The sequence below is a fragment of the Lathyrus oleraceus genome, chromosome 2, assembly GCF_024323335.1.
Source record: "Lathyrus oleraceus cultivar Zhongwan6 chromosome 2, CAAS_Psat_ZW6_1.0, whole genome shotgun sequence".
Taxonomy (NCBI): domain Eukaryota; kingdom Viridiplantae; phylum Streptophyta; class Magnoliopsida; order Fabales; family Fabaceae; genus Lathyrus; species Lathyrus oleraceus.
In genome coordinates, this window is record NC_066580.1 from 433647721 (window position 1) to 433719809 (window position 72089).

A 72089-nucleotide genomic window follows, 5' to 3' on the forward strand; every position below is an offset into this window, starting at 1 on the left:
TTAGTTCTCTTGATTAAAGTCTTGAGGTGTGATATGAAAAATTTGTTGTGCATTTTTAGTATGATAGGTAGGACTAAACTCTAAATGATACATCATTTATGGTAGATCAATTAACCTTGTGAGATTTTGAGCCTTTTAATGGATAACATTAATAAAATCCATCTCTTTCTTTCTTGTGTATTTCACTCATGTTTGTTAGTCTCTAGAACTTGAATTGACTATTGTTGAAATTTTTTGTTTACTTATGCACATTGATATGATAAAGGCAACTTATTTTTATTTTGTTTATTTTTTTAACTATTAGCCAAAAAGGCAAACTTGAATAATATCATCCCTTGTTTGAAGTCCCCTTGAGCCTATTATCCTTTTTTGTTTAAAATCCATTATAAATCGAGAAGTGAAAAACAATGTTATCACCTTATTTAAAGGGTTGAAATAGTCTTGTTGGAGTTATGTGGGGTTGAATAATTATAGTTGTGATATTTGATTCAAAAAAAACTTGGCACAACAAAAGAAAAAAAAAGTAGAAGAAGAAAAAAATTGAAAAAAAATTGAAAAAGAAAAGAAGGATGTCATTACATATTCCTTCTGATTTGGAAAAGAAAAAAAAAAGAGAAAAAAAATAGCCGAGAAGTTGTTGTTTGAAAGTTAACGAAATAGTATTAGTTCAACTCACGCAGCCCTTTCAATTTTATTTCGATCCTTTGAATTTTAGCCTGGTACCCCCTTAGGATTTATCTCACCTGTACCCTGGCCAAGTTACAATCGAATAAAAGTCTTTTTGATCTTTGTATGCATGTAATTAAATTGTGGATGTTAGAGTCTTTTCAAGCTTATGATAGTACTTTATTTCATGATGTGCTTTGAGTGTAAGCAGTCAACCTAAACACTTGAGAGTTGAGTTAATTTTATCTTGTGAGGATCTTGCTGCTTTTGATGTACTCTTTGGTAATCTGTTTTTCATATTTGCTTTGAATGTCACGAAAGAGTTACTTACTAATGTTATTTTCTTGAAGCTTAGACTTAAAATTTTGCTTGGACATTATATCTTGATAACCTTTGGAATTACATGTTTTGTTTTGTTCTTGTTTTTTTCTTTCTATGTTGAGTTTTAAATTTAGAATTTTGCTCGGAGTGCAAACGTTTAAGTGTGAGAGAATTTGATCAGTGCATTTTGATGCACATTCTTCTATTATTATACTTAAGTAAATCTATAGTTTATTCTATTAATTTTACTATTTTAGTGTATTTTTATATTTAAGTTTATATTTTTCTTTATTTTATTTCCGTACTTTATTTTCAGCATAAATGGTTATTTGATACTTTGCCACTACGTAGACCATAACTTGAGCTACAGAAATCGGATTGACGCGTTTTAATATGCGTTCGAAACCTAAGAAAAAGAGCTACAAGTTTTATGTTGAAGTCAAAAGCAGATTAGGAGTGAAGAATGGTATAATAATTCATTGAAGTTTCAGATTTAATTAAAATAGTTAGTTTGGATATGTTTATGTAATTTTCGGGTTGGATCCCATAAGGGCCCGAATTTCCCTTTTATTATATTAGGTGTTCCACTGCTACAATAATCCTATTCTGAATTTTCATGATACAATATTACTTAGAAGATTGCATGGAGAACTAAAGTTCACCAGGTTGGTCTGTTGTAATCGGTTTCCGCCAATACTTTGAGGTTTCTTAATTTTCAATCAAATGTATTTTCCCTTTCAATATTGTGTTCTATGTATTGTATGCTTTATTCAAGTTCTATAGAATATGTGTTGATTACTTTCGATTGATATATGTTCCATAATCGTGTTTGCTTAATTCGTGTGTGCTTAACCCGTTTGCTTAATTCAGAAATTAGGAGCACATATCACATATTAGTATCAATGTGCTTGTTATTGTTACTATAATAAAAAAGGAATTAGAATCTGATTAGGGCATGAAAATTATATTAACAAATGATAAGTTAGGAAACCAAAACAGTAGATCAACTTATTTCATAATCACTTTTTATAATCATTTTTCATATTCACTTTTTATAATCACTTATTTTAAATCAAATAGAAACCCCCTATTTTGTTTTCTTATTTGGTTAATTTATCAAGAATCCTTGCGATACGATACTCGGGTGTCGCTTCCCTAGACTACCGTTCTTAGTTACTCGTTTTCGACCCGTGTGCGACAGCGGATCAATCAACTATAACTAATCACAACTAGTTGAATGCAAAGTAATAAGGAAAGTCTACCACCAATGATAATTCACAAAAAAATCAATTGAAGCAATTTATCGAACACTTAGTGTGGAATCAATATTGTTTGGAGTTTCATATGATATTGTTGATCTCAAAATCCAATCACAACCTAAAAGGTTTGTGATCAACTCAACAACACCAATTTCAAAATGTAGTCAAAATTATTGTCCAAACAATTTGATCGAACAATCTATGAAATCGACAATTTGCAAACCGGAAATAAAAGAGAGATGGATAGATAGATAGATAAATAAATAGATAAGTATATATATATATATATATATATATATATATATATATAGAGAGAGAGAGAGAGAGAGAGAGAGAGAGAGAGAGAGAAGTACACAAGAATTTGTTTAGGCAGTTCCCCAATCAACCTCGCTATGGGTACGTCTGCCCTCAATTCAAATGCAAATTGAGATAGTGTAATGTATCTTACTTTGCAAATGTATGTGTACAAGAGAGATGTAGCAATCCAACCCTACAAACCCTAGGGTTGATGTTAATTCTACCACCTTCTATTTCCTTGATCAAAGCTTGATCAAGTAACCAATAGTGTCGCTTCGATTCACCGTCTCACGCTACTTCTTTGCAAGAAACCCCTTGTTCTTCAAAGCTTTCACTCAATCAAATCCTGAATGTGCACTTGTTAAAACCCAAGATTTACCAATGCGATCCACCGTCTCAAGCTACTCATTTGCAAGAACCTTTCGTTCTTTAAAGACTTCACTCGATCAGGTCCAGATTGAGTAATCTTGTCTGAAACCTTCAAACCCTAAAAGATCTTGAAGGAAAACCCCACCTTGGTTTTATGATTTTAAACCCTAAAAGCTCTCAACCCAATTTTACAGTATAACAAACCTATATTGGACACTATTGTCGCATCTCGAAAAATACGATTCCTCGCGATGGTCGCGGAAAAAATTACGTTCGAACAGAGTCGCCACCGAACTTTATTTATCCCAATGAAGGAATAGGAAAATATCGATAAAACCTTTAGGAAATGGAATAATGGTCGTCGCAACCATATTCGGGTTCGGGAGTGGATTACGTAAGGGGAAGGTATTAGCACCCCTTACGTCCATTGTACTCAACGGGAACCTTTTAGTTCTACTGAGTATTAATGTTTGTTTGTTATCTTGAAGTTATAAAATTATTAAAAATAAAAATGGAGGGGAACCTTAGAAAGGAGAAAGGGGAGGTTTTTTATTAGTGTGCTCGCGAAGATACAACAATCTCCTGCCTACGTATCCTTAAATAAGGAAATCAGAGCATTCGTAGTTCGGGGAACTACGGTTTGTTGGTGTCTTTTAGTGAACATATGTTTAGGTCGCATTCCAAAGGCTAAACGTGGGCTTGTCTACTCTCGGCGGAGGCTTAAGCACTAGTTTGTTGTGCGCATTAGAAAGGATTAAATAATGTTCTTTCTGAAAAGAGTTTTGGTCACACGAGGGTGATAAGTTGGATTAATATGTTGGATATTTTGTTTGGTTGAGATGTTTTTGGTTGGATGACGATTACTCGGATATTCGAGTAAGACAACTCATATCCTAACAGTCGGGAAAGGGAATAGAAGACTCTAGACCACCTTCTTTTTCATCCTTAATTATAAAAGGATTGGATAATAATTAAGGTGTTTTGAAAGGATGACGAATACTCGGATAATCGAGTAAGACAACTCGTATCCCAATAATCGGGAAAGGGAATAGAAAACTCTAGACCACTTTCTTTTTCATCTGAGTGATTATGAAAATAAGGTTGTATATGGTAGATGTATTTTTAAAATGAACGACAAGTACTTGAATAACTGAGTAAGACAACTCATATCCAAGCATTTGAGAAGAGGAGTTGAAAGCTCAAAACCATCTCCCTTTTCGTATAGTTCGTTGTGAAAATGATTTGATTAAGTTGTAAGTTGATGGAAAAATGACAATTGTTCGACTGACCGAGTAAGAGAACTCGTATTTAAATAATTGAGGAGAGAAGTTGAAGACTCAAAGTCATCTCCTTTTTCATTTCATTATTATGAGAATATTTTGATTTAATTGGATTTAGAAGTTTGTAGAGGAAACGACAGTTATTTGAATAACCAAGTAAGAGAACTTGTATTTAAATAGTCGTGGAGAAAAATTGAAGATTCAAAGTTATCTCCCTTTTAGTTTCTTGTTATAAAAGGATTTGATTTGTTTTTGCTTAAATGGATTAGAAATGACGACCATTTGACTAACCGAGTAAGAAAACTCGTATTCAAATAATCGAGGAGAGGAGTTGAAAACTCAAAACCATCCCCCTTTTCATTTTCAAATGGAGTGTCGTTTAGATGTGATTAAGTATTTTAATTTAACTTTCGATGTCGGATCGAGGTTCTAAAAAATTGCATTCTTGTGAATGAATTGAATTTATTTAGTGAATAATCCATTTAATCGATTAATTAAAACCGAATAGGTCTCATTGTAAGAAAAGCCCAAGAGTAAGCCATGTGAGGTTGATGGCGATGCTTTTACAAGCGATCGACTTACATAGGTGTTTTGAAAAATGGACTCGACTTTGAATCGAGAAGTTCTATTTGTTTTAAAAATTGGTTTGAATTGATGGCATGGAAATTATAATCTTTTTGTATTTTTAAGTCTTTATTATTTTTAGGTTCATTTTAAGATGAGATGAAGAATGTACAATGATATATCATAAAGCGAAGTAAAGTAAATATAAAAAAATAAATGTTAGAAGCGGAATTTAAAAGAGTTAGATGTTAATTAGAGTTAATCGTTAAATGTTAGGTGTTAATTGAAATCAACATGAAATAATCAAGAGAATTGCAATAAAATATTAGATCTAAAACAAATAACTAAAGTTTAAACAATTAATAAAAGTATCATTAAATTAAAACTCAAAACAATATTGAACTATCAAAAATCTCAATTCTAAACTATTATCCAAATATTAATTTTAAAATATTAACAAAGATTAAATTCTAAAATCATTCCACATTAAATTAAAAAATTCTAAAATAATTCCAAATCACCTTATAATTATAATTAATCTACAATTATTTCTAAATAAAAAATTATCTAATTAAATTCTAAAATATTAACAAAGATTAAATTCTAAAATCATTCTAAATTAAATTAAAAATTCTAAAATAATTCTAAATTAACTTATAATTCTAATTAATCTACAATTATTTCTAAAAAAATCTAATTAAGTTATAAATATTTTCAAAGTTTAAATTCTAAAATCATTCTAAATTAAATTAAAAAATTCTAAAATAATTTTAAATCAACTTATAATTCTAATTAATCTACAATTATTTCTAAAAAAGATCTAATTAAATTCTAAAATATTAACAAAGATTAAAATCTAAAATCATTCTAAATCAAATTAAAAAATCTAAAATAATTCTAAATTAACTTATAATTCTAATTAATCTACAATTATTTCTAAAAAAATCTAATTAAGTTATAAATATTTTCAAAGTTTAAATTCTAAAATTATTCTACATTAAATTAAAAATTCTAAAATAATTCTAAATCAACTTATAATTCTAATTAATCTACAATTATTTCTAAAAAAGATCTAATTAAATTCTAAAATATTAACAAAGATTAAAATCTAAAATCATTCTAAATCAAATTAAAAAATCTAAAATAATTCTAAATTAACTTATACTTCTAATTAATCTACAATTATTTCTAAAAAAATCTAATTAAGTTATAAATATTTTCAAAGTTTAAATTCTAAAATTATTCTACATTAAATTAAAAATTCTAAAATAATTCTAAATCACCTTATAATTATAATTAATCTACAATCATTCCAAAAAAAGAAATCTAATTAAATTCTAAAATATTAACAAAGATTAAATTCTAAAATCATTCTACATTAAATTAAAAATTCTAAAATAATTCTAAATTACTTTATAATTCTAATTAATCTACAATCATTCCTAAAAAAAGAAATCTAATTAAATTCTAAAATATTTTTCTAATTAACATTCTAAAATAATCAGTATGGGCCTACAAAGAACCAACCAATCGTATGGGGTATAGATAATGAAGTGGGGTGTATCTCTTGATTGGGCCCAAAACTCATAAAAATGAATCAACCCATCCTGTGTGTTTCTTCTTCCTATCACATTTTAAATAAATAAATAAAAATAATAATAATGATGGTAAATAAAAAAAACAATATCAAAACACTCCAAAGTTACACGTCACAAATTAGGTTTGTAGAGAGAGGGAGTAAAATGGGATAGGAAATGAGAGAAGGAGAAAAACGGACCTCCACAACGGCGTGAGCGAGAGTACGATGGCCTGAATGAGAGTACGGTGGTGAAGGCCGTTATCGGCGGCGGCAAGTGGTTGTCGGAATGGTGGAGGTTGCGCCGGTGAGGATGGTGTTACGGTGGATGGAAATCGGGTTAGGTTTTTCTGAATCGAGAGAGGGTCGTGGGAGATCGTCGTGGTCGTGGCTTGAAGATGGAACGCAGAACGACGATGCTCGAGTCGAAAGATGAAGAGCGGAAGCGAATCAATTCCGAAAAGGTATTGTCGAGTTTTTTTCGCTTCTCTCTTATGCTTCTGTTATTTCTTTTCTTTCCCGACTCTATCTCTCTTCTTCTCCTTCGATTACTGATCGATTCGTGAATCGTCGGTGAAGGATTACCGACCGTCGTTTCTGTTATTGTTGTTGTGTTGTTATGTTCTTTAGGTTTTTTTTGAGAAAAAAAAAAGAAAAATTTGTTGTGTATATCTTGCTGTGTTTGCTGTTCTTGCTATGTGTTTCTGGTTTAAGGTTTTTTTGTTTTTTTGAGGAAAAAAATTGCTTTGCTATGTTGTTGCTGTTTAGGTTTTTGAGAAGAATTCTTACTGTGTTGTCTATCCCTGTTAACCTCTCCTCCCCAAATTTATGAAGACCAGATTAAGTCTTAAGAAACTCCTTGCTTTTTTTGAATTTCTCATCCCAGATTATGTGGGATTTGGTTTATTCTGTTTTAAGTTAATTTCAAAAGCGCTTTTTTGATGTTCAAGTTAACCTGTTGTGTAAAGTTTCAAACTAAGTAATTTGTTTAGTTATTTTTCAGTTTTTTAAGCGCTTTTGAAAAGTGCTTTTTAAAATAAGCTATTTTTGTTTTCTGCAAATTACAGGATTGAAGAGACTTTGATGGAATGGAAAAGTGGCTGCTCCAAGCTTCAAGACAGCATGTTTTTGCACCTAGGACCAAAGGAGTGTTTAACCACTTAGTCAAAAAAAATGTAATTATTTAGTCAAAAAATGTAATTATTTAGTTTAATAATTATAGCTCTGAGATATCTAACCTGTTTTTGCAGCAAATTCCACTTAATCAAAAAAATGTAATTATTTAGTTTAATAAAAAATTTTAAAGACAAAATGTATTTGGATTATTTGGAACTTTTTGAATTAAATTTTAATTATGTAATTATCTTTTAAGTTTTTTTTCAAAATTTAACTCAACATTTATTTATGCTAATCAATTTCTACTTTTAAAAACAACAAATTCCTAACTTAAGTATAATGACTTAGTTTTAAAAAAAACAAAATATCTCTAACTTAAGTATAATGACTTAATTTTAAAAATAACAAATTTCTAATTTAAATATAATGACTTAATTTTAAAAAACAAATTTCTAATTTAAGTATAATGACTTAATTTTAAAAACAAAATTCTAATTTAAGTTTAATGACTTAATTTAAAAATAAATTTCTAATTTAAGTATAATGACTTAATTTTAAAAACAAATTTCTAATTTAAACACAAAAACTAAGTATAGTAATTTATTTTTTTAAAAAAACACAATTCTAATTTAAACACAAAAAATCTAAATGTGGGACTTTTAATTTAAAAAAAAAACAACACAATTCTATTTTAAATACAAAAATATAAATATGGAACTTTTAATTTAAAAAACACAATTCTATTTTAAATACAAAAATCTAAATATGACACTTTTAATTTAAAAAAAAAAAACACATACATGTTTCTAAAAAATGCAAATTCTAAATATGGGACTTTTGAAGCAAAGAAATCTCATGGATTAAATCAAAATGGTCGGACAAAATTGGGGTATGACAACTATCACCCCTAATCTAGATGGCACCCAATCAAAAAATTATTATGTGTATGCATAAAAGAGATGTTGAATATGATGAGAATGCTTTGAAATCGCAGTTTCGTATAAATTTTATCCACTATAAACCTTACTAGTAAAAGATGCATGTACCAAGTGTGTGTGTGTGTGTGTCTATATATATATATATATATATATATATATATATATATATATATATATATATATAATATATATATATATATTATAATATATATATATATATATATATATATATATATATATATAATATATATATATATATTATATATATATATATAAACAAGTGAGAAGCAAAAGGAATAGAAAGAAATGCAATTTTACAAGATTTTTGATCTATAGGTCGACCTATACAAGTCATGTGTCGACCTGTACATGTTATGTGCCAACCTGTAGAGGCGGCACATGGAACAGAGTCTACAGACTTTAATATTGAATGCTCACTTGTTGAAACCCAAGATTTACCAATGTGAACCACCATCTCACGCTACCCCTTGATCTTCAAAGCTTTCACTCGATCGAATCCTGAATGCGCACTTGTTGAAACCCAAGATTTACCAATGTGACCCACCGTCTCACGCTACTCATTTGCAAGAACCTTTCGTTCTTTAAAGACTTCACTCGATCAGATCCGAAATGAGTATCTTGTCTGAAACCTTCGAACCCTAAAAGATCTTGAAGGAAAACCCCACATTGGTTTTCTGATTTTAAACCCTAAAAGTTCTCAATCCAATTTTATAGTACAACAAACCTAAACTGGACGCTATCAACCCTAATCTAGATGGCATCCAATCAAAAAATGATTATGTGTATGCATAAAAGAGAGGTTGAATATGATTAGAATGCTTTGAAATCCCGGTTTCGTATAAGTTTTATTCACTATAAACCTTACTAGTAAAAGATGCATGGACAAGTATATATATATATATATATATATTATATATTATATATATATATAATATATATTATATATATATATATATATATATATATATATAAACAAGTGAGAATCAAAATGAATAGAAAGAAATGCAATTTTTCAAGATTTTTGATCTATAGGTCGACCTATACAAGTCATGTGTCGACCTGTACATGTTATGTGCCGACTTGTAGAGGTGACACATGAAACAGAGTCTACAGACTTTAATACTGCAGAACATGAGTCGAGCTATACATCGTATGTAGTCGACCTGTAGTAGAAAAATTCTTCTATAGGTCGACCTTTAATCGTATGTGTCGACCTATACATTGTTTTTCACACAAAAATGATTTTTTGAAGCATACAATCTTTTCTTGATGCATGAATCTTTTCTAAACAATTTCCAAACATGTTGACATGCTTTTTAATTCTAAAATGGACTATTAGACTAAGATGATACCGTCCAATGTACATAAACGCTAATAGTATCCTAGTTTTGACATCATACAAAACACATCTAATGGAAAGTTTCATTCACAAATACATCTTAAATATCATTAAGCTACAAGTATCAATGTTATTGTGTGATGCTAAAGTCAAAGATAATGATGTCAAAATTTGAAGCTTCCGAATCGTGAAAGAGAGGAAGTCTGAAAGCTTGTTTGATCGGGTCTGTCTGAGTGACCAGTTTGACAAACACATCAAAAGTTAGGTCTCAGTGTATTTCAAAATGATCAGATGAATTGACTTACCTCATATAAGTCCAAACCTCATATCTTGATGAATTGATGATTGAGGACACTCAAATAAGTTCAAATATGCATGAAATGATGAATTAAAGAACTTACCTTGATTGTATTTGATCATGGGTTGAGGTTGCTTCATGAGCATAACACAATTGATGAACAAATGAATTATGGTTTCCTTGGGAAACAAGCCTCAAACCCTTTGCTTTGATCAAAATGATGAATTGAGATACTTGGGAGGCATATTTGATGGATGAGAACTTTGGGAACCATTTCCATGCTTGCTTTCATCTTCCCTTGACCATATCAATGCACATAGGATCTCCTATAAGCTTTGGATCTTGTGACTGCTCAAGCTACAAACAAAAGATGTTAGTGACATATTTTTGTGCTTTTGGTTAGTAAATAAAATGAGAAAAGCAATAATATACAATCCAAGCATGCTTGGTGATCTCATACCAACTCTCAAGAGATCCCACCTAAAGATAAAGAGCCAAGATGCTTATGATCCTTGAGGCAATGCAAATGCAATGTTATGATGCCATGAGGGATCTTAGGGTCAAAATTGGGATCTTACAAGTATATTATCCCTTTTTTGTTTAAAACTCATTACAAATCGAGAAGTGAAAAACAATGTTATCACCTTATTCAAAGGATTGAAATAGTCTTGTTGGAGTTGTGTGGGGTTGAATAATTATAATTGTGATATTTGATTAAAAAAAACTTGGCAGAACAAAAGAAAAAAAAAGTAGAAAAAGAAAAAAATTGAAAAAAAAATTGAAAAAGAAAAGAAGGATGTCATTACATATTCCTTCTGATCTGAAAAAAAAAAAGAAAAAAAGAAGAAAATAACTGAGAAGTTGTTGTTTGAAAGTTAACGAAATAATTTTAGTTCAACTCATGCAGCCCTTTCAATTTTATTTTGATCATTTGAATTTTAGCCTAGTACCCCCTTAAGATTTATCTCATTCGTACCCTAGCCAAGTTACAACCGAATAAAAGTCTTTTTGATCTTTGTGTGCATATAATTAAATTGTGGATGTTAGAGTCTTTTCAAGCTTATGGTAGTACCTTCTTTTATGATGTGCTTTGAGTATAAATAGTTAACCTAAACACTTGAGAGTTGAGTGAATTTTATCTTGTGAGAATCTTGTTGCTTTTGATGTACTCTTTGGTAATTTGTTTTTCATATTTGATTTAAATGTCACAAAAGAGTTACTTACTAATATCATTTTCTTGAAGCTTAGACTTAAAACTTTGCTTGACATTGTATCTCGATAACCTTTGCAATTATATGTTTTGTTTTGTTCTTTTTTTTCTTTCTGTTTTGAGTTTTAAATTTAGAATTTTGCTCGGAATACAAAAGTTTAAGTGTGGGGGAATTTGATCAGTGCATTTTGATGCATATTCTTCTATTATTATACTTAAGAAAATCTATAGTTTATTCTACTATTTTTACTATTTTAGTGTATTTTTATATTTAAGTTTATTTTTTGCTTTATTTTATTTCCGTACTTTATTTTCAGCATAAATGATCATTTGATACCTTGTCACTATCTAGACCATAACATGAGCTACGAAAACCGAATTAATGCGTTCTAATTTGCGTTCAAAAGCTAAGAGAAAGAGATACAAGTTTTGTGTTGAAGTCAAAAGCAGATTAGGAGTGAAGAAGGGTCGAATAATTCTTTGAAGTTTCAGACTTAATTAAAATAGTTAGTTTCGGTCGGTTTTTGTAATTTTCAAGTCAGATCCCATAAGGGCTCGAATTTCCCTTTTATTATATTAGGTCTTTAACTACTACAATAATCCTATTCTGAATTTTCACGATACAATATGGCTTAGAAAATTTCATGGAGAACTAAAGTTCACAAGGTTGATCTGTTGTAATCGGTTTCCGCTAATACTTTGAGGTTTCTTAATTTTCAATCAAATGTCTTTTCCCTTTCAATATTTTGTTCTATGTCTTGTATTCTTTATTCAAGTTCTATAGAATATGTGTTGATTAATTTCGATTGATATATGTCTCATAACCGCGTTTGCTTAATTCGTGTGTGCTTAACCCGTTTGCTTAATTCAGAAATTAGGAACACATATCATATATTAGTATCAATGCGCTTGTTATTGTTACTATAATCGAAAAGGGATTAGAATCCGATTAGGGCATGAAAATTATATTAACCAATGATAAGTTAGGAAACCAAAATAATAGATCATCTTATTTCATAATCACTTTTTATAATCATTTTTCATAATCATTTTTTATAATCACTTTTTATAATCACTTATTTTAAATCAAATCGAAACCCCCTATTTTGTTTTCTTATTTGGTTAATTTATCAAGAGTCCTTGCGATACGATACTCGAGTGTCGCTTCCCTAGACTACTGTTCTTAGTTACTCGTTTTTGACCCATGTGCGACAGCAGATCAATAAACTATAACTAATCACAACTAGTTAAATGCAAAGTAATAAGGAAATTCTACCACCAATGATAATTCACAAAAAAAATCAATTGAAGTAATTTGTCGAACCCTTAGTGTGCAATCAATATTGTTTGGAATTTTATGTGATATTGTTGATCTCAAAATCCAATAACAACCTAAAAGGTTTGTGATCAACTCAACAACACCAATTTCAAAATATAGTCAAAATTATTATCCAAACAATTTGATCGAACAATCTATGAAATCGATAATTTGCAAATCGGAAATAAAAGATAGATAGATAGATAGATAAGAGAGAGAGAGAGAGAGAGAGAGAGAGAGAGAGAGAAGTACACAAGTATTTGTTTATGCAGTTTGTAACACCCCAAATAAAGTAAAAGAATTATTTAATTAAGTTAATAATATATTTAATAATTTAATTAAATAAATTGAATTATTGGATTATTATTATTATTTTGGAATAATAATTATTATTGGAAAATATATAAGTGGAATAAGAGAAAAGGTTTTCATTTTTTGGAAAAGGTTTTTTACGTGAAAACTGAGAAGCTGCAGAGAAGAGGAAAAGGGCAAAGAGCTGTAGAGCAAAGGTTGGAGAACGGAAAAGCTTGAAGCTCGAAGAGTTGCCGGATTGTTAAGGTAAGGGGGGTTTATCGTCGTTTAATGGGTATTATCGATTAACATGTAATGGGTAGTGATAAGCCGTCGATTGACCCTAATTGGGATTTAGAATGCTGAGAAATTATGTTGAATAAGTTGTATTAAAGCTGAAATTGAATTTGTGTTTGAGTGTATTGTGAATTTCTGAGCGTATAGCTTTTTACGGAAGTTGCATCGGAGGTCCGGAAGTCCTCCAACGGCGGAAAATGCGGAAACTCTGCATTCTGCCTTGTGTTAGCGCAGGAACTGCTGTTTCGCCTGCGTTAACCGGTTAACCCAGGGTGTTAACCGGTTAACACTGTTATAAATTGTGAAAAATGTTGAGTTTTGCCTGCGTTAACCGGTTAACCTATAGCGTTAACCGGTTAACACTGTTGCGTTTTGCCTGGAAGTGTAATTTTCCTGCGTTAACCGGTTAACCTATAGCGTTAACGGTTAACACTGTTGCAGTATGTAAAAATGGTTGATTTTTATGATGTAAGTGTAATTGGTGATTGGCCTATTGTATCCAATTGTGATAAATAAATTCGTGGAGTCTATGTTGCGAAATGTTGATGCAAATATGTTGATAAGTTGTTTTTGTGGAAAATATTGAGTTGTAGGCTGATGAGCCAAAGTTGATTTTTAAGTTGTTGTTGCTGAAAAAGCTGTTATGTTGTCGTTGTTATTATGTTGTTGAACTTTCAAGTCGTACATGCCATATACATTCATATGCATTAAGTCGGGGCTTTTGCTCACACCACGTTGGCCTGGATTGGCAAAAAATTATGGGGCTTTTGCTCACACCACGTTGGCCTGGATTGGCAAAAATTTTAAGTTGAAAGTTGAAGGCTTATGCCTTGATGCCCACTAAACTGGCAATGATTTTAAGTTGGGAGTTTTACTCCAAATGGTACCACATGCATGAAGAGTCGAGTCTCATTTGAGTTGCATTTACGTTGTGTTTGAATATGATGTTGAGTTGAATATGCTGCTACCGAATGCATGATATGATGTGGGTGATTAACGTGTAAAGTTACTTAACATAACATGATGATTGATAATATTTGTTATATCGATTGAGGAACTCACCCTTACAGTTATATTTTTCAGGTAACGAGCAGTGAGTTGAGTAGAAGCTAGTGCTTGAAGTCTAGAGTGGTTTTAGTGGGTCATGCTCTGATAGATGTAACATCGGGACGGGATGTTTTATTTGTTGAATAAATGTTAATTTTAAGATATTACAGATGTTGAATGTTTCTATCCGCTGCGAATTTTTAAAGAAGTGTTTATGTTGGATTAAATAATGAGCATGACTGATTTTTACGGTGAATTATGTGAAGTATTATGTGACACCCTTGGTGCATGATTACTCTGATATTGATTTATATGCTGTTGTTTTAATTAAATATTTGGGGGTAATTAGAAGGGTGTTACATTAGTGGTATCAGAGCAGGTTGGTCTGTCCGGCCAGTTGTCGTGTCGTTACTGTCTAACAATTGTGTAATTGTTATTAATCTAACGTTAAGTTGTATTGTATTGATAAGTTGAAATGGCTGGAAGGAATGACGCTGCAATGGCTGCCGCAATGCAAGCAATGGCACAAGCGGTGCAGAACTTGCCAAATGCTGGTGGTGATGCTGGGTCACGTAGCTTGGCGACTTTTCAGAGAGAGAATCCGCCGGTGTTTAAAGGGAAGCATGATCCAGATGCAGCCTTGGGATGGTTGAAAGAGATTGAGAGAATCTTCCGTGTTATGGATTGCACTCCAGCTCAGAAGGTTCGGTATGGTACTCACATGCTAGCAGTCGAAGCTGATGACTGGTGGCTAGAGACTCACGAGAGGTTGACCGTGGCAGGTGAAGTCATTACTTGGGATGTATTCCGTAGGGAATTTCTGAGGAAGTATTATCCGGAAGATGTCCGTGGTAAGAAGGAAATTGAATTCCTTGAGCTGAAGCAAGGAAACATGTCTGTCACTGATTATGCTGCGAAATTTGTGGAGTTGTCCAAATTTTATCCTCATTACACTGGTGGTGGTGCTGAATTTTCGAAGTGCATCAAGTTTGAGAACGGATTGCGCTCTGAAATTAAGAAGGCTGTTGGGTATCAGAAGATACGCATTTTTACTGATTTGGTTGATAGCTGCAGGATATTTGAAGAAGACAATAATGCTCATTACAAGATTGTCAGTGACCGCAGAGGCAAGCAACATCAAAACCGTGGCAAGCCGTATGATGTTCCAGCTGGAAAAGGGAGACAAAGAGCTGCTCCGGCTCAGAGAGCTAGTGGGGGAGGTGCTCCTACTGGTATAGTTTGCTTCAAGTGTGGTCAGGCTGGTCATAAGAGTAATGTATGCATTGCTGAAGTAAAGAGGTGTTTTCGCTGTGGTAAGATTGGCCATGCAATAGCTGATTGCAAGCACAAGGAAGTGATTTGTTTTAATTGCGGAGAAGAAGGGCATATTGGAAGTCAGTGTCAGAAGCCGAAGAAAGGGAATCAGTCAGGAGGCAAGGTCTTTGCTTTATCGGGTTCTGAGACTTCTGCAGATGATCGTTTGATCCGAGGTACGTGTTATATTAATGGCTTTTCTCTTGTAGCTATTATTGACACAGGTGCGACTCATTCCTTTATATCTTTGGATTGTGCTGTGAAACTTAAGTTAGAGATATCTGAGATGTTTGGTAGTATGGTAATTGATACTCCTGCGAAGGGTTCAGTGACTACTACTTCGGTTTGTTTAAATTGTCCTTTGAGTATTTTTGGTAGGGACTTTGGGATGGACCTAGTGTGTCTTCCACTAGTGCAGATTGATGTTATTTTGGGTATGAACTGGTTGGTGTTTAACCGAGTTTCTATCAATTGTTTTGATAAGACTGTGATATTTCCTGAGAGTGAGGAAGGAAAGAGTTTGTTTCTATCAGCGAGACAAGTGGATGAAGAGGTAGCTGATGGGGCAGAGTTGTTTATGCTGTTAGCGACTTTGGAGGCTAAAGATAAACTGGTGATTTGCGATCTAGCTGTGGTGTGTGATTTTCCTGATGTGTTTCCGGAAGAAGTGAATGAATTGCCGTCAGAGCGTGAAGTGGAGTTCTCTATTGACTTGGTACCTGGTACTAGGCCGATATCGATGGCTCCGTACCGTATGTCTGCTGTTGAGTTAACTGAATTGAAGAGTCAGTTGGAAGATCTATTGGATAAGAAATTTATTCGTCCGAGTGTGTCACCGTGGGGTGCACCAGTGCTATTGGTTAAGAAGAAAGAAGGTACTATGAGGTTGTGTGTGGACTACAGGCAACTGAATAAAGTGACGATCAAGAATCGGTATCCTTTGCCGAGGATTGATGATTTGATGGATCAGTTGGTTGGTGCAAGTGTGTTCAGTAAAATAGATTTGAGATCTAGGTATCATCAGATCCGTGTGAAAACAGAGGATATTCAGAAGACTGCTTTCAGAACAAGGTATGGACATTATGAGTATTCTGTAATGCCTTTTGGTGTGACTAATGCACCTGGAGTATTTATGGAGTATATGAATAGGATTTTCCATCCGTACCTAGACAAGTTTGTGGTGGTGTTTATTGATGATATTTTGGTGTATTCGAAATCTGAAGAAGAGCATGCTGAGCATTTGAGAGTGGTTTTAGAAATTCTCCGAGAAAAGAAGTTATTTGCTAAATTGTCCAAGTGTGAATTTTGGTTAGGAGAGGTAAGTTTTCTTGGTCATGTGATTTCAAGAGGTGGTGTGGCTGTTGATCCTTCTAAGATAGAAGCGGTATCTAAGTGGGAAGCTCCGAAGTCTGTTGCTGAGATTCGAAGTTTTCTTGGTTTGGCTGGTTATTATAGGAAGTTCATTGAGGGATTTTCTAAGTTGGCGTTACCGTTGACAATGTTGACTAGAAAGGGGAAAGCGTTTGTTTGGGACTCAAAATGTGAAGAAGGTTTCCAAGAGCTAAAGAGAAGGTTGACTACTGCTCCTATTCTGATATTACCGAGTTCGTCGGAATCATTTGAAGTTTATTGCGATGCTTCATTGTTGGGTTTGGGTGGCGTGTTGATGCAGAATAAGCAGGTTATAGCTTATGCTTCAAGACAGCTGAGGGTTCATGAGAGGAACTATCCGACGCACGATTTAGAGTTGGCAGCTGTGGTGTTTGTTCTGAAGTTATGGAGACATTACTTGTACGGGTCAAGATTTGAGGTTTTCAGTGACCACAAAAGTTTAAAGTATTTGTTTGATCAGAAAGAGCTGAATATGAGGCAGAGAAGATGGTTAGAGTTTCTGAAGGATTATGACTTTGGGTTGAATTACCATCCGGGTAAAGCAAACGTAGTGGCTGATGCATTGAGTCGGAAATCATTACATATGTCTATGTTAATGGTTAAGGAATTGGATTTAATTGAACAGTTTAGAGACTTGAGTTTGGTGTGTGAGAGTACTCACAATAGTGTTAAATTGGGAATGTTGAAGTTGACAAGTGGTATTCTGGATGAGATCAGAGAGGGTCAGAAATCTGATATGCTTTTGGTTGATAAGTTGACTCTAGTGAATCAAGGTCAAGGTGGCGAATTCAGAGTTGATGAGAATGGTATTTTGAAGTTTGGTAGTCGGGTGTGTATTCCGGAGGTTACCGAGCTTAAGAAGAGTATTCTTGAGGAAGGACATCGTAGTGGTCTGAGTATTCATCCTGGAGCTACGAAGATGTATCATGATTTGAAGAAGTTATTTTGGTGGCCGGGAATGAAAAGAGAAATTGCGAGTTTTGTCTATTCTTGTTTGACTTGTCAGAAGTCAAAGATTGAGCATCAGAAGCCGTCTGGGCTAATGCAACCGTTGGCTATTCCAGAGTGGAAGTGGGATAGTATCAGTATGGATTTTGTTTCTGGTTTACCGAGGACAAGTAAGAATTTTGAAGCTATTTGGGTGATTGTTGACAGATTAACAAAGTCGGCTCATTTCATTCCGATTAGAATGGATTATCCGTTAGAAAAATTGGCTGAGTTGTATATTGAGAAGATTGTAAGTTTGCATGGTATTCCGTCGAGTATTGTTTCGGACAGAGATCCTAGATTTACATCGAAGTTCTGGGAAGGTTTGCAGAGAGCTTTGGGAACTAAGCTGAGATTGAGTTCTGCATATCATCCGCAGACTGACGGTCAGACTGAGAGGACGATTCAGTCATTAGAAGATCTTTTGAGAGCTTGTGTTTTGGAAAAAGGAGGTGGTTGGGATTGTTATTTACCGTTGATTGAGTTTACCTACAACAATAGTTTTCATTCGAGCATTGGTATGGCGCCGTTTGAAGCTTTGTATGGTAGGAGATGTCGGACACCGTTATGTTGGTGTGAGTCCGGTGAGAGTGTTGTGGTCGGACCGGAAATTGTTCAACAGACTACAGAAAAGATTAAGATGATTCAGGAGAAGATGAGGATGGCTCAGAGTCGTCAGAAGAGTTATCATGACAAGAGGAGGAAGTCACTCGAGTTTCAAGAGGGAGATCATGTGTTTCTTCGTGTTACTCCGATAACAGGTGTTGGTCGGGCTTTGAAGTCGAAGAAGTTGACACCTCGATTTATTGGTCCTTATCAGATTTTAGAGAGGATAGGAGAGGTAGCCTATCGTATCGCGTTACCGCCGTCACTTGCGAATTTCCATGAGGTTTTTCATGTGTCTCAGTTGAGGAGGTACATTCATGATCCGTCGCATGTAGTCCAAGTGGATGATGTACAGGTGAGAGATAACCTGACTGTTGAAACATCGCCTATGAGGATCGAGGATCGAGAGTTGAAGCAGTTGCGGGGTAAAGAGATTGCCTTAGTGAAGGTAGCTTGGGGAGGACCAGCAGGTGGCAATGTGACTTGGGAACTGGAGAGTCAGATGAAGGAGTCCTATCCAGAGTTATTTGTTTGAGGTATGTTTTCGAGGACGAAAACTCTTTTAGTGGGGGAGAGTTGTAACACCCCAAATAAAGTAAAAGAATTATTTAATTAAGTTAATAATATATTTAATAATTTAATTAAATAAATTGAATTATTGGATTATTATTATTATTTTGGAATAATAATTATTATTGGAAATATATAAGTGGAATAAGAGAAAAGGTTTTCATTTTTTGGAAAAGGTTTTTACGTGAAAACTGAGAAGCTGCAGAGAAGAGGAAAAGGGCAAAGAGCTGTAGAGCAAAGGTTGGAGAACGGAAAAGCTTGAAGCTCGAAGAGTTGCCGGATTGTTAAGGTAAGGGGGGTTTATCGTCGTTTAATGGGTATTATCGATTAACATGTAATGGGTAGTGATAAGCCGTCGATTGACCCTAATTGGGATTTAGAATGCTGAGAAATTATGTTGAATAAGTTGTATTAAAGCTGAAATTGAATTTGTGTTTGAGTGTATTGTGAATTTCTGAGCGTATAGCTTTTTACGGAAGTTGCATCGGAGGTCCGGAAGTCCTCCAACGGCGGAAAATGCGGAAACTCTGCATTCTGCCTTGTGTTAGCGCAGGAACTGCTGTTTCGCCTGCGTTAACCGGTTAACCCAGGGTGTTAACCGGTTAACACTGTTATAAATTGTGAAAAATGTTGAGTTTTGCCTGCGTTAACGGTTAACCTATAGCGTTAACCGGTTAACACTGTTGCGTTTTGCCTGGAAGTGTAATTTTCCTGCGTTAACCGGTTAACCTATAGCGTTAACCGGTTAACACTGTTGCAGTATGTAAAAATGGTTGATTTTTATGATGTAAGTGTAATTGGTGATTGGCCTATTGTATCCAATTGTGATAAATAAATTCGTGGAGTCTATGTTGCGAAATGTTGATGCAAATATGTTGATAAGTTGTTTTTGTGGAAAATATTGAGTTGTAGGCTGATGAGCCAAAGTTGATTTTTAAGTTGTTGTTGCTGAAAAAGCTGTTATGTTGTCGTTGTTATTATGTTGTTGAACTTTCAAGTCGTACATGCCATATACATTCATATGCATTAAGTCGGGGCTTTTGCTCACACCACGTTGGCCTGGATTGGCAAAAAATTATGGGGCTTTTGCTCACACCACGTTGGCCTGGATTGGCAAAAATTTTAAGTTGAAAGTTGAAGGCTTATGCCTTGATGCCCACTAAACTGGCAATGATTTTAAGTTGGGAGTTTTACTCCAAATGGTACCACATGCATGAAGAGTCGAGTCTCATTTGAGTTGCATTTACGTTGTGTTTGAATATGATGTTGAGTTGAATATGCTGCTACCGAATGCATGATATGATGTGGGTGATTAACGTGTAAAGTTACTTAACATAACATGATGACTGATAATATTTGTTATATCGATTGAGGAACTCACCCTTACAGTTATATTTTTCAGGTAACGAGCAGTGAGTTGAGTAGAAGCTAGTGCTTGAAGTCTAGAGTGGTTTTAGTGGGTCATGCTCTGATAGATGTAACATCGGGACGGGATGTTTTATTTGTTGAATAAATGTTAATTTTAAGATATTACAAATGTTGAATGTTTCTATCCGCTGCGAATTTTTAAAGAAGTGTTTATGTTGGATTAAATAATGAGCATGACTGATTTTTACGGTGAATTATGTGAAGTATTATGTGACACCCTTGGTGCATGATTACTCTGATATTGATTTATATGCTGTTGTTTTAATTAAATATTTGGGGGTAATTAGAAGGGTGTTACACAGTTCACCAATCAACCTCGCTATGGGTATGTCTGCCCTCAATTCGAATGCAAATTGAGATAGTGTAATGTATCTTACTTTGTAAATGTATGTGTACAAGAGAGATGTAGCAATCTAACCCTACAAACCTAGGCTTGATGTTAATTCTACCACCTTTTCTTCCCTTGATCAAAGCTTGATCAAGTAACCAATAATGTCGTCTCGATTCACTGTCCCACGCTACTTCTTTGCAGGAAACCTCTTGTTCTTCAAAGCTTTCACTCGATCGAATCCTGAATGCGCATTTGTTGAAACCCTAGATTTACCAATGCGATCCACCGTCTCACGCTACTCATTTGCAAGAACCTTTCGTTCTTTAAAGACTTCACTCGATCAGATCCGAATTGAGTAATCTTGTCTGAAACCTTCAAAACCTAAAAGATCTTGAAGGAAAACCCCACCCTGGTTTTCTGATTTTAAACCCTAAAAGTTCTCAACCCAATTTTACAGTACGACAAACCTAAATTGGACGCTATCAACCCTAATCTAGATGAAACCCAATCAAAAAATGATTATGTGTATGCATAAAAGAGAGGTTGAATATGATGAGAATGCTTTGAAATCCCGGTTTCGTATAAGTTTTATTCACTATAAACCTTACTAGTAAAAGATACATGTACCAAGTATATATATATATATATATATATATATATATATATATATATATATATATATATATATAAACAAGTGAGAAGCAAAAGGAATAGAAATAAATGCAATTTTTCAAGATTTTTGATCTATAGGTCGGCCTTTACAAGTCATGTGTCGACTTGTACATGTTATGTACCGACCTGTAGAGGCGGCACATGGAACATAGCCTACAAACTTTAATACTGCAGATCATGAGTCAACATATACATCGTATGTGTCGACCTATAGTAGAAAAAATTCTTCTATAGGTCGACCTATAATCGTATGTGTCGACCTATAAATGGTTTTTCACACAAAAATGAATTTTTGATGCATACAATCTTTTCTTGATGCATGAATCTTTTCTAAACCATTTCCAAACATGTTGACATGCTTCTTAATTCTAAAACGCACTATTAGACTAAGATGATATCGTCCAATGTACATAAACGCTAAGAGTATCTTAGTTTTGACATCATACAAAACACATCTAATGGAATGTTGCATTCACAAATACATCTCAAATATCATTAAGTTACAAGTATCAATGTTATTGTGTGAAGCTAACGTCAAAGATAATGATGTCAAGACTTAAAGCTTCCTAGTCGTGAAAGAGAGGAAGTCTGAAAGCTTGTTTGGTCGTATCTGTCTGAGTGACCAGTGTCTTGTAAAGGCACAAATGTACTTTTTTTAAATACTAAGGCAAAATCATACACACACACACAAAAAAACCTTTGAGAAACCTGTCTTTTTTTAGTAAAATCACCTGGAAATATTTTTAAGGCCTAGTTAATTGATTATGAGATTATTTGATCAATTGAAGGTCTTTTTACAACTAGATAATCGATTACTTGGACAGTTCAATGGGCTACTTGTTCAACCTCTAGACAAAATTTGGATAGTGGAGTACTTGCTTTATCGGTAGATCAATGTGGACGACAATGGTGTATGCTAGAAAGAATTGTCCCAACTTCTTGGATATGATAACGAGGGTTAATGCTACATTCTCTATCTTTTGGTAACATGTCTCAGGATTGGCTAAGGCTTTATAGATAAAATACATTTGACTTCAAGTGGAATCCACCTCTCTTATGAGAACAATACTAATAACTTCAATGGAGATGGTCGTGTAAAGGAATACAACTTCCTCGACCACCGGTCAGTATATGACTTGAGAGGTTGACATGACCATATTCTAGGATGTGAATGCTTGCTCACACTCTGAGGTCCATTCGAAACATGATTTTTTTTCTCAACAACTTGTAGAACTATATAGCGTGTTGAGTCGATCATCAGCCTAAATCACTCCACTAAGGCATTAAAGGTACAATGTAGCCCTTCTCTGGAATTTCACATTCGATCAATGCAAGAGGTTGTTGCCTATCGTTAGATGTCATCAGACGATCCTCTGTGTCTCACACCAAAAGGGTAAGGAATGTCCATAATAGTCATTATTCATATGTAAAGCATCTCATGTGAGATATGAGGTTTTCACTCTCTAATCCACAACTCAAAATTTCCTTTTCTCTTAATGACTTGCGTTTTAAAATCTCACGAAGTTGTCTCGGAGGTGTTGTGCAATGAAGAGTACTATATTTTTATATTATTAATGATAACTTATGCCCTAAAGATATGTGTTTTTATTTTGGTGAAGCCCTAAGGACACAGATTGAGAAACAATAAATAAAAAATTTGTGTTGAAAAAAAAGTTAATTATAAATTTTTAATCAAATCAATGTATAATTTTAAAAATAATTTTTTTATCTTCAATATAAACTTTTTTTATTTATAAATTTCTTAACATATACTCTTAAGGACATAAGTTAACACCATTTGCAAGAACCTTTCGTTCTTTAAAGACTTCACTCGATCAGATCCGAATTGAGTAATCTTGTCTGAAACCTTCAAAACCTAAAAGATCTTGAAGGAAAATCCCACCTTGGTTTCTGATTTTAAACCCTAAAAGTTCTCAACCCAATTTTACAGTACGACAAACCTAAATTGGACGCTATCAACCCTAATCTAGATGAAACCCAATCAAAAAATGATTATGTGTATGCATAAAAGAGAGGTTGAATATGATGAGAATGCTTTGAAATCCCGGTTTCGTATAAGTTTTATTCACTATAAATCTTACTAGTAAAAGATACATGTACCAGGTGTATCTATATATATATATATATATATATATATATATATATATATATATATATATATATATAAACAAGTGAGAAGCAAAAGGAATAGAAATAAATGCAATTTTTCAAGATTTTTGATCTATAGGTCGACCTATACAAGTCATGTGTCGACCTGTACATGTTATGTGCCGACCTGTAGATGCGGCACATGGAACAGAGCCTACAAACTTTAATACTGCAGACCATGAGTCAACATGATTTATAGTAGAAAAAATTCTTCTATAGGTCGACCTATAATCGTATGTGTCGACTTATACATGGTTTTTCACACAAAAATGAATTTTTGATGCATACAATCTTTTCTTGATGCATGAATCTTTTCTAAACCATTTCCAAACATGTTGACATGCTTCTTAATTCTAAAACGCACTATTAGACTAAGATGATATTGTCCAATGTACATAAACGCTAAGAGTATCTTAGTTTTGACATCATACAAAACACATCTAATGGAATGTTGCTTTCACAAATACATCTCAAATATCATTAAGTTACAAGTATCGATGTTATTGTGTGAAGCTAACGTCAAAGATAGGAAGTCTGAAAGCTTGTTTGGTCGTATCTGTCTGAGTGACCAGTGTCTTGTAAAGGCACAAATGTACTTTTTTTAAATACTAAGGCAAAATCATACACACACACAAAAAAAAACCTTTGAGAAACCTGTCTTTTTTTAGTAAAATCACTTGAAAATATTTTTAAGGCCTAGTTAATTGATTATGAGAATATTTGATCAATTGAAGGTCTTTTTATAACTAGATAATCAATTACTTTGACAGTTCAATGGGCTACTTGTTCAACCTCTAGACAAAATTTGAATATTAGAGTACTTGCTTTATCGGTAGATCAATGTGGACGACAATGGTGTATGCTAGAAAGAATTGTCCCAACTTCTTGGACACGATAACGAGGGTTAATGCTACATTCTCTATCTTTTGGTAACATGTCTCAGGATTGGCTAAGGCTTTATAGATAAAATACATTTGACTTCAAGTGGAATCTACCTCTCTTATGAGAACAATACTAATAACTTCAATGGAGATGGTCGTGTAAAGGAATACAACTTCCTCGACCACCGGTCAGTATATGACTTGAGAGGTTGACATGACCATATTCTAGGATGTGAATGCACAAAGGTACTTTTTAAATACTAAGGCAAAATTATACACACAAAAAAAAACCTTTGAAAAGCATGTCTTTATTTAGTAAAATCATCTCAAAATATACTCTTAAGGACATAAGTTAACACGACTCAATAAATTAAACAAAATTTAATGAACAAAAACCAATATTAATATTTTTTATGACTTAATTTATTTTAAAAGTTGGATATGATCTTTTAGATTTAAAAAGAGTCGATTTGGTTGTTTAGTTACTCATTCATATATATTTTTAAAGTATAATTTTATTATTTATTTAACTTTTAAAAATAAAATGCTAAAAAAATGTATATCTCCATTAATTGAAAGAGCACTTACTAAGTAGAAAAGCTTTTGTGTCATAATGTTGAAGTTCATTACCACCTTCAGAGTAGTTGCGTGGTCAAAAGCACTTTAGTAGCAAACTGTAAGAAGAGAAGAAAGAAAAAGCACTTTTCCGTAGACGTTTTTTCAGTAAAATTGGTTCTGCATTATGAAGCTTGGATCTTCAAACTTTGAAGAAGGAAGCAAGGTTGCTAGAGCAAACTGGGTATGTGTTTTTGTGCTGCTAACGCCAATGAAAACAAAAAGATCGAGTCTGTCAGAACACCGTGTGGCCACCCCAGTTGATAGACTCAACCGAGAACGATCATCTACAGCTTGGATGAGACCACAACATGCGGATCATCTGGGCCGTTAATCACGCTCTGATCACACGGTTGTGATTCATCCACCAGACTTATGTTCCTGTCTCCTTAGAAATCAAGGACACAGTAGTACGAGCCTATAGAACAGATCCTGTTCAAGTAAGGTCGTGCTTTTAAGTGCTCTGATTTGGTTATATAAACGTTTATGATTTTCTTCACTTAACCGTTGTGGGAGTAATATAATGCCTTTCGTTGTAGCTCTCAGTTTGGGACTTATATTTCAAAAAAAATGCTTCTGATAAGTCTCTTAATCTTTCCAGATTTTGTTACCATTTCAACAAACAGGGGCATCTTTTCATGATTGGTAAGATTTTATAGATGAAATCGTTAATATGTTTCTAAAGTTCTTTTCTTTTTATTTATATTTAGTGGTAGTTATTATCAGTAGCTAATTCATTTATTTAATCAATTTTAATTTGTCATATGGAAATTTTCATTAAAATCAAACAAATTTTCTCTCCTCAGAAGAATTCTGCTTTGGATGGATAGACTGGCAGCGTTAAATTAACTGATAATACGTGTCACCTCATGGTTCTATACTCTTAGTTAGTGTATTTTGTTTACAAGCAGTTTGATACACTGATTTCAATTCCAATCTATGAATACAAAATTATCATTATCCCTTTACTTTCATTTGAGCTGTGAATAGCTGATGCGTTTACATGATATATTATTTCTCAGGTAGAAAAGCCTTAACATTACTTGGACTTCAAAGATATGGATGAGGCAAACATGCCAGATTCTGGCCGAGTGATTTTAGCTGATGGAGTTCTTCAAGCTTGTTCAGCAACACTTGGGTGACAATATCGATGAGAAGATTCCAGAGGAAGACACTGAGTCGTCTCCTTCCCACAGAAGCTATATCTAGTATATGGGGCTGTCACATTCAACTGAAATTAGATTTAAGTTTCTCTGGTGTATATTTGAATTATCAGAATCAGATACATTCACACAAAAATGACAGTTTGGTAAACAGACATGACATAAGCGGAAGCTAGATTTGGGGCTTCCAGACGACACACCTTCACTTCTCTTCTCTTCTCCTGTTGGATTTAGGTTTAATTCAACAACGTTGTTTAAGCAACATCCTATGGTAGGTGCTGTGAGGTAATGAGCTCAACCAGACACAGTCCATGTCTTCATCTCTTACAACAATGGCAAAACCTAACCATGAAAAAAATGAAACAAATCCATGCTCACACCATCACCAACAACCTCACTCGCTTCTCCTACATCTCCAGCAGAATCTTAGCCTTCTGCTCTTTCTCACCGCGCGGCAGTTTTCGCTATGCAGAGACCCTTTTCACCCACATGCCCAATCCCAATCTCTTCGATTACAACTCCATCATCACCTCTTACACAACAAATTCACAATTCCACAAATCACTCTCGGTTTTCACCAAAATTCTCAACACCAACGTTCGCCCCAATTCGAATACTTTCACCGCCCTTGTAAAAGCATGTGTTACACTTTCTTATCTAGAACAAGTCTTTACTCTATCCATGAAAATGGGGAATTCATCTGACGTGTATTTCGTGAGCTCGGTTATCAATGTGTTTTCGAAACACGGAGCAATACACCTTGCTCGTAACGTGTTCGATGAAAGTTCTAACAGAAATGTGGTTTGTTGGACGAGTCTCGTGAGTGGCTATTGCAGTTGCGGGTTGGTTAATGATGCGAGGGAATTGTTTGACGAAATGCCACAGAGAAACGACGCGTCGTATAGTGCTATGGTTTCTGGGTATGTTAAGAACGGTTTTTTCAGTGAGGGAATTGAACTTTTTCGTGAATTGAAGAAGAACCAGGGTTATGCACGTGTGAGACCCAATGGATCACTTTTTGTGAGTGTTCTTAATGCGTGTACCATGGTGGGTGCTTTTGAAGAAGGGAAGTGGATTCATTCTTATGTTGAGGAAAATGGTTTGGAATATGATCTTGAACTTGGAACTGCTTTGATTGATTTTTACACGAAATGTGGATGGGTAAAGAGTGCAGAGCAAGTGTTTGACAAAATGCCTGTTAAAGATGTTGCTACTTGGAGTGCTATGATTTTGGGTTTAGCTATTAATGGGAATAATCTGATGGCTCTGAAACTGTTTGAAAATATGGAGAAGGTTGGACCAAAACCTAATGAAGTTACTTTCATTGGAGTTCTCACAGCTTGCAATCATAAAAATATGTTGGGTGTAGCGTTGCGGTCATTCGGAATTATGACTGAAAAATATGGCATAACACCATCCATTGAACACTATGGATGTGTGGTTGATGTTTTGGCTCGAAGTGGACAAGTAATAAAGGCCTTAAGTTTCATTAGAAATATGCATATTGAACCTGATGGAGCTATATGGGGGGGTCTTTGCTTAATGGATGTTTGATGCATGGTTATTTTGAATTGGGACAGACAGTTGGCAAGTATTTGATAGAGTTTGAGCCTCAACATAGTGGTAGATACGTCCTTCTCGCGAACATGTATGCCAATATGGGTAAGTGGGAAGGTGTTTCTGAGGTAAGAAAAATGATGAAAGACAGGGGAGTGGTGATTGTTTCTGCTTGGAGTTTCATTGAAATTGATCAAAGCATCCACAAGTTTGTTGCTGATGACAAGTGTTGTTTGAATTCAGGAGAAATTTATGAAGTCTTAAGTGACTTGGGAAGGAAAGTTGAGGAATTTTCAGGATACAAGGATGCCTTTTTTTCATTTGAAATTTGAAAGAATATCTTATTTATGGGTTTTGAAAGAATATCTTATAAAAATTTGTACTTTATGGGTTTTGTTAAGGTTTGAAGAAGGAAGCAAGCCAGGTAAGCAATAAACTGCCACTCCTTTCCTTTTTTTTTGGTTTTGTTTTGCTATAAAAACGTGTACTTGATATTCTCTGGTTTGTTTATTGCAGAAAGATGTTGTTTTGAGTCTGGTTATCGGGAAAGATCATCTACGGCTGAAGATGATGCCCACAATACGGAGATCATCCTGGCCATTAATCACGCTCTGATCATGCGGTCATGATTCATCCATTACACTTATGTTTTTGTCTCCTTAGAATCCAAGAACACAACAGTAAGAGCCTATAGAACAGATTATGTTTTTTGTTTTTTTCAAGTAACTCTGGTTTGAGGAGCTTTGTGCTAAATTGGAACCCCTAATCTCGGATCCTGGAGCTGGTAATCTAAGTTGGTTCATGGCATTGACAGATTGCTTGATTTGAGACTTTTGATTGTTGCTTGGCACCTTGATCTTTGATCTAGCCAAACCCTTAACACTTGGTTTGTTTTGGTTGGTTCCAAGCATGCTTGCATCATATTCAACTGCATCTCATTGGACTCAAGTCACCCCATCCGTTAAGCTTCATTTATCCAAAGCTCATTGGTTCTAATTGGGTCATAATGCTATTATGAACATGCATCCCATCATCTGTTCAAGAACTTCTCTGTCTTACTGATTGTAGTCTCCTTGGAAAAACAATTCATATATTGCAGTATCACTTTGCTATTACATGATATATTATTTCTCAGGTAGAAAAGCCTTAACATTACTTGGACTTCAAAGATATGGATGAGGGAAACATGCCAGATTCTGGCCGAGTGATTTTCGCTGATGGAGTTCTTCAAGCTTGTTCAGCAACACTTGGGTGACAATGTCGATGAGAAGATTCCAGAGGAAGACACTGAGTCGTCTCCTTCCCACAGAAGCTGTTGCTCAAACATTTTTGTGGGGGCGTTGTATATATATTTCTTCGATCAACTTGTTGTGCATTGAAGAGTACTACTATCTTCTTTCATTGGTGTTTTTGAATAAAATATGTTAAGCCTGACTATTTTGCATCCATAGCCATGTTAGATTTTGTTCGTGAAAATGGTAAGGTTTGTAAAAAATCACGCAGAACAAAAGATGGAACACATCGATTAGCTTAGTACATCTCTTCTGTTACAAGGTGAGTTATATTATTTATTGTTGTTTCATGTGTTATATTTACATTGAAGCTTGTATGATGATGTAAATTTGAGGAGAAAAACTTTCTATTTTTGGCAGTTTCCAATTACAGGTCAACTTACTATTTTAGGAAACTTTTTGTCTGACTTCAAATTCTCCAATCTTGATCTTTGAAATGACAAATGAGACTTATATGATCATGAATGAAGCCTTTCAAACCATCTCCCACCTTCAAATCCATAAAATCAGGCACAGTTGACCACAGTTGACCATAGTTGACTTTCTAGGGTTTCTGGTGGACTGAACAATGACTGATGACTTCTGAGCACCCAATCCTTGACCAAATCACTTCAAAAGGACCCCTAGGTCATGTGAACATGTTGGACCAACCCTAGGGCCTTGCCTCCTTGAGAAATGCACTTGCTTGCTTGATTGACTAATCTCCTGACCAGTTTGACCTAATTTTGTCAGAGGACTTGCACTTGGGCAAAGGACAATGCAATGCTATGCTATGGACTATGTTATGTTAATGACCTAATATGAGAATGTATGTACAAATGATAGGTGCAAATTTGAGGTGCTACACACATCTGCGGAGATTGTTCTACTTCTTTTGTATGTCGATGATATGGTTATTACTGGTTCTGATCATGCTTCCATTCAGCGACTTAAACAACAATTACATGCCTCATTCACATGAAAGATCTGGGTAATCTACATTATTTTCTTGGTCTTGAGGTTCATTCTACATCCCAGGGCATCTTTCTCCATCAACACAAGTATGCTACATATTTGATTTCTATGGCCGATCTCGAATCGGCTAATCCGATAGATACTCCTCTTGAAGCTAATGTTAAATATCATCGTGATGATGGTGATCTTTTGCCTGATCCCTTATTGTATCGACAACTTATGGGTAGTCTCAACTACTTGACTATTACTCGCCGTGATATATCTTTTGATGTTCAACAAGTAAGTCAATTCATGCATTCTCTTTGCCATCTTCACTTGGTTGCGGTTCGTCGTATAATTCGTTACTCAAAGGGAACCTCTCACAACAGATTATTCTTTTCAGTTGGAATTTCTCTTCAGTTGAGTGCTTATAGTGATGCTGATTGAGTAGGGTATCCTGATACTCGTCGATTTGTTACTGATTGGTGCATGTTTCTTGATTCTTCATTGATCTCATGGAAAAGTAAGAAGCAAGTAAGAGTTTCTAAATCTTCTACTGAATCAGAGTATTGTGCCATGTCTGCTGTTTGTTCAGAAATACTTTGGCTGTGTGGCTTTTTGGCTGAACTTGGATTTCCTCAAACAGAGTCAACTTCACTTTATGCTTACAATACAAGTGCCATTCAAATTGTTGCAAATCCTCTTTTTCATGAACACATCAAACAATATAGAAGTTGATTGTCAATTGCAGATTGCAGATATTCTTATCAAGGTTGTTCCACGCCCACGACATCAGTTTCTTGTTAGCAAATTGATACTCTTTGACCAGCCACATCAATTTGAGGGAGGATGTTAATCAGGAAATAATCTTTGTATCTATTGTGAATAATTTACTTTCATAAAATAGAAAATTAGTTATTACGAGTTGTAATTAGTCATTATGAATTGTAATTACATATAATTACTAACACTACTATATATAATATCAAATGCAATGAAAAATGCAAGAAGCCAATCTTCCTGACGAGTATCCTTAATTAGAAACGTTGATTACTTTGATAAATTAAGTATGTTAAATAAATTATTGTATGGTTTGTAATTTGCTAGTAAGCAATGATATTTCATATTTTATGATTTCTTAATTACCACTGGATACAAGCAATTTAATGCTCAGTCAATCCTTTCATAATGTTTCATGATGCAAAATTTACTTTTTTTTTATCTATGTAAATGACACTGTCTACGCATGAGATGATTATATTGAGATTCAGTCTATCAATATATATCTAAAAAAGTTAAAAGAAAATGAAATGATTAATTTACCTTTTTTTTAAACCACACGCTGACATGTCATAGCTTTCGTTGCATCCTTTGTATATCACGCATGCACACTCTCACTCTATCACTACCATCAAATTTAATTCAGGCGAGTCATTACTCCTTTTAACCGCGTTCTCCAACTATGTCCTCACAACTTAAATTTCAAAATTCCCACCTCAATTCTTTCTCCAACATTGATGTATATCTCTATGATTAAACATCAACAGTTTATCATTTGAGCCAATCTTTACTCTTGATTCTTCACCTCTTTTGCGCTTATCATTCTCTCTTCATTTCTCATATAAGTAAATCTTTAGTATTTATCTCTCCAACACACTGAAGATAAGCTCTCATTTTTTCAAAGTTCACGTTTTTTCAAATCTCACATTTTTACTAATGTATATGTTAATTGTTTTTTTGCAGTTTTTTCTCTCTGAAATAAGGATTTGTTCATCCATTATCCAAGCTCACATTTTTATTAATGTATATATGTATGATCTTTTTTGCAGTTTTTCTTCTCTGAGATCATTATTTCTTCTTCCATTCTCTAAGCTCACATTTTTACTCATGTATATGTTTATTCTTTTTTCCAGTTGATTTTCTCTGACGTTGTTGTTCATCCTTTTCTGCAATCCAAATGCAAACAACCCATACCCAACAAAGGTGTAGTCTTGCAGTTTTTAGCTTTTAATTATGTATATGATGATGTTCATTTTTTTTTCTTTTCTTTTCTATTCTTATGTTATGTATATGATAGTTTTAATGTTTTTTTCTTTAGTTTTTAGGCTTATGTTATGTATTTGATGATGTGCTTATTTTTTTGCAAATGTATTTCCTGCATCATTATCTAAATATTGTTTTTATCAGAATGTTCTTTTATCTCAACATCCGAATGTTTGTTTCCTCATAAATCTAGAATAGTTAGACTTGTATATATAATAAAGAATGTTAATGACATAAAGGAACTGTGGAAGCTTCATGATAGGATTGAAGATATGTGGTTTGTTTATAGTAAAGTGAAGGAAGAGCATCTGGAGATGCTTCAGTAGGAAAGAGATGGACAAGCTAAATACATTATGGAACTGTTACCCCTAGAAAAATATTGTATGTTAATGTATCAATATATAATATTAGGGACATCAATACAAGTATTTGTGTCTACTGATATGGTGGCATCGCTTAAGCCCAAGTTGGTTGAAAGTGGAAACATATTTGATGAAGAAATTTAGGGTATTACCAAATGATTTACAATACAAGTCATGTACTCATCGTTTTAAGTTGCTTTTCAACTTTAAAACAACTGTTATTTTGAAGGAATGTCCTGACATCCCCATGTACAAGCTTAACTTCAAAGACTTTGTAGAAAAAAATTCTGCAAAATATGTCCATGATGTTCTATATGGTGACACAAATCAAATTTTATCATACTTAATATTATTTGTATTTTCTATTTATATCAATATAATTGTGTGTGTATTTTCCTTAAGCAGATGTCAAATGCGCTTTCAAACACATGACTTATTGCCAACAACACTCGAGTCTAAAAAAATGATGTGCATCTTTCGTTATGATTAAAATTAGGTATTCTAATCTTATATTTATTTTACTTGTATGTTGTTCATTTATTATGATATAAACACATTGCTTTTATGTACTGGAGTTCAGTTGAATTGTATCTTATGGGGTGATTTTACATCATCCTTGTTCCACTATCTATCAGAAGCATCTGATACTGATATTATTGTTTTGGTTATCAAGCATGGGAAGATAAAGGATTCCACTGGTAATTTCGTGTATATTACTTATCTTATGCTTATGACATTATCATGTACTACGATGTTTCTTAAAAAATTTATTTTTTGGTTTTTTAGAGGGTTACCCAGTATCCAATGGAAATGCATGGAATAGTACAAAGTTGTCTATCAATTCCAACATTAAAGTTCATGAGTTTAGAAAAAGGTTGTATAACTGTTACATATATGTATATATTTTCAGTTGATGCAATCTGTCTATCAATTCGATTACCGATATTTTAATGACCTTATAATATTGTTCTTAGTTTCCCTTAACAACTGCGACATGATATGACCATGTTGTTGGAAGTTTTATCCAGTCGGATGTTAAGTCAGAGTTCTGGCACTTCTCAAATTATTTCAATTGACCACTTTCTTACCGCAACTCTCACTATACAATTTTCTGACCTGTTTAACCAACATGAGGTAAACATATATACATTTTCTTTGAATTAAACACTATTGTCTTTACATCAATAACTCAAGATTAACTGCATCATACATCAATAAAAAAATAAAAACTCAAACCAGTAAAAATGAAATTCACAGTGCACAAGACAAAGTACACAAATATCTGATGGAAAAAAATTCACATGCTAAAATGATTCTTCAGGTATTGGACCCACTAAATAAGGGCCCAAGCTCTTCATTTTCACATGCAAGGTATTACCGAGAACGATGATCTTCCATGTTTTGATTTTTGTAACAAAGTAATCAGCCTATTTTTCCTTCCGTTTGTTTTGCTATAAAAATTTGCACTTTAAGGGTTTTGTTAAGGTTTGAAGAAGGAAGCAAGTTTGTGAGAGGGAGGCAAGTTAGGTAAGCAATACACTGCCACTCCTTTTTTTGTCATAAAAATTTGTACTTGATGATGATGTTATGGGATTTGTTAAGGTTTGAAGAGGGAAGCAAGTTATCTTTGTGAGATGAAAGCAAATAGCGAGAATCTTTCATATTCTTCCTGGGAGGTAATCAAGGTAAGCAATACAATGCCACCCGTTTCTCAAAAACTAAACTTTTTCTTTTTTGTTTTCTTATTTTTTGTAGGTCATAAAAACTTGTACTTGACATTCTATGTTTGTTGCAGAAAGATGTTGTTTTGAGTCTGGTTACCGGTGACCACCCAGTAAGTAAAACCAAATGAGAAAGATCATCTACGGTTGAAGATGATGCCCATAATACTGAGATTATCCTGGCCATTGATCACACTCTGATCATGCTGTCATGATTCATCCACCAAACTTATAGGTGCCATTAATCCTTATATGTGACATTGTAAATATGTTTCTAAAATCCTTATAATCACATTCTGATCACGCGGTCATGATTCATCCACCAGACTTAAGTTTTGATGAATTAATAACTGTAATTTCTTTATGCCACAATTGTAGCTGAGAGTGCATTTCTCATAGGGCTTCAAGAGCACATAGATGGTATAAAAATGACCATGTGGTTAAAAAGAAAGAAGAAAGTGATTGATTTAATTGCATATTCTTCAAGAAAAACCATTTGACAGTTATCATCAACATATCTATTTGACAATAATTATTTGAGATACCTTTTTATTTTATCAGAGGTCATTATCAACCTTTTGAGGAGTTGTCATCATTAAAACCATTTGACGAAATTGCTTGCACGAACCTGCATAACACACAGAACCACACAATGATCTTGTGAAGTTAAGTCAACTACTTCACTATAAATTTTTCTCTACCATTCAGGATGAGTAATGTTGTTGTTTTAGACACAATCTGTAAGCCGCATACTTGATCATATACAGTGATTCAAGTTTTTCCCACATCAAAGTCACAATCTTCTTCCTGACGACTTACCTCAGAACTTTATCTCTGAGGCATAAGATAATTATATTTCTATCCTTATCCACCATCTTTGCTTATGCTTGTGTTAGGCGTGAAAGATCAATGCCTCACCCTATAATGCTTTAATACACTTCTAGTGAGTTAAAATTGCTTGCATATTCACTTTCCACAATCCAAAATCGTTGTGTCCAGAAAAATTCTCGATCTCTTATTTACCCATGTTGCTCACTTGTAAACAATATCTATTTGCCCCATAGTGGACACCACTTGATGTGAAAAACCGACATAGTAATTCCAAGCACTCCAGAAGAATTATCAGAGTTTCAAACACATCAATTTTTTTATGCATGGAGAAAAATAACACCTATTTTTTTCAAATGCTTTCATTTCCTCATCCATAGCAAAAACTAATTTTTTTAATACATCTTGAACAAATGATAAAATTCTCACTGAGCAAACAACTGTAATAAAATTATGATATTATAATAAAAAGGTGTTTAGAAGAGACAAATTTTAAAATAAGATATTTATGTACGGAGGAAAATGCTTTTTTATCTCTTCTCAAAAAAAGAGATAAATCATTTGTCCAATATCACAAGTATGTAAATTATACTAAATAATAAGTAGAAAATAAATTACTTATGGTAAATTAATATAAATTATAAACAAACAAATTAAAAAGTTTATTAAATTAATATCACAACAAGCATACAACAGCCTAAGCACAAGCAATATTCTCTGAAACAAAATGTTAAGACATTCTACCTGACATCACAACAAGTAGACAACAACCTAAGCACAAACAAAGTTCCCTGAAACAAAATGTCAAGACATTATGTCTGACATCATAACAAGTACACACAAACATATCAAACTCCCCCTGAATGTCATAATCAACAACACAAAAATAACTCCCCCTGACATACAGGTGTAGATGTTTAATTGGCTGCATTGTATGGTAAAACACTAGCTGGATTCTAATGTCTTGACTGATGTCATGACATGCTGTGGAGATGTTTGTTTGACTACATTGTATGTTAGAATATCTAGCTGTACTCTGATGGCTTGGCTGATGTCATGACATTCTGAGTAGTGTACTGCAGGTTTAGCTAATACAGGATTTATTGAATGTCAAACTGGATGTTATGATATTCATCCCTGTCAGCAGATACTGAGGAATAGAACAGTGGGTGTTCTGCTATAACTCTGCATTTAGTTTCAGACTGTTTATCAAGAGGATAACAGACCTGGCATAAGGCCTACTGTCTGGATGTCAAACTGGATGTTATGACATTCATTGACAGCATTTACTGAACAATAGGCATAGTGGTTTTCTGCTACATTTCAGTATACAACTCAGTCTGCTTATCAAGAGGATAACAGGCATGATGTAAGGCTCTATGTGTGAATGTCAAATTGGATGTTTTAACATTTATTAATGTACGCTGATACTGAAGTATGGACAGATTGGTTCTGTACAGTACAGCAAATTATACAGTCTGTTTTCAGGAAAAACAGACTTAGCATATGGTTAATGATTTGGAAGTCAAACTGAATGTTGTGACATTCATTCCTGACAGCATATGCTATATTGTAGGTTGTTTAGTTTTTCTGTTTCAGCATTTTTCTCAGGCTAAAATCCAGGAAACCAACAACCAAGCTACAATTAAGGAACCTAACAAATAGCCTATTTGTTAGCACACTAATATGTGGAAATTAGTTAGAATCCTATGTGGCATTATTTGTGGAGGTCTTGAGATATTTTAGGAACTAAATATGGAGATATTTTAGGAACTAAAAGATTGAAGACCTTGTTTGTAGCAGAAAGTTTCTGCTGACTTTGTAACAGCAAAGAAGAAGTTTGTTGCGATTTTCTGAAGACCCAAATCCAGTTGGGTGATTAGGTTATAAATAGCATATTGTAACCTAGTTTTTGTAAGCCTCATAGAATGAAAATTTAGGGGTGTGTGAGGTAAACCTCCCAACCTGTGGGAAGGTTACCATGTGTTTCTCAGTGTTCAAAGCTGAGAGTATTTGTAACTCAAAGCCTGTAGGCAAGAGTGATTATGTGCTTGAACGAAGCTGTGAAGCAAGTTCAAGTTGTTTAGCATTACATTGTAATTGTAATGATAGGAATGGAAACTGGAGGTTTCTATCTAGGAGTTCCTAGGTATATATTGCATTGGGTAGGGATTAAGTGAAGAGTTGTAAACGGGGGAGTTTAACTCTGAATTGATACTGCTGATAGTGGATCTTCTTCCTGGCTTGGTATGCCCCCAGACGTAGGTGATGTTGCACCGAACTGGGTTAACAATTACTTGTGTTATTTACTGCACTTCCTTTTTAAGTTCTGCTTAATTCTTGTCTGCGCAGAATTGGATGTCATAACAACTCGTGTGACATCGAAAGTGACAGAACTGGGTGTTCTTCCATTCTATGGTGATATAGTAGCAGATGTTGTGACATCTGTGAATGTGTGCTTATCAGTACTGGGTTTTAATTTGTATAACTGTCTTGCTGTATTAGTAACAAAGTTGGTTCAGATGTCATTACTTGGAGTAGAACATCTGAATTCTGACTATGCCAGAATTTCAATTGGTATCAGAGCAGGCATCCTGTTCTGTTTCTGGATGAGATCCATGGGTGATACTTTCTGGTATCTTGCAAGGAGTTGTGTTAGTACTGATGTTGGAACCTGTGGAAGGTTCTGTGATGTCCCTGAATGGTCCCTTGAAGTAGGTGGATGGACTATTCATGACAGGAATTGTGTGAACCTGTCTCTAGAGTCTGGCAATTGGCTCTTGCGTGGGACAGCTGTGCCAATATTGAATCATATTCAAACTTGGTATGGTCTTGAAGGCTGATCTGGTGAAGTGTGTGTTCATAGGTTGAGTTGTATTATGATTTCCGCTGCATAATACCTGTCAAAACTCAAACTCTGATGTAGTTTCCCCTCGTGTGGATGAAAGGCTGCTGGATTCAAGATGTCCTCATAATCTACTGAAGATGTCCAAGATACTTGAGTCTCCTCAAGTCCACGCATCATGGTAAGGATCACCTGATCACTGATTCCTTTTACTCCCTTGGGTAGTGCATATAAAGTCCTTGAAGACTTTCAAAGAGAGTTCGTACCAAGGAGGTCGAACTAATGTTCTATGAGATGTTAGAACATGCTGTTCAACAAGTATGCAGCTACTGGTTGAAGAACAGATGTTTAGGTGTCAAACAAAGGGATACTTTTGTTTGGAACCTACTTCTGACCTGGAAGAGGAGACATCTGTGAGTGCTAAGTTGACAAGGGTAGGGTCAACTGTGTGTATGCTCAAGAAGGTCACTTTTAGAAGTCTGATCTCTAGAAGTGGAGCTGGTTGAGATGTGACATTGTGCAATCCCTGATGTGTGCCTTATCCTTGTAGATTGATCTGGGTTGGATAGTTGTTTCCTGAAGTACTATGTTGTGTTGGAAGACAAGTCCCCTGGATGTTAGAAGTCAATAATGGGGTAACTTGACTGCCTTTCATTTAAGAGGATTGGGACCATGAATCTTGTTATTCAAACACCACGATCAGAAGTGGCAGTTCTTTCAAGGAGTGAGAATATGAAGATTCATAGGTTGGTTGATGTAGTATGCTCTGGCAATGCATGTCTGCTATTGACTGGTGTTCCTTTAGTACTTATGGTCAGCTGAAGTCTGATTGGTGTGATTGGAGTATGTATAGGTATAACTCATAGAGTTAGGTGCCACTGGTAGGGATGGTGTATGTCATGTTGAGACATGTCTGTACAATGCATGGATATTGGTGTGAAGTTTCCATGATTGTTAATTTGAGGGGGAGTTTTGGTTAACCTCCTCACATTTGGTCAGCCTAGGGTCTGGTTGGCTGTTGACCTGTGTCACATGGGTTCTGGTGGTTGTGTGACACATTTGTAAGGAAGAATTCATCTCTCTCATTCCTAAGGGTGAATTTAATCTGAGAAGATTTTCAAAACTGTTGAAGTGCTTGCAAGCAGAAGATGTGACACTAGAAGAGTATTTTCAAAGTAGTCTTATGGTGGAAGTATCTGAAAGGAATATTGGGAAAGGATTTAAGATCAATGTCAACTTGTGCCAAGTACAAGTATTTAATTGATTATCCTTGGAGCTCAAGATAACTGATGTTCTTAAAGATGTTGGAACATCTCTTCTTCAAGACCCTGTGCAGAATCACAGGAAGGATAGTACATTGGTTTATGATCTATCTCTTTGGTGGCAGCAAAAGCATATGATCTCTAAAAAGGTTTCCTGGCAAGAAACATGTTCAACCTTGGTGTGTACAAGAAGAAGAAGACATCATAGTCTTGATGGTGGTTACTTGGATCAGTTTATCTCTGATCTAAGTAAGGAAGTGCATTGGCTAATGCACATTGTGAAGTTAAGAACAAGTGGTAGCACTCTTAACATCATGGAAACAGTCTTGCTTTAGGAAGTGGAATCCTTGGTATAGCTGAAGGGTTAGTTTCTAACTGGTCCTTCTGAAGACTCGTGCATCAGAGTGTCTGATGTCTTTGGAGAAGAAGCAGGAATTCATCAAGGTGTGAGCTTGGATGACTTAACTGCAAACCTGCAGGATGGAGGTTGTTTACTCAAACTTGGTTCCACAATCAAGTCTATGAGAACATTGAACTCTTGTTCTGTGAAGGGAGGAAGTTCTTTCAAGTGACAGAAGAAGGAGCTGAATTCAACAGCTAGATGTTAAAACACAATGTTGTGACATTTGGTTCAACATCAGAATCTTAGTTGGTGAAGTGGCACATCAACTTAAGATAGAAGGATCTACAGAGGTGTAGATTGGGTACTTCAAAAGGATCGTTCTCATTGCAGTATTTTGGAGTTGCTGGATGGAGAAGATGCTACATGTCTTAGAGAATCTAAGTTTTGTTTAACATGCAGCTTGAAGTTCAAGTCTCACTTGGAAGGTCAGAATATCTTTGGGAGAAGTCTGATAATCTTGGAGAGGTCAAAAAGTGGCATTTGACTTGTTCATATGAGGATTCATGAAGGAGGTAATCAACCAGTGGCATTTGGTCTATCTCAGAAGTGAGTTCAAAGAATCAAGATAATCAACATATGGCAGCTGATTATTCTTGAGGAAAGTCTGAGACAAATTACTTTTGAGCAAAAAGTAGTAAGTTGAAGACAAAAAGAGGTGTTTTCTATTCATCTCTTGGAGCTTGTGGTAGAAGTTCTGAGCTATCTATGGAAGATTGTCTCTTGTAATGGGATGACAATGTATATGTCCCAATTTATGTCTGGGTTCTTTTGGATCAAGCTGGTGACTCAGTGATATCTGAAGACTATCAGATGGTGTTCTTTGTTATGTGTGAAGGATGTCCTAACTAATGTCAGAACACTTTGTGAAGTGGTTGTCTGTTCTGGTTAGAAGAGAGATTGACACAGAGTGTGGATGTGTTCAGCCAAGAGGGTTGAACAGAGGGTGTTCTCTTGAAGACATGAAGATGCGTCTTATATTTTCCATTCATCAAGTGGTCTGGGTTCTCTTTGAATCAGGAAGTATGTGAAGGTCCAACCTTGGGGTGTTGGATATGTTCATGTGTGATCTCCAAGTTTCAAGAGGAGAGTTGGTTGTTCATGACAGGGGGAGTTCTATCTTTGTGCTGCAAGTAATCATCAAGCTTGTGGTCTATGTGTTCTCAGATAACAAGGTATGGCACCTTGTTAGTTAGTGGGATGATGTGGTGTGTGTCAAGGATGAGTGAGCAGAAAAATGTCTGACCGGATGTCATGACATTGCCTTGGACAATATTGTTATTTCCTTCCAAAACTTACAGTCATAAGGAAATATGGATGTTGTGTGTCTCATTATGATGAGCCTGTGTGTTACAGTTGTGTGGTACAGGGGGAGTAACCATCTACTGTTGTTTTGGTTGTAGTGGTGCTAGATGTCAAGCTACCACTGGAGATAAGAAAGTGGTTTTAGGAAAAAGTGTGTGACTACTTGATCCAAGCTGGGAAGCAAGATCAAGTGGGTGGTGTCTTGATCAAAGTTGTAAAGCAAGATCAAGAGGGGGTATTCTTGATTAAAACTATGAAGTAAAATCAAGATTCTCTGTCTGACATTTGTGTGTAATTCTGTTTTATTTTGGTTTGTAATTTAAAGTGTTGCTTTGGCAACATTTTTGACAAAAAGGGGGAGAAACACCTGTGATGCCCCAGGACAACAGATTATGTGTTAAACAGATATTGAAGATCCTCTAATCCAGAGGTTGTGCTGCAGCTGTTGTTCCACTTCTAATTGGTGTGAGTGTGTTTATGTGTGCTGCAATTAGAAGTATTTTTTTAACTTCTGTATGTGTGCTGATATGTGAAGTTTTTATTTAACTTCCATGTGTGTGAGTGTGCTGCAACTCTGAGTGTATTAGCTAGGTTAATTTCCTGCTAGATGTGAGATTTTCGCTGCTGTGGACTCTGTTGTGAGACCAAAGTGTTTTAGCCAAAAATTTGCCAAAGGGGGAGTTTGTAGATGTTTAATTGGCTGCATTGTATGGTAAAACACTAGCTGGATTCTAATGTCTTGACTGATGTCATGACATGCTGTGGAGATGTTTGTTTGACTACATTGTATGTTAGAATATCTAACTATACTCTGATGGCTTGGCTGATGTCATGACATTCTGAGTAGTGTACTGCAGGTTTAGCTAATACAAGATTTATTGAATGTCAAACTGGATGTTATGATATTCATCCCTGTCAGCAGATACTGAGGAATAGAACAGTGGGTGTTCTGCTATAACTCAGCATTTAGTTTCAGACTGTTTATCAAGAGGATAACAGACCTGGCATAAGGCCTACTGTCTGGATGTCAAACTGGATGTTATGACATTCATTGACAGCATTTACTGAACAATAGGCATAGTGGTTTTCTGCTACATTTCAGTATACAACTCAGTCTGCTTATCAAGAGGATAACAGACCTGATGTAAGGCTCTATGTGTGAATGTCAAATTGGATGTTTTGACATTTATTAATGTACGCTGATACTGAAGTATGGACAGATTGGTTCTGTACAGTACAGCAAATTGTACAGTCTGTTTTCAGGAAAAACAGACTTAGCATATGGTTAATGATTTGGAAGTCAAACTGAATGTTGTGACATTCATTCCTGACAGCATATGCTATATTGTAGGTTGTTTAGTTTTTCTGTTTCAGCATTTTTCTCAGGCTAAAATCCAGGAAACCAACAACCAAGCTACAATTAAGGAACCTAACAAATAGCCTATTTGTTAGCACACTAATATGTGGAAATTAGTTAGAATCCTATGTGGCATTATTTGTGGAGGTCTTGAGATATTTTAGGAACTAAATATGGAGATATTTTAGGAACTAAAAGATTGAAGACCTTGTTTGTAGCAGAAAGTTTCTGCTGACTTTGTAACAGCAAAGAAGAAGTTTGCTGCGATTTTCTGAAGGCCCAAATCTAGTTGGGTGTTTAGGTTATAAATAGCATATTGTAACCTAGTTTTTGTAAGCCTCATAGAATGAAAATTTAGGGGTGTGTGTGAGGTAAACCTCCCAACTTGTGGGAAGGTTACCATGTGTTTCTCAGTGTTCAAAGCTGTAAGTATTTGTAACTCAAAGCCTGTAGGCAAGAGTGATTATGTGCTTGAACGAAGCTGTGAAACAAGTTCAAGTTGTTTAGCATTACATTGTAATTGTAGTGATAGGAATGGAAACTGGAGGTTTCTATCTAGGAGTTCCTAGGTATAGATTGCATTGGGTAGGGATTAAGTGAAGAGTTGTAAACGGGGGAGTTTAACTCTGAATTAATACTGCTGATAGTGGATCTTCTTCCTGGCTTGGTATGCCCCCAGACGTAGGTGATGTTGCACCGAACTGGGTTAACAATTACTTGTGTTATTTACTGCACTTCCTTTTTAAGTTCTGCTTAATTCTTGTCTGCGCAGAATTGGATGTCATAACAACTCGTGTGACATCGAAAGTGACAGAACTGGGTGTTCTTCCATTCTATGGTGATATAGTAGCAGATGTCGTGACATCTGTGAATGTGTGCTTATCAGTACTGGGTTTTAATTTGTATAATTGTCTTGCTGTATTAGTAACAAAGTTGGTTCAGATGTCATTACTTGGAGTAGAACATCTGAATTCTGACTATGCCAGAATTTCAACAGGAAACATACTCCCCCTCAAAGAAACAACCTTCACACAGAGAATACAAAAAAATCAAAAACACAACTAGACATCTCTACACTATCCACTCCCCCTTTTTAGCCAGAATATGACAAACCAAGCAGACATTCATCAATGACAACAAAATAATAGAGTAAAGCAGTAGCATAACATGTAAGTTAGAGGTATAGACCATGGCACACAAAGGTGTAATACTCAGGGAAAAGGCCCACAAAAAACATGCAAAATAAAACAAAAAAACAAACAACTCAGATGTCAGTAGAAACATCTGATTCATTCCTTGTTGGCTTAATGTTTGACTTAATATTTTCCATATTTTCTGAAGCATTAGTCTGCTGAGATGATGTTCCAACATCTTCATCGATATCAGTCCCTTTTACAATAATTGAATAATCAACCATAACATTAATGAAATCCATCACACTCTTGGTTCTGGAGTTAAATACTCTGTAAGCTTTACTATTTGTAGAGTAACCAAGATATATCCTTTTGAGATTCAAATGTTCAAGCTTCTGGTGCCACAACTTGACTTCATCTTCCTTGGACATTAGGCATGTGGAAGAGCAAGTAGTTTCATGTGAGGAACAACCTTAGGTTTCCACTCCTTTCTAGTTTTAATCATTACATGATTAACCCTATGATGTGTTGGATGTTTTGGATAACCATGTAGTCCGTAGCAGAATGGCTTTATATGTCCATATTTACCACAATAATGACATTTCCAAGGCACAAACTTGACTTTAGTTTGAGTTTTTTGATGTCTGGCATGATGTTGTAACATTTGGTCGGACATCATGGGCTCATACTTCCTTTTTAGAGGAATAAATTTTGTCACAAGGGTTTTTCCTTGTTTATTTTGATATTGGTAATTAAAACCAATACCTTTTAAGTTTCCAGCCTCTTTTCCAACTTGAAGAATTTCATCTAGCATATCAGACCCATTGTTTAACATTCTTATGATTTTGCTCATGTTTTCAAGTTTAGAAGATAATAGAGTTACCTCATTTTCAAGATCAGTTACAATAGATAAAAGTTTCTCTTTTTCAGCTTATAGTTGAGCTATGATTCTCTTCTACTCTTCTCCTGTCTTACACACCTCTTCACTTCTGACACAAATATCTTTTTAGGAAGCAACCAATTATTCATAAGAGACATCCTCATCACAAGAATCTTCATCAGATTCATATATACTAGTGAAAGTTGTAACATGCTTAGCAGTTTCATCATCAGTTTCACCTTCAAAAGAATTATTTAGAGTTTCAATCACATCAAATTATTTTATTCTTGGAGACAAATAACACCTATTTTTTTCAAATGCTTTCATTTCCTCATCCATAGCCAAAACTAAATTTTTGAATACATCTTGAACAAATGATAAAATTCTCAGTGACCAAACAACTGTAATAAAATTATGATATTATATAAAAATGTGTTTAGAAGAGACAAATTTAAAAATAAGATATCTATATACGGAGAAAAATGCTTTTTTATCCCTTCTCAAAAAAGAGATAAATCATTGGTTCAATATCACAAGTATGTAAATTATACTAAATAAAAAATAAAAAATAAATTACTTATGATAAATTAATATAAATTATAAACAAACAAATTAAAAAGTTTATTAAATTAATATTAATTGATATAAAATTTTAAATTAATGTTGATAGATCAAGTATATTTCAAATAATTATTTAAAGATAATTTTATCATTTAAAAATAATTATCCAACGTATTTCTCTCTTTCTTACTTTCATATTTTTCGGTTTAATATATATTTTTTAATTTTATATTTTATATTTGTTTTCATTTTACCCTTTTAATTTAGAAATTTTTATATTAATTTTTTAATTCTTCAAAATATTACATTTTAATTCTTACCGAAAAACTTGAAAAACAATAATAAAATTCGTTATTAATGAACATAATAAATTCTAAAGAGTTAAATTGAGTAATATAAACAATATTTTAACATAAAACCCAAAATAAATATGAGGTTAATATAAGCGACCAAAAAATTTCCACTCTTCACAACTTTTATTTCAAACTAAACACAATCTTATGACCCAAAAACGTGTCACAATGTTAAAGTCAGATACTACACTTGTAGCGGAAACTGAAAAAAAAGCCCTCCACCAAACCAAAAACCTGAAGAAGGGAAAAGCACTTGAACGTTTGGTTTCTGTAATGGAAATTTGTAGTGCATTATGTTTTTGACACGGAGCATGAGTCTCTTTGCCATGTTTCTGAACAAGAAAACCGATCAAGTTATTGATTGGACCCAGGCTCCCCCTTTTAACATGCAAAGTTTTACAGAGAACGATGATCTTCCATGTTCTGAGTTTTGGGAAGTTAGCAAAGTAATCAACCCTTTTTTCCTTCTGTTTGTTTTGCTATAAAAAATTTGTACTTTATGGGTTTTGCTAAGGTTTGAAAAAGGAAGCAAGTTATCTTCGTGAGAGGGAAGCAAGATAGGTAAGCAATAAACTGCCACTCCTTTCCTTTTTTTGTTTTGTTTTGCTATAAAAACGTGTACTTGATATTCTCTGGTTTGTTTATTGCAGAAAGATGTTGTTTTGAGTCTGGTTACCGGGAAAGATCATCTACGGCTGAAGATGATGCCCACAATACGGAGATCATCCTGGCCATTAATCACGCTCTGATCATGCGGTCATGATTCATCCACTACACTTATGTTTTTGTCTCCTTAGAATCCAAGAACACAACAGTAAGAGCCTATAGAATAGATCATGTTTTTGTTTTTTTCAAGTAACTCTGGCTTTGGAATCTATTTATATAAAAAAATGGTTCTGAGAAGTCTTGTAATCCTTCCAGATTTTGTTACCAAACAAAGCAGCTCTGGACCCACTTTGAGCTTTTCATGGTTGGAAAGATTTTGTAAATATGTTTCTTATTCAGTGCTAGTTAGCAGTAGCAAATTCATTTCTTTAACCAATATTAACTTGTCATATTGAGATTTTCATTCAAAGTTGCATGCTTTTAAACAACACTTTTCACCTTATAACTCACTTCTGCCTTGGATGGATATAATTTTTATGCAAACTGTTAGGTTGTAGCTCTACTGATGGTGCATATCTAATCAATGATGCTTTAAGTGTATATTGTTTACAAGCAGTTTGATATACTGATGATATCTGCACTTTCAATTCCGATAAATGAATGCAAAATTATCTTTTTTGACTTGTCTCCTTCCCACAAAATCTGTTACTTTTTATTTAGTGAAGCCATTGTCTTTGTGCTGATTGTTGTCATCTGAACAATATATGTTTTGGGGCAAGATGAAACTAACCCGTCCATGTTATTTTCATGTCAATGTTTGGACGAATATTGTACGACACCGGATCATATAAAGGTGTTAGTTTAGCTTCGGGTGAGGATTTATATAGTTGTCGGCTTATCCTAGACCTGTCCTTCACGATTCTATCAGCGCCGTCTTTGTTCCAAAGACTTTCAAGGATACGCTTTAGATGTTTATTCATTGTAGAGGATAGAAAAGGTAGAGGTCTGACTAAAGTTCCACATCGTTTATGCGTAAAAGAAATTAAGCAGCTCAGATATAAAATGAAAGGACCTCTACTTGTGTCAGTTATGGAGCCGTGTGATGATGACATACGCTAGTTTTTGGAAGAGTCCTCTTAACTGAGGTCTCTGCAATATTAGTTCAACTTTATGTTTTGTTTTTTGGTATTTCTTACTGTTATTTAGTTCATTTAGGTTTAATTCTGTTTTATTCTATAAAATTATAAGCTTTGTAGTATTATGAATTAACCTCATAGTTGTCCTTATACATTAATTTACACTCTAATGAGAACTCATCTGCAAATGGTGTTATATTTAGTCACATATTGAATCATTGCAATGAACCCATTTGCAAAAGAGATTGCTAATGGTGTTATATTTAGTCACATATTGAATCATTGCGATGAACCCATTTGCAAAAGAGATGACCGATGTTGCATTAAATTTCAAATCCATAGCTCCTCTACCTAGTATTAGGCCAACGAGAATGAACGAAATGGATGTGGTCAACGTACTCTTAAGAACTAACATATCTAAAAGTATTTAGATCTCGTTGAGATGTACCCCACTAAAAAATCTTTCCGTATAAGACATCACCTATGGATGGTGATGAAAATGGGAAGATTATGAAGAACTAATAAAATTTCAAGAGAAATTTCTTATAACATGTTGTTTCAAGGATTCTGCTATCTCAAACAAGTAGAGTCCAGAGTCTATTTTACCAAAACAAGAGTCTCGTATGACACATCTTGCATTAAAGATGAGAGGCAAAAATAGAGTCAATGAGATGCACTTCATTAGAAAATTCTGCCATGGCCTTATTACCATTGGGTAATTTAACCGGTATTGAATTTATCCTATTATATGTAGAAAACATGTCTAAAGTAGAGCATATGTGGTAAGTAGCACCATTATATGAAATTCATAAATCTAATTTTCCGATTGCAGAACAGTATGAAACGGATTTGATATTTTGTGTGGAGGTCACTGTACAAGCCCTGATTCACACCGTGCGAGGCAACATCTGCTCCTCCTTTCAATGTGTTGGACTTGAGCATTGCTATTAATTCTCAGTATTCCTCTACAGTAAAATTTTCAATTTTGTTTCTACTTCAATACAATTACTTCTTGTAGAATTACTTCCAAGTTTGCCATATTATGAACACTAGAATTTTCTCTACTTCTCTCAAAGAGATCGATCGAACTTTAATGTCATCGAAACTATTTTGCCTCTCATCTTTAATGCATATTTTTAATGAAACTATAAGTGAAATATAATGTTTGGCAGTAGCTCAGTTTGATATGCTTGAACAATTTGGTGGGGGTTTAATAAAGTTAAATTGACCACCTTGCTGTGAAATGAAGATTACTATAGTTTTTCATTGGTGTTTTTGAATGAAATATGTTAAGCCTAACTGTTTACTTACAGTGCATGCATAACTCTTCTACAGGGTTGTTTTGTATGTTATAGCCATGGTAGTTTTTGATCATCAAAATGGTGAGGCTTGTAAAGATGGAACAGATAATTTGCTTATATATAGCGCCTATTTTCAAAGGTGAGTTATTATTCATGTGTTGTTTTTGCATTGAAATTCAATTGTGCTAAATTGGGATACTTTATTACTAGTATTTAAAGATAGGGGGCCAAGTGAGTGGGTATCAGACTCAAGTCCCAAATCGTCTACATCATAAAAGAAACTATACTGCTTACGTATAAAATGAAAGGACCTCTACAAATGATAGATACGGAGCCGTGTGATGATGACATAGCGAACTATTCTTTCGCCTTTTACTAAAGAATACCGTGTCAGCGTCACAATTAGCGGCATACGCTAGTTTTTGGAAGAGTCCTCTTCATTGAGGGCTCTGCAACATTAGTTCAAGTTTGTGCCTGAGCCTTCTTCATTGAAGGCTCTGCAAAATTGGGTAAGGTTTGGTCTGTGTTTGGTTCATTGTTGTACTTTGGCTATTTGCCACTAATTAGAATTAGATTGTGGACTGATATACAAATGTGTGGTTAAGTTGTTTATCTTCAAAAGCCGTAAGTTAAGTGGGTTCAACTTTATAACCCAAGAATGATTCACACCTTGTGAGGCCACCTTTTAATATGTTAGACTTTGAGCATTGGTGTTAATCCTTAATATTCCTCTACAGTTTGTTTCTGAGCTATCTACTTCAACATAATTACTTCCAGTACTAATAGCTTTTATTCTTACAGCCCACAATATTATGATGTATGTATGACTAAATTTTAAATTTTATAGGGGAGTGTACACCACAAGGAATTCAATAAAGTATCAAATTGCTGTAGTATCCTCTCAAATTTAAGACAGGTTTAGATGTCTACATTTTGTTGAGCAAGGAGATATGCTCCTATTTTGTAGTCTTTTCCCTCGTCTAAATACTGTATTGAATGATAAATTGCAACATAACCAAACTCACACCATCTAATACCCCATATGAATCCCCTTGTCATTTTGTGGCTGGACTAGAAGGAAGTAAATATCAACAACTTTGGTGACTGGCGTATTTTACTACTGTAATGTTATTTTCTTGTCTTAGTTTTTGAACCAGTTAGATCTCTTTTTCTCAACTTTATTCTTTGCGGTTGTCTTAGTTGTTAGATTTGTTTATGGACAAGAATGATGGGTGAGGACTTCATGGTAAAATTTCCTAGTCCCACACTGCTAATGAGAGAAATTAGATGACTTTGAAGTTATATATAAAAGGAAGTTAGTTCTATTCAAAAACTATCTTTGCGCTTGGGGCAATGACGCAGCTAGTGAGGTTCTAACCGAGGCGCGTCTATTGCTGGTTGAAAACTATTTCCAAACCCCCTCTTAGGCTTGGGTTCAACTCAAGCCTTTGAGAATTTTTGAAAGGACTCCCTTAGGGGTAAAGTCCTGCAAATTTAGTTCAATATTTATACTTATTCTAAGAAGATCAACCTTTATTGATCCTTTGATTTGTACAATTTGCCAGTACCAAAGTTCTCATCTGGCCACAATGACAATCTTCAACTCCTACAAACCTCATTACCTTTTCCAGATTGAAAGAGTTAACTTGAAACAAAACAAAGTTGATATGAAAGTTAGGATTTGGTCTCTATTCTGGAAACAAAAATATTGATATGAAAGGTAAGATTCCTCTGTTAAATAATTGTTCTAAAAAACATGATAGAGGAAAAGTGAGGAGATCATGGAACAAAAGATTGCATACATTCACTTTAAGAGATTCCACAACTGCAATGGTTATACATAGTTCATCTATTTGGATCCTAATGTGAGTTGGTGTATCCATTAAGTGAACATAGTTGAGTTGGTGTATCCATTAAGTGAACATAGACTGTAAATAAAACCTGACACAGTTTGGGGAACAAATAGGTCTTTCACGAAAAGAATGCTGACATTTCTTTTCCCTTTTTCTCTTTTCTCTTTAGTGAATTATTGTTGTTATCTTAGTCCCACATCAGAATTGTAAGAGTGAATATTATGGACAGAAGTGTGTGATGCTTTACAACATACTTACCTGGATGGGGTCAATGGGTGATCAAAAAGGCCCATGGCCTAGGCAAGTGACTTCCATTGCACTTAGGAGGGGTGCTAGCCTAAGGTCTACTCATGTAGTGGAGCCTGCATCATAATTTGTTGTTGTGGGGGCTTGCGTTCGCGCAGCCCCTCCTAAATAAGTTACAATTACAATTTTGTTGAAAGGTGAAAACATGGCCTTACTTTTTTTTAAAGGTAAATATGTCCTTGTGTTCTGTTAACTATATTCTTTTAAAGACGAAAGTCATGGTTTGCTAATTTCATCTGCATAACTTCTTCTATCATGTATTGGAGGTTGGTGTTTGATATCTCATCAATCAGGAGATTGTTTTCTGATGAATTTAGCTTAGTTTTTGTATCGAGTAGAGATTTTTCATCTCACTCTCAAAACGACACTGAATCGGTGTAAACAATAATTTTCAATGCAAACCATAACCAACTTTTCTTTAACCTTTCCTTAAACAGTTTTTAAATCCTTCAAAATTTATCAATTTCAAGTTAACTTTGATACTTGCAATGTTCAGCCAAATCGACCTAAGCATATAAGTTTTTGAACATTGAAGTTAAACTTTTGTCGCGGTGACGCGTGTTTCAATCTTTTCATCACACATTTTAAATTGTCTGTTTTATTTCATTGTTTTTTATTTTCTTATTCATATAATGTTGATCGGGTTATATTTAAAGAGATCTCGGAGTTTGCCATTATCATCTTTCTTTTTTCTTTTCTAATTTTTTTTAAGTTTCTGATAAATTGACATGACTTTGAAAAATAATAAATTTTGTAACTTTTTCAAATAAAAATTCATGGAACATTAAAGCAGAGGTTATCCAAGTTTCAAATTTTCATTGTGGTTCCTCTTATTTTATTTTTATTAAACGGTGTTGTTAAATAAAAATGATGGTAGAGTTCACGCTTTTACAAATACAGTTCTTCACCAAACTCCCAAGTACGGTTCCCCAACCACCCATTGTTTCTTAGATAGTCTCAAAGTTTGTAAATACAAATTTTCATCAACGAATTCATCTTATTATTTATCGCCATCAATCATCTTTGACTATCTTTGTTTTTGATTCCTTCTTTGAAGGTCTTTGATTCTAAATTTTACAACCCTTCATCCATATTCAAAGCATAACAAATAAGATCAACATAACCGTACATTTGAGGTGGTGCAATCTCACTCCTAAATCTATTACGAGTCAATTGATAATTAAGAGACATTGTAAGTTGCCCTTCAATAATACCTGAAACACGAGTCTCAAATAACTCCTCATCTCTAGTTTCACTAGTAAGAACCTCAAACTGAATCTCTTCTACCATAGTTTCTGATTCTTTAACCTCCAGGTTTTTGCACTTCATCCCCATACGAGTCTCATCAAAAGTAACATCTCCGCTTATGATCAATTTGAGGATCCATCTTTCAAGTTTTTAACCTTTCACATCTTCAAGACAACCAATGAAGATACACTTCACAATCCCACCGTCAAGTTTTCCTTGTCTGATATGAAAAAACACGAAAGCTACAAAAACATTCAAATTTGAGTAGTCTATCAGTTTCCCATTATGAAATTTCACGGTGTCTCGAAGTTTATACTCATGGATGCACGTGTGTTAAATAAGTTGTTGTGGCAACAACTTCACCCAAGTAACTCTTTGTGACAACAAAAACCACAATGTAACAAGTAAAGTTATCGTATCCACGAAGATTGTGTTAACTTAGTACAAGAACAATGTTACTTTACTTGTGAATACAATGCAGCGAGTTCGTGTGCTAAATTGGAAGACTAAAATCTAACTAATGGTGAACATATATAGTTATAAAAACGATTAAGTTCCCCTTTCGAATCATTTACTCCTAGATGTGAGAAAATCTCATGACTAAATTCATAATGACTTTGCTTTAATGATGATTTTATACAAAACCACATTTTTACAACCTCGCAACTAGGGGTGTGCAAAAAACCCGGTTATCCATACCCGAATTGGTATCCAAGTTGTTCCACTTTTAAAAAATCAAATCAAATGCTAAAATAAAAATTTGGGTATCCGTTTTGTTATCCAAATATAAAACGTTACCCATTATAAAAATTTGATTGTTATTTGGGTATCCAAATTTTACTATGCCTTAAATTTTTATATTTGTCTGTTTTCATGTTTTATCACATTATAAACTAATTTTATATTTTAAATTATTTTAAAATTTACAAAAAATTATTTAAAAGAAAAATTCAGATTTCTTTTTAAATAATTTTTTTTGATAATTTTTTTAATTTTCAAAAAGGTTATTTTTTCAAATTTTCAGAATAAAATAAAATTTATTTTCAGAAAAAAATAACTAAAAAAAAAGTAATTTATTATAATTTCAGAATAGAAATTATTTTTTATTTTCGATTTCCATTTTTTTTAAATAAATATTTTTCAGTTATTTTTATTTTTTGGAATAATTTATGTTTTAAGTTTTTTTTTCAATTTTTTTTTCATTTTCAGAATATAATTTTATTATTTTCAATTTTTTATATATATATTTTTTTCTTTTTTTTGAATATTTGTTTTTTTTTAATTATTTTTTAAATTTTAAAAGAAAAAATATTTTAAAACCTCATAAATTTGTTTATGTTTTTAAATTTAAAAATTAATATTAATTTAAAGAAAATAAAATTTAAATAAAATTAAATAATTTTGATTAAAATCGAAACCCATTTAAAACCGGTTTGGAATTTTAAATTAGTTTTTGTGAGAAGTGGTTTGGTTTATAAACCATAACCATAAAAATGGACTGGTTCATATTAAATTGTATCCATGCACACCCCTACTCGCAACCTTCCAAATACTTGGAGTCTTCAATTGCAAGGATACTCTATTTGCTGAAAGCAACCTCTCAAATATTACGAGTCTCCAATCACAATTGGACAAAGTTTTATGGCACGTAAATAAGAAGATTATTTTACAAAACACGGTTTTACAACCTCACAACTTTCCAAATATTGGGAGTCTTCAATTGCAAGGATACCCGCTTCACTGATTCAACATGACGGGACTATGTGATGCAAAAGAGAAATAATATCTCATCTGCATTGACAGGCTCACTATTTTCACTTCTACCGAAAAATGTTTGGGCTAAAATCATCTGAAAGTACCTAAATGTTGGGTTATGAATACGGGTGGAAATCTGGGTGGATGGGTCGGGGCTTCCCCACCGATAATATCTCTCCAGAAAATGTCTAGCTCTTTCTGCATAAAATCACAATGAGGAACTCTAACTACAACATCGAGGTCACTCTGAAATCCTAAAAGGTTAGCAAATTCCCGGTGGGTAAACTTATACTCACGCCCAAATAGTCTAAAGGTGGTTAAATCCATGACCATGGTTAGGCTAGTAGGTAAGTGAACTAAAGAACTCTAGGATAAGGTTTCAGTAAGTGACGTTCATGGCCTCAGAATACTCATCCCACTGGAGTTGGTGACACATCTATCTAACAGAAGCTTCGAGCCCTAGGGCTTCTAAGCAATGGGGTCAGGGTATCTAATGGGAAGCAAAGGTCTTTCAGATAGGACCGCATAACGTTTCCTCTGGGTGTCATCTCTGAACTAAACGTACATGTTATCGAAACTCTGCATCCTGAAAATCTGGTTAGAAGGAATAGGCAATGTAGAGCGATGGGACCTGAAATGTAACATGACACAAGTTAGTCATGTTAAGAAAATAAATAATTCACCGTTATATATATATATATATATATATATATATATATATATATATATATATATATATATATATATATATATATATATATATATATATATATATATATATATATATATATATATATATATATATATATATATATATATATATATATATATATATATATATATATATATATATATATAGAAATATGTAAAAATAAAATAAAGGGAATCCTGAGTTGCCTCCCACGCAGCGCTTTGTTTTACGACGGCATCTCGATGATTGTTTGAAATTAGGTTGTTGGTGCAACAAGGGGTGGTTTTGTCAAAGAATGGCGAGAATAGAAGGTAGGAATATTATCGTTGTTATAATGTTTCAACCTTTGTCCATTTACAATGAAAGGGCTAGATGACTGATTTCGAATCTCAACGACACCAGATTTCATGACCTTTGTCACTTCAAACGGTCCTGACCATCTGGAACATAATTTACCTGGAAAGAGGCGCAATCTGGAGTTGAATAGAAGTACCGGGTCACCAACATTGAATTCTCTCCTCGTGATTTGCTTATCGTTCCATGCTTTGGTTTGTTATTTGTAAATTATGGCCTTTTCGTAGGCATCGCGATGGAGTTCATCCAGTTTGTGGAAATCTAGTATGTGTTTATCAGCAGCTGCCAAATAGTCCATATTTAGGGCTTTGATAGCCCAATAGGATTTGTGTTCTAATTCGAAAGGTAGGTGACAAGATTTTCCATAAACTAATTTGAATGGGGTTGTTCCTATAGGGGTCTTAAAGAAAGTTCTATAAGCCCACAATGCATCTTGTAGCCTAGAGGACCAATCTTTTCTAGAAATGGAACCAGTCTTTTCGAAAATCTATTTTATTTCTCTGTTTGACATTTGACTTGTCCACTGGTTTATGGATGATAGGGTGTTGCTACTCTATGTTTAACGCCATACTTGCTTAAGAGTTTCTTAAAAATTCTTCAAATAAAATGGGATCTTCCATCGCTTATAACTAAGCGATGGACACCAAACTTGGGGAATATATAGTTTTTGAACATTATAATAACCACGCATGCATCGTTCGTAGGTGAGGCTATAGCCTCGATCCATTTAGACACATAGTTGACAACAACGAGTATATACTTATGTCTCATGGATGAAGGAAATTGACCCATGAAGTTGATTCCCCAGACATAAAAAAATTCTACTTCTTGAATATTCTTTAAAGGCGTCTCATTGTGTCTTGAAATGTTGTCAGTGCATTGGCACCGGTCACATTTGATTATGAAAGCATGAACATCACGCCATAAAGATGGCTAGTAAAGGCATGCTTGAAGGATCTTAGCACAAGTCTTAGATGTGCTCGCATATCCATCATAAGGAGTGGAGTGGCAATGAGTAATGATATTTGGTATCTCCTCTTCAGGAACACAACGATGGAATATGACGTTTTCTCCTCTCTTAAAGAGGAGGGGCTCGTCCCATAAGAAATGTTTTACGTCATGGAAGAATTTCTTCTTCTATTGGTAGGTCAAATCTGGAGGTAATATATTTGTTGCGAGATAGTTAATGAAGTCAGCATACCAAGTTACACTGGTTACTATTAGGGCAGCTTCGATGTGTAGTTCCAAATTGTCAGGGTCGTCATCGTGACTTGTCCTATTATCAACTGAAGTTATTAATCTATCATATATGAAGTCATCATTTATGGGAATAAGGTCCGGTTTCAGATGTTCGAGTCTCAAAAGGTGATCAGCTATCACATTTTCGGTCCCCTTTTTATCATGGATTTCTAAATCGAATTCTTATAGCAAAAGGATCCAGCAAAGTAGTCTAGGCTTCACATCCTTTTTGCTCAGTAAGTATCGAATGGCAGTGTGATCAGTGTATATGATGATTTTGGCTCCAACTAGATAGGAGCGGAATTTGTCTATCACAAAAACTACTGTTAGTATCTCTTTTTTTAGTAGTGGCATAGTTTACTTAGGCCTCATCTAAAGTTTTGCTAGCATAATATATCACATGTAGTCTCTTATCCTTTCGTTATCCTAGAACAACACAAAGAGCAAAGTCGCTGGCATTGCACATAATCTCGAACGGTTGGTTCCAATCTGGTGGTTGCACGATAGGTACAAAGATTAGTGCACGTTTCAGGAGGTTGAATGCTTCGAGACATTTTTTGTTGAAACAAAATTCGACGTATTTCATTAAGAGACCAATTAAAGGTTTAGTGATTTTAGAAAAGTATTTGATAAAGCGCCGGTAAAAATCGGCGTGTCCAAGGAAACTTCGGATTTCCCTAACTGTTCTTGTGGGTTGGAGGTTTTTTATTACCTCAATCTTAGCCTTGTCAACCTCAATGTCTCTTTCCAAAACTATGTGTCCCTGGACTATACCTTATGTAACCATGAAATGACATTTCTCCCAGTTTCGTACAAGATTGACTTATACGCATCTTTCCAGAATTCTCTCTAGGCAGTTTTTAAAACTGGATCCGCATACTGAGAAGTCATCCATGAAAAATTCCATGATCTCGTCAATGGAATCTGCGAATATAGACATCATACATCGTTGGAAAGTTGTAGAGGCATTGCATAGTTTGAATGGCATTCACCGATAGGCAAATGTTCCATATGGACATGTAAAGGTTGTTTTCTCTTGGTCATTAGAGTGAATAGGAATTTGGAAAAATCCAGAATATCCATCTAAATAACAGAAATAAGAGTGTCTAGCTAAACGTTCAAGCATTTGATCAATGAATGGAAGGGGGAAATGTTCCTTCCTAGTTACTTTGTTCAGCTTCCGATAGTCTATGCACATGCTCCATCTGTTTTCTATATGTTTCGCAACAGATTCTCCTTTTTCATTTTGTACAACTGTGATACCTCCCTTCTTTGGTACCACATGTACATGGCTAACCCACTTACTATAAGATATTTGGTAAATTATACCAACATCAAGCAATTTAAGCATTTCTCTCTTGACCACATCACTCGTTATAGGGTTTAGAGTCTTCCTCCAGCATTATCTGGTGCATGCACACAGACAGACTTATCTCCTTTAAGTCATAGATATGATAGCCTAGGGTTGTAGGGTATTTTCGTAAGACATCCAATAGTTGATTAGTTTCATCACTATTTAGATTCACACTTACTATAACTGGATGATTGAGTTCCTTATCAAGAAACTCATATCTCATATTCTTAGATAATTCCTTGAGCTCTATCGAAGGTTTCTTATGATCAGGCATATGGTCTGGGGTGAGTGCTAGGTGTAGCGGTGTAATCGTTACCATTGGAGATATTGACTAAATCCAAGGTAAATCATACAAAGTCGAGTCGCCACCGCACTTCTATTTATCCAAAGGAATGGCTAGAAAGCGAACAAAGGTCTAAAAAGTTTTACAAACAAAACTAGAAAAAGGGTCAGAGATCTGGGTAAGGGGGTTGGTTATGTCACGGGAAGGTGTTAGGCACCCACAACATCCTAGGTACTCCTACGGAGCCCTTTTTACAACTTGTTGCAACAGTTATTGTTTATGAAATATTTTATTGTGCAAACATGATTGAAGAGATGAGAAAAGAATATACAAGTTTATTACTTTTGTGTTTGGATGGATGAAACCATTGCCTACGTACCTTCTTATAAAAAGAATAGGATCAAAACCTCGTAGTTCGGCTAAAAGATTTCAAAAAAACATGGATGGATTGATTGGTCCAAAAGCCTTAAGGTCTTTTGTTATCAAAGGGAGAAAACTCGACCTAAAACCACAAATCCACCATGTGAGGATAGCTTCGACATGCTAGTGAGGGGTTAACCCTATAATAAGCATGGAAGACTTACGGTCGACTCACTAAGGATGAGGTGAGTATTATATCTACCACAAAGATAACTCAAACCTAATAGCAAAAGGTTTATGAAAAAAGTTTGATTATGGACATGGTTGTTGAAACCCCAAAAGAAACACATTTGAATGGGTTGAATTAACCAATTAGAAGTATGTACAAAAATGGTCAAAGTTGACTTAAAGATTCAATTCAAAAATGAGTATTATGAAAAGAAAGTTTGAAAATCAAAAGCCTAAGGCTTAGGTTTCTAATGTTGAAAACAAGTCAAATGTTTGCACATTTTTTGGTTTTTTTGGTTTAGGTTAGCATGAAGATGGAGGTATAGAGAACAAAAAGGTGGGGGATGAGGAACAAAACCGCATTAGGAGTTCCTCTCTTGAGATCATATGTAGATGATCCAAGTAAGTACCATCCTTTGGAATAAGCCACAAGCACAAGGCAAAAGCAACTAACAATAAAGAGGAAACAAAATGCCAATATATGGACTTAGATCTGACTCCAAACAGATAAAAGGAAACAGAATGCCAATATATGGCCTTATATCCAACTCCTGAACAACAAAAAGGAAACAGAATGCCAATATGTGGACTTACATCCAACTCCAAGCAACAAAACGGAAACAGAATGCCAATATATGGACTTATATCCAACTCCTGAACAACACAAAGGAAACAGAATGCCAATATATGGACTTACTCCCGACTCCTGAACAATAACAAGGAAATAGACTGCCAATATATGGACTTATATCTAACTCCTCAAAACAAACAGGAAACAGAATGCCAATAGATAGACTTATATCTGACTCCTAACAATACAAACATGCATCAAAGCAAACACACATGAGCAAATGCATCAAAAGCAATCACATCAATTAGAAATCATCACACTCTATATACAAACAAGAGGCTCAGACAAATGGTTGGGCTTTAGTCAAGAGGGGTCATATCAACCTCGACAAACAAGCCAAAACTATAGGGGTGTTCTGAAGCTCTTAACCACTAACATTGAGAGTTAGGGTGAAGCTGATGAAAGGTAATGAGGATGAGACCTCATGCTCTTAACCCTGGCCTGGGTGAGCTTAAATCAATGAAAACATGGGGATCCAGAATGAGGGACCCTATTCCACTTGACTGACTCTATACAAAGATCTTGGGTTATGTTCAAGAGCATCAACACATAGTGCGAGCATAATGAACGACTCAACGAATAACAGGGGATTGATTGCTAATCCCTTCTATCTGTCAATTGCCTCTTCACTTAGGAGGACTTATCAAGTAACATGCCTCACTTGGAGGTCTTTGGCACAAATGTAAACATACACAATCAGAGCCTCATAAGGAGGACTTCAGCCAAATGCCTACCAAAAAGGCGACAGGACTTCCAGACTACATGGAGTAAAAGAGTGGCTACCTAAGTGGTGTACCAACCACACTCCAAAGCAAAGCTCAAGCAAGAGCTAGCAACTAATGTACCTGTACAAAAGTCAAACAGTTAATATTGTATTCAGAAAAGCAACAGACAACAGTGGAACTATTCAACATCTACACAATGCAAGTCACAAGTGCAAGCACTCAAGTGAGTTCATCACATCAATGGACCTACAACACAACAATAGTTAGTGTTTAAAGCAATTTGCATCTCAAATAATGAGACCACACCAACCATTAGTGCCAAATGCTCAAACCTGAAACACAAAGCACAATTAGTATGTATACAAATCACAAGTGCAAAGACCAAGCTCAAAAGCAAGTCAAATGACCAAAATAGAAGTCAATATTTTGCACAAAGCACATTCAATCAAACAAGAAAGAGTCCTCAAAAGGACCAAAACCAATTCATAAGGCAAAGCCATCAAATGATTAAGGTAAAGCAAAGGCAAGCAAATGTGATCAAAGTTGGACATCAAAAATAGAAAATCCAAATCAAAACAGAAATGCAACCAATGATCATGAATTTTTTTATACAGGTTTATCATGTTACGAACAAGCATCATACCAAAAATCCAGTCCAGAAGAGATCAAATGGTATATGAATGAAAATGCACAAATGCAAGGTCAACAATGTGACACAAAATGTTGCACTACATGTCCATGTGTCCAAAACAGTGATGGCATGTGATAAAAATTCCAAATCAAAGCTCAAAAATCAAATCACAAGTGAGGATCAAGCATGCAAAATTTCAAGTCAATTGGATTCACCATGAGCATTTTACAATCAAATGAATGCAACATATCAATATGGCATCATGTTCAATCACAAACTCACAATCAAGGATCCAACATCAAACAAATCATGCAAATAACATCAAAAAATAGTAGACATTAACACAAGCATGTAGAAAAAAATTGGGATCAATTTGAAGCATCCTACTATTTTTTATGATTTTTTAAAATTGAACAAATAAATGAAATAAAATGGAAATAATATGGAAAATGATAATTCAAATGAAATCAGCATATGCACCAGCCAGGTATTGAACCCACGCACTGAAGGACAATGAAAATATCAAAAATTAATTCAGGAAATTCAACACGCCAGGGATCGAACCCATGCGCGCAAGGTAATTGTGAATATTCAACTGAAATTTAAAGAAATACATGGCAAAGGATCGAACACGCACACATCAAGTTCAAGGCCTAATGAAACGCAACGTTTCATTTATCACGTGACATGCCAACTCAACAAGTCAAAGTACACAAGGCGAGGTCAAACGTTTCCTGGCCAATAGAAACGCCAAACAAGCGCACAGTCAGCACTGATAGGGCAAAAACCCTAGGCAATATGCAGAGACGCCAGAACAGTGGTTCCGGTCGTCTTCTCCGGTGCGAAACCGGTGGAGCCTCATGCAAATTTTCCAGAAATGAATAAACCTTATACCATTGGAAAGGTCTTGCAACATAGATCACAAATATCATGTTCATTTAGCCTAAAACTCACTAATACCCACGGATCGAAGGGAAACATTATGGATCTTCAAACTTTAAATTCACATATCATGATTAATATCCATCCAAATCAAGATCTAAAGCTATCAGAATTCTCAGCAAAGCACGATCTACATGTTTATGGCAAGAAAAAGGCATAAGGAGATGGTCGAATTTCACCTACCTGAACTTGCAGTGAGTTGAATTCGCGTGCTCAAACTTCCTCCAGCTCCAGATCTTCTTCCTCAACCTTGATTTGAAGCTTTGAATAAGAATTACCACTTGAATCCACCTGAATTCTCTTCAATTCCAAAATCCGATCCAGTTGAAAGTTCACTTGTTCTGCTCGAGATCTTGCTCAAATGCCACACAAAAATGGATGAATCTTCCTCAGAACTCCACAAGGATCATGAATATGCAAAGGAATTCAAGAATTATGTGAAGAAATTTGAGTTTTGAAGAGAGAGAAAATTGGGAGGGAAATGAAATTTTGATCCAAATTCTGTTATTATCCCCCAATTGTGATTAAGATTTTGCTTATATATGGTCCCTTAATCATGCTGAAATTGAGATTAGGCTTTGGTTAATTCTGATTAAGGAAAAAATAAGGTGAATTGCAAAATTAGCAAGTGTGCTTAGCATGAGCAATGTGCACGTGAATAGTGCCATGCTGAGCTTCAATTCCACTTAAAATCGTCCCATAATCAACATTGGATTGTGTAAGACCCCAATTTTGTCCCTAAGATCCCTCATGGCATCATATCATAACATTGCATGGCCTCAAGGATCATTGAACACCTTGCTTCCTTCCCTGTGGATGGGATATTCTTTGAGAGTGGTTCTTGATCACCAAGCATTGCTTGCATTTGTATATCATTGCTTTTCTTTCAATCACTAACCAAAAATGTACAAAAATATGTCATTAACCATTGTTACTTGCAGCTGAAGCATTTGCAGGTCAAGCAATGAAAAGCATTCATTGAGCAATAAATGGTGGTTATTCTTGAGATTTGGACCCCATGATCATTTACAAGAGTTCATATGAATTATGATGTCATTTTGAAGCAAAATCCCAAGTGGTTAAGGCTAAGGTTCATCAGATCATTTTCAGGTCATCTGAAGACCCAGAAAGTCAATTGCAAAGTCAATTGTGGATTTGGAGGTGGGAAGTGATTAGAAATACTTCATTCATGTTCAAACAAGTCTCATTTGACATTTCAAACACTCACATTGAAGAATTTGAAGTCAAGTCAAAAATTTCCCAAAATGGAAAGTGACCCATAATTTGAAGTTTCCAAAAATGGAAGGGTTTTGAACCAACTTCAACTCAATTTTACATCATCAAAAAAGCTTCAAATGAAATTTTGTTGAACATGAAAGTTGAATATCTCTCTCTCCCATTTCCAAAAATTCCAAGATCATTAGCATCTGATGTGTGGGTGAGAAGATATGATCAAATCATTACCAAGGGTGCTTGAAACTTCAAATGAGCATAACTTTTGAACCAAAGCTCCAAATTGAGTGGTTCTTTTTGCAATATTCTTCTCTTGACCTCTAATTTCAAAATCATGCATCACATTACATAAAATCTCATCACATAATCACTTGCTATTCCATGCCTTTTTGGAGGGAAATTGCAAAATTCAAAAATGGTGCAACATGGGAACTTTCTACCATTGCCAATGTGTTTAAAAGTTGATTTTAAGTGACTTTGATGAAGGAAGTGGTACTGTTCACGTGGGTTTACTACATGCACCATGCAATTTTGTTTTTTTGCAAAACACCTTATTTTCATTAACCAAATTAATCATGGATTAGCAAGGTGATTAAGAAAGCATATAAATACCTAAACATAACAAAATTTGAGGGAGGTTAATCATTTTTCACCATTTCAAGATCCAAATTCTCTCTCCCTCCAAAATTTTCTTCCATTCATAATTCAAATTTTCTTCAAATAGCATTGCAATTTTACTTCATATTCTTGTTCCCTAGCTTTGATTTAGTGCAGATCAAGTGTTAGATTGTTGAATTCGAGCAAGAATTGTGCATAGCAAGCTCATGAAGTTGAAGATGGAAATTCAGAATTAAGCTAGATCTACACGTGTTCAAGCTTTCTTTTCTTCATCAAACATCATCACAAGCATTCTGAACTGGATTTGGATCAATACAAGCTGTGGATCGTGCATTTCCAAGATTCTGCTCTTCAAGAGGTCAAGTTTCGAACCTCTTAATTTTGAAATTCATTGCTATATTCTTGTAGATCTAGGTTTGCTGATGATTCTGAGCTAAAAATCGTGTGAATTGGTGCATTATTGAGCAAGATATGTGTGATTAAAGTTTTGCATCCAAAAATGTTTCTCATCGATTCTCTCTTGTTATGATGATTTATGCTTAGTTGTTTGTTGATCCGTGCTCTATGTTGCATGAGGATTCGTTTGGTATCCTTTTTATGGATTTCTGGAAAGTTTCTGAAAAATCTGGAAATTCGTATGAATGTTCATGTTACTGTTCATCTTCTTCCTCATGAAGAAGATGAAGATTCATAGTTAGCGACGGATCCTGGAGATTAGCGACGGATCTTGGTTTTGTTAGGGTTTTCAGACCAAAACGAGGTCGTTTGTCATTGGCGCGCCCGTTTTGAAAATGTACAGGGTTCGATCCCTGCCGAGCGCATGTTTTCAAATGTTAATTCATTTTCTGGCTTTTCCCTCCATTTCCATGTGCTTTGCTTATTTTTGAATTTCATTTTGTATGCTAACTTGTAAAATCCATATCAAATTGAAAAATGATCCAAAAAATACCTGGTTTTTTGCTAATTGATCCTTAGGGTGTCTAGAATTTAATGATGATAATTTCATAAGTTGTGCACGGATGAATTTTTTCTGGTGCTAGAATCTTCGATCATGTATACATTTGTGACCTTGCCTTGCTCTTTCTTTTGTGAAATGCTTGATTTTAATCCAATGGACATGAAATTTTACATGTTGATTCTAGACACATTGATGGATGTTTTAGGCTTGGTTTGGTATTTTTCCCATTTCCCATTTCTGTTTTATGCATGTGTTTGCATGGTGTGACAATTTGTGTCACACATTTGGTTGCTCAACTTGTACAATTTAATTTCCATACCAAATGATCTTGGATGCTTCTGATTTTTTGTATGATGATCATGTTGGATGTGTTGAATGCTCATGAGGTTTTCCGGAATTATTTGAATCATTTCTGTTTTTATTTGGAATTTTCATTCACAATGATGAAAAATGAGCTTTAAAATTGCCTTTGGCTTCTCTTGCTTGATACATGGCCTTGCTTGATGATTCTGATGTGATCCTTTTTAGGACATGATAATATGTGTTTGAAGTTGCATTGTGTTGAATTTCAACTCCTGTTTTGAATTTTTTCTTCACCTTTGACCCTAGGCTTTGACCTAGTGGTTTGTACTTACATGTGAGCTTTGAATTTCAGGTTCAAGCATCCAAAGTCCATGGTTAATGTTGCTTCATCATTTGAATGTTGATATTTGCTTTTGATTGCTAACATTTGTTGTTTTGTAGGTTGTTGATAAGTCACTTGAGTTTGCCTCATGGCTTATGTGTTGTACATTGGGATTGTTTGTTTGTTATTGACTGTTGTCTGTTTGTCTGTGTATTATACTGATTTATTTAGTTGTTTTCATAGGTACCTAAGTTGCTTTAAGTTCATTTGAACTTTGCTTTGCTTTTGCTTGTGGTTGGCATACCATTTAGGTATAATCCCTAATCTTCATGTAGTCTGGAAGACTTGCTGTTATTGGCAGGCACCTGTCTGAAGCCCTCCTTAAGAGGCCATGTTTTTGTTTGTTTAATTTTGTGCCAAGCAGGTAAAGTCCTCTTAAAAGGCAATTGGCAGATAAAAGGGATGTGTAATCCATCCCCTGCTACTCAGTGTGTCATTCACTTTGCTCACACCATGTGTTGATGCATTGTGAATAAGAACCCAAGATCTTATAGAGTCAACCATATGTGGAGAAGAGTTCCTACATTCTGAACTCCCACACTTTCTATTGATTAAAGCTCTCCCAGGCCAGGGAAAAGAGCTATGAGGCACACCCCTCATCTCCATTTCATCTGCTTCACCATAACTCTCAATGTTAGGGTTAAGAGCTCAAAACACCCCATTCCAGTTGGCTTGTTTCTAAAGCCTAACCTTGCTTGAGCCCATTGATTGTGTATAATGTGTGCTAATTGAATGATTGTTTGCTTGTTTGCCCATATGTGCATAATTGTTTGTGTGAGCCTCTGTGCATTGCTTTCATCTTTGAACATTAATTGTATATCATTTCATGATCATTGTTCATACTTTGTGACATCTTGTTTGTCCATTGAGGAGTCAATTGTAAGTCCATTTATTGGCAGTTGTTTCCTATGATCTGGTAGGAGTTGGGACTAAGACCATTGATTGGCATCCCATTTCCTTGGAGTCGAGTGTAAGACCATTTATTGGCAACTTGTTTCCTCTTGCTTATTGCATTTGTTATTTGTTTCTTGTGAGGAGTCAATTGTAAGTCCAGCTATTGGCAGTTGTTTCCTATGATCATTCCTTGGAGACTAGTGTAAGTCCATTGATTGGCATCCGGTATCCATGTTTTCTTTGTTTTGTGAGATTGGTGTAAGTCCATTGATTGGCATCCGGTATCCATGTTTTATTTGTTTTGAGAGATTGGTGTAAGTCCATTGATTGGCATCCGGTATCCATTTATGTTGTTTATTTGTTATCGCTTGTTGCCTTTTCCAAAGGAATCACTTGGATCATCTACATATGATCTCAAGAGGTGAACAATTAAGAAGTTTTGCATCCCTTAACCTCCCACCCTTTTTGTTCTTTAAACCTCCATTTGCATGTTAACTCAAACCCAAAAAAATATTGTGCAGACATTTTCATTTCTTTTTAAACTAGAAACCTAGGCCTTAAGCCTTTGATTTTTCAAACTTCATTTTCATAATACTTCTTTTGAATTGAATTCTAATCATACTTTGACCATCTTTTGTGAATAATTCTAATTGATTAATTCCACTCATTCAATTGTTTTGTGGCTCAAGTCCACTTCTTGATAAGTTTTCATACATTAGCCATAGATCTCAATTATCTTAGTGGTTGATGTGAATCTCACCTTTTGTCCTTAGTGATTGAATTGTAAGACTTCCTTGCTTATTATAGGGCATGGTCCCTCACTAGCAAGTTGAAGCTTTTCTCACATGGTGGACTTGTGGTTGTATAGGTTGAGTTTTCTCCCGTGGATAACGAAGGACCTTAGGGCTTTTGTTTTAAAATCAATCCACTTACTTTTTGGAAATCTTTTAGCCGAACTACGGCGTTTTGATCCTTATCTTTCATGAAAAGGTACGTAGGCAATAGGTTTCATCCATCCAAACACAAAAATGTAAATAAACTTGTACATTCTTTTCTCATCTCTACAATCAATGTTTGCACAAAAAATATTTCATAAACAAATAATAATACAACATTTGTGAAAAGAGTTTCCCTAGGAGTACCTAGGATGCATTGGGTGCCTAACACCTTCCCTTTGCATAATTACCCCCTTACCCAGATCTCTGACCTTTCATTAGTTTTCTATGTGTAAAACTTCTTAGGCTTTTGTTCGCTTTTTAGCCATTCCTTTGGATAAATAAAAGTGCGGTGGCGACTCTATCTTTGTATGCTTTGCTTTTGATTTAGTCAATAAATTATAAAGTGACGAATACACCGCTACAGAAAAGTGGCGACTCCACTGGGGACGGATGAATAAAATCCTTGGTGGTTTGCCTACTTTTCACACTTTGTTGTATCATATTTGTCTATTTGTTTATATGACATATTTTTGTACAATTTGGGATTACTGTATTGTTTATAATGATTGATTTGCTTGATATATCAATTGCTTGCTTGCTTGGTGATCTCTGTGAGATGAGTTCTATACCTGAACTCGAGTGCATCTTATGATAGGAGAATGGCATAGTCTCGTCGACTTGTGTGGAGTTATTCCTTAGCAAGTTGACTTGCGAGTCCATTCACTTGGTGGAGGTCATGTTGGATTAATGATGTCACACAAGTCATTTGTGGTTAGGCATTATTCTTTCAATATGTGCCGTAGAAGCCAAGGACCTTAGTTTACCAAGCCCATCTTGGCCTATTTTTAGGACGTAGTGCGGGAGTCGTTCAGATGTAAGATCTGATGCGATTGTTACGCGATACTACACTCATAAGAGTCTCTCTTGAGAATATTTTTGGAATACGAGTATTCGTTCCTCCGATAATATTCGAAAGATGGGATGATGACTATGGGAACCTCTGGTAGAACATGTTCGGCAGGTTTAAACCATAGTACACTCCCTTTGGGTGGTTCTTAACCGAGACTCCATGCTCGTGACTCACAACAAACCCGTGATTCATGGTTGAGTCGTTCAGACATCCTTAATATCAATGGAACTTGGGTGTTGATAAGGTGAAAACCATAATCCACCAAAATGGATGATTGATATTAAGGATGATTGATATTAAGGATGATTGAGCTGATTCATGTATCATTAATATCAATGGAACTTGGGTGCCGATAAGGTGAAAACCATAATCCACCAAAATGGATGATTGATATTAAGGATGCTATGAGCTTTCCCATGACCTTTGTCTGGTGTGCTTTGCTTGATCCTTGAGTGTGATTGTTGCATTCATTTATTTTGAAGACGCACTTCCCGGTACTACACCAGAGCCGATGCTTCGAGATTGATGGATCATCTTGAGCAAGAGAACTGTGAACTCAAAGAGGAATTTGTCAAACTAAGTGCTTTTGATGGATTTACTCCTGGTTAGCCACTTGTCTTCTTTCTCATACATTGATGCTGAGGATGAAGTTGGAACTCCTTTCCAAGCTTTATCTATAGCCGAGCCTGTTGAGAAGAGGTCTCCTTCATTTGCTTCCTATCGAGATACGAAACTGGCCATTGAATGTGGTGCAGTTGCTGGTTTAGGAAAGATGATTGAGCTTGAAGATAACAAGTCCCGGGCTGGTATTGGCTATTCTTCTGGGGTCTTCAACAAAGAAGGGTTGTTCAAGAGTGGAGGTTTCATCCATGCTGATCAAGCTGACGAAGCTGCTGCTATCTTGGAAGAGGATGCAGAGGATATTGGCAATTTTGTCATCCCTGGCGGGATCTGCCACAATTGGGTCGCTGTAGATGATCCTACAGTCATTCATAGATCAAAGTAAAGCTTCACTTTGTTTAAAAACCCTTCTCCCACGCCAAAAGGAGGAGTGATGACATTGTTGGCGTCATATACAATGATATTTCATTCAATTGATGCATGTTAAACATTTGTTTTTCCAATTGTTTTCACTTTTTGCTTTTTGCATGAAATTGGTGATCACAAAAAACCCTGAAAAACAAGAATAAAAGCAATCTTTTCATCTGCATAATTGATTTGCTTGTTTAAATTCAAAAGTTTTTCACCATCCAAAATCATTATGCAGGGATTTCTAAACCCATTGAACATAATGATCCAACGCCATCTCCCAATCTTGAATTCCCTGTATTCGAAGCAGAGGAAGATGATGTTGAAGGGGATTCCTGACGAGATTACCCGTCTTCTTGAGTGCGAAAAGAAGATCATTCAGCTGTATCTTGAAAATCGGCAGAACAGTCAAACTAAGGCAGTGAAAAAAGAGAGGGGGTAAAAAATAAAAAGAATAAAAAAAAATCAAAAATCAATTTTTTTTTAAACAAATAAAAGAAAAAGCATACCCTTAAAGCCCCAAGTTGACTGATGCTGAATGGATTCAGAGTCGTTATGACCAGTTGAATCTGATTAAAGAGAAGCGATTGACTGCCATGTGCCATGGTCAGTTATATCAGCAGAGAATGAAGAAAGCATTCGATAAGTAGGTCAAGCCTCGTGTGTTCCGAGAAGGTGACCTTGTGCTCAAGAAAGTCTTGTCTTTCGCGCCCGATTCCAGGGGCAAGTGGACTCCAAACTACGAGGGTCCATATGTTGTCAAGAGAGCCTTTTCAGGCGGAGCTTTGATGCTTACAACAATGGATGGGGAGGATTTCACTCGTCCTGTGAATTCAGATGCAGTCAAGAAATACTCCGCCTAGATAAAAAAAAACAGAATAACTCGCTAAGTTGAAAACCCGAAAGGGCGGCTTAGGCAAAAATGAGTGTCTCGGTGGAAAACCCGAAAGGGCGATCCAGGCAAAAATTAGAGACTTGAAAAAAAGAGTATTTGCATCCCGCTAGATTGAGTACCTCATCCTGGGGCAATCTAGGCAAAAATTAGGGATTTGGCAAGTAACTGCATCCTGACAAGACTTTCTGTTTCACAGCTGTCTGTTTGTCAGAGATTCTTGATTCGTCGTCAACTGAAGCTTCGAATACATCGGATTCAAATTGGTGGAGAAAGGGTCATTATGTTCAATTTAGCCCTCTTCCAATATATATCACCGATTTCAAACTTGTACAGATCTATGGAGTCTTGCCATTTGCAGGCTACCATTCCATCAAATAAATTTGAGCTTTTATCCAATTATTTGCACTCTTATTTGTTTCAATTCAACAAATGTTTTGCATGTTTTAATTGATAAAATGTCATTGTTTTAAACAAACAAATTGTTCAAAATTGTTTTTAAACAAAGTGAACATTCACAATGATAAAAGGATACTTAAGAATTTCTCAGTGCTCTCCCAAGGGTGGCATGATTTCCAGCAGGGTAAGACATTTGTTCATACTCCTGGCATGGTTGTATCCTCTTTCTCCAGATTGTTGTAAGGGTTGTTCCCCAAGCAGAGCTTCTATTGAGATTTTGTGTTCTCAGAGCAGAGTGCTTGTTGGAAACTTCAGTTTTCCTCTCCAGCAACATTCTCTCCCCGGCATGGGTGCTTTCCTTTTGGAAGATTCGGTAATTGGTGGGTTGATACCCCAGTACCTCGTCACTCTCCTCAGTGAAGTCGCCAGCTGAGTTGTTGGTATGATGTACTTCATCTATGCTATCTCTCCCCATCAGAGAGTTTATACCTCTCCTCCCTTCAGCATAGCAGTGATTCTTTCCTCCTCAGCAGTTGTGGTTTCCTTTTGGAAGGTTTGGTATTTGGTGGTTGATCCCCAATTCTACTTCTCTGCCTCAGATAAATCCTCAGTAGATTTATGGTATGGTGGTTTGTATCTGTGATGGTTTTCTCCCCTGCAGAGATTCGGGTTGATTTCCTGATGCTCTTGATCCCCAGCAGAGTGGCTTGTATGCAAAATCTACTTGTGTGATCTGTTGTCCCTTAGTGGACTTATCCCCAATGGAGTTGCTGACAGTATCCCCGGTAGAGTTGTTTGTGCGGCCAGATTCTACTTGTGTGTTCTCGTCAGCAGTTTCTGTTTTTACAGTAAACTCCTGTTTCCCAGCTGAGACTGGTGATTCCCCTTGCAGAAGTCTCGTGATTTCTCCGCTTCCCCAACAGATTTGTCTTTGTGGCAGTTGCTGCCTGTTGTGGACTTCTGTTCCCCAGTTGGGTTGATTGGTGATCCATCACTCAGAGATTTTTGTGATATCTCTGATCTCTTGCTTTCCAGCAGATCTTTGCTTTTTAGCATTCAGATCTCCAGCAGATTGGCTTTCCAGTTGGATGTTTTGGTTTTTTCCTCTAGAAGTGTAGTACCGGGCGTTTGATTCCTGGACCTGTTTGTGTTAGATATGTCTGTTTCGTCAGCATTCATCAAACATAAATCACGCATATTCATGCATACTTTCAACATTTAGATATTCATGTTGCATTTTTGCCATATATCTTTTGTCTGTTGTCTCCTGCTATTGGTGATATAGATCTCCCAGTAGATCTTCCAAAGCAGATGTCAGGTGTTTAATATCTCAATATAGAGTCAGCCCCATGAGCAGAAAGTGTCTGTCTTTTCTTCTGCAGTTCCCCACTGAGATATATCCTCGTGGATGACGGTTGTTTCTGTTTCCTCCCAACACATATATTGGGATGGGTTTTCCCTATTGAGTTATATCCTCATTAGGACGAGTCTTGATTCAGTTTGCCTTTTTGGTTTGATCCTGAATTGGCCTTTTTTCAACTGTCTCTTGTGCTTCCCTGTGGAATAGATGAATAGTTGCCCAGTAACCGACAATAGTTCATTTTATCCCTAGCGTATTTTAGGCCTCTACCCAGTAACCGGTGGTTATAAGTCCTATCCTTTGTGGTTTTCTACCCAGTAACCGGTAGTTGTAAATCCTGTATACCTTTTTTCCCTTTTGTGGAATCTGTGGTTGTGAACTTTTTGTTCCTCAGCAAGAGTTTATGGTTTTCTACCCAGTAATCGGTAGTTATAAACCCTATTTGTTTCCCCGTGCGGAGTTGTGATCCTTTTCGCTCCCCACGCAGAGGCTTTGGTCTTCTACCCAGTATTCGGTAGTTGTAAACCCTACTTTTTATCCTCATCAGGTTCGTGGTTTTCTACCTAGTAGTCGGTAGTTATAAATCCTACTTTTACCCCCTAGCAGAGTTAACCTTTGTGGTTCTTCCTGGTTGAGGGCGGTTTTTTTTGTGGTTTTCTACCCAGTATTCGGTAGTTGTAAATCCTATGTTGTTGTTGTCTCCCTATCGGAGTCTGTGCTTTCTTGTGGATAATTGCCGTATGCTAGCAATTTTATCCTCAACTGAGTCTTTGGTTTTCTACCCATTAGTTGGTAGTGGTAAACCTCTTGTTTCCTCAGCCAGAGTCTTTGGTCTTCTACCCAGTATTCGGTAGTTGTAAATCCTTTGTTCTCCCCTTTGCAGAGTTAACCTTGTTGTTCATCTTAACCGATGAGGGTTACTCTTGTTGGTTATCTTCATCCAGTATTCGATGTTGATATTCCTTCCCTTGTCTGGGTAATTGCTCTGAGTAAGCAATTGTATCCCCAACATGTTTTGTGGATAATTGCCGTATGCTAGCAATTTTATCCTCAGTGGGTCCTTTCACTGTATGCCAATGATTTGTTCCCCGGATCATTGATTTTTTATCAATGCGTCCCCAGTGAGTCCTCTTTCATTTACCCTGTTGATTGGTAATGATTGTTGCTCCCTTTGATCGGTCATCTTTATATACCTAGTTTTGGTATCCCGATGCCTTTCTTTTCGGTTGATTTATCCTTTATTAACCCAGTAACCGGTTGTGGATAATCTTCCATGCGAGTATACTATCCACGTTCTGACGGTAATGGATAATATATCTCATGCACTCTTTGGGTCAAATCTTTTGATTTTTTCTCCAGCAGA

The 72089-nt window shown here is 35.1% G+C and overlaps 2 long non-coding RNA genes, 4 other non-coding genes and 1 pseudogene across 7 annotated transcripts; 6 read left to right on the forward strand and 1 right to left on the reverse strand.

The window, feature by feature from the left end:
- Nucleotides 1-6447: 6447 nt before the first annotated feature.
- Nucleotides 6448-7569, forward strand: LOC127120001 (uncharacterized). Its single transcript, XR_007802983.1, has 2 exons — nucleotides 6448-6796; nucleotides 7400-7569. It is a non-coding gene; the product is annotated as an uncharacterized LOC127120001 (long non-coding RNA).
- Nucleotides 7570-25401: 17832 nt separating this feature from the next.
- Nucleotides 25402-25622, reverse strand: LOC127124779 (small nucleolar RNA U3). The gene has a single exon (XR_007804252.1). It is a non-coding gene; the product is annotated as a small nucleolar RNA U3 (small nucleolar RNA).
- Nucleotides 25623-25625: 3 nt separating this feature from the next.
- Nucleotides 25626-31035, forward strand: LOC127120002 (pentatricopeptide repeat-containing protein At5g06540-like; annotated as a pseudogene).
- A 14283-nt stretch (nucleotides 31036-45318) lies between these two features.
- Nucleotides 45319-49703, forward strand: LOC127120003 (uncharacterized). 2 transcript variants are annotated; one of them, XR_007802984.1, is made up of 4 exons: nucleotides 45319-45728; nucleotides 45818-45981; nucleotides 47742-48349; nucleotides 49058-49703. It is a non-coding gene; the product is annotated as an uncharacterized LOC127120003 (long non-coding RNA). The 2 variants fall into 2 exon arrangements; XR_007802985.1 differs by having other exon boundaries at nucleotides 45320-45728; nucleotides 47742-47879; nucleotides 48245-49703.
- Nucleotides 48543-48659, forward strand: LOC127124545 (U5 spliceosomal RNA). The gene has a single exon (XR_007804024.1). It is a non-coding gene; the product is annotated as a U5 spliceosomal RNA (small nuclear RNA).
- Nucleotides 49546-49696, forward strand: LOC127124452 (U4 spliceosomal RNA). Its single transcript, XR_007803940.1, has one exon. It is a non-coding gene; the product is annotated as a U4 spliceosomal RNA (small nuclear RNA).
- A 610-nt stretch (nucleotides 49704-50313) lies between the features above and the next one.
- On the forward strand, nucleotides 50314-50474 carry LOC127124124 (U1 spliceosomal RNA). Its single transcript, XR_007803760.1, has one exon. It is a non-coding gene; the product is annotated as a U1 spliceosomal RNA (small nuclear RNA).
- The last annotated feature ends 21615 nt before the right edge of the window (nucleotides 50475-72089 follow it).